Below are 72,089 nucleotides of genomic sequence, written 5' to 3'. Positions count from 1 at the left end.
GAGTACAGACATTCACAATGATACCCTGCTTCAAAAAAAATTATTATTAGTGGATTATATGGCATTTTTATTTTGAGATCTTAAGAACAATTATAGGGGCTGGGAATGTGGCTCAAGCGGTAGTGCACTTGCCTGGCATTCGTGTGGCACTGGGTTTTATCCTCAGCACCACGTACAAATAAAGATGTTGTGTCTGCCAAAAACTAAAATGAATAAATAAATATTAAAATTCTCTCTCTCTCTCTCTCTCTCTCTCTCTCTCTCTCTCTCTCTCTCTCTCCTCTTTAAAAAAAGAACCATGAATTTTTTTTTCAAAAGTATCTTTATTAACTTTATATTGTAACCACAATTTTTATCTATGCATATACACCTATACTCTGGAGTCCCTACTATCTTTCAGATATTTGTTTTGTTTGGTGTGGTTTGGTGCTAGGAATTGAACTCCGTGGGTGCTTACCACTGAGTTATGTCTCCAGTCCTTTTTTTTTTTTTTTGAGACCTTGATATATCACTAATATCTCAATAAGTTGCTTATAGCCTTTCTATTTTGTTAAGGCTGGCTTTCAAATCACAATCCTCCTGACTTGCCTCTCCAGCCTCTAGTATATTTGCCACCACACCTAGCTCTTTTACATTATTATAATAACCTTTTCAACAACACTGCCCAGGCTACAGAAAATCTCTTTGACTGATGCATTTTATCCCTGAGGAAAGTTCATATGAAGTATCCAATGTAGGACTATTCTGTAAAGATTTGTTGGAATAAACAGGGATCATTGTTTTTAAAGCTCCTTTCTGAACAGCTGTTTGGTATCATAGTTCATAAAAGTGCTAGGAAAAGGATGTAAATTCATTTGTTTGAAATCTACAGAGATTTACATTAGCTCAGTCACCTTTTGTTCTAGAGTTTGGAACTTCAGGACATAGTAAGGTAAATAAAATATGTTAAAGTTGAGATATTCAGTACACACATTGACACACACATCCACACACACACACACACAAAAAAAAAAACTTTCTAGGAGCAATTGGTAGTTCTGGCATTATTACTAGTGTATCCAGGACATAGTAACATAAACAAAATATGTTAAATGTGAAACATTCAATACACACATACACACACCCACAAAAAAAAAAAAAAAAAAAAAAAAAAAAAAAAAAAAAAAACTTTTTCTAGGAGGAATTGGTAGTTCTGGCCTTATTACTAGTGTATCAGGGTTGGGCAGGATTCAGGAAGTGCTAAAATCTCAGTCAGGCTTAGAGTAGTTTACTGGATTCCTCCCTATTTCACCTATAATACAAGCTGGAGTGAACTTCATCTGTCAGCAACAGCAATTGGGAAAATATGCTTGCAGATTTTTTTTTTTTTAGATAAATTGACAGCTTTGATATTTGGGTATTTTCGTATCTTGGTCACAGCTGATGAAACACTTGTGAAAAATTTTATGGCTCCTAGATATCACCATTTTTTTTGTATCATTTCTTTCATATTTCCTTCTTTTTTTTCTTTTTTCTTTTTTTTTTTTTTTTTGTGGTGCTAGAGATTGAACCCAGGGCCTTGTCCATAAAAGGCAAACACTCTAAAAACTGAGCAACATCCTCAGAACCTCTCTCACATTTCTGTTCACTAGAGGTGATGATGGTAATTGGGAATTTTGTCCCAAATGTGGTACATTACTTAAGACCGGACTAATATCCAGTGTATCTAAATCTCTCTACTCATTCATGATTTTGCCAAAGAGATACTCACAGTAGTTTTTTTTCCTTAAATTTATCTATAGATGGAGGGAGAGTGTCTCATTTAATATTCTGCTTTATTTTCAACATCATTCCCTGTTAATATTTGCTTTTTATAGTGTTGCTAAGGTTGGAGCTGACTATCTTGCACATTCTGCACACACACTCTAACAGTGAACTTTGCCTCTATGTCCCAATTCTAACTTTAGGTTGGATAGATTCATTCATTCACGTCTAATATTATTTTTCATATGGTCGGTTTTACATATGCCTTTCTATTGCTCTTAACAATACTATTGATCTACATATGGTTTCAGATTTGTTTTATATTATGATATATTGGTCTGTATTATTGCAATATAGTTTCATAATATACATTAAATGTGTCGCATAACAATAACTATATTATTTGTTGTTTTTTTTTATTAAAGGTTTTGGGGTATTTTACATATATTTTATTTCTAAGATAATTTTTTGGTCCCTTCTTTCTTTTCTTTTATTTGGTACTTGGAATTAAACTCAGGGGAATTGAGCCACAGCCCCAAACATATTTTGTATGACATTTAGACACGGTATCTCACTGAATTGCTTAGGGCCTCACTTTTGCTGATGCTGGCTTTGAGCTCACAATACACCTCCCAAGGTACTGGGATTACAATTGTGCACCAACAGGTCCAGCTCTCTCCTTGTATTTAAAGAAAAACATGCTAAAATTTTGATAGGAAAATATTATATATTAAATTGAGTTAAAATAATTGTCTTTGTAATGATTAGTTTTATTTACACACGTTATTTTATGTGCTTTTGTACATTTTTATTTTGTTTGTGATAAGTTCCACATATTTTCCTTGAAATCCATTATACATGTGATGTATTTAACAGATGTAACTTCAGTATAATACTTATGTGATATTTTGTACTCTAATTAAACCGAAAATCTTTCTGGGCTCCAGAACCATTTTTTCTCAAACTTTATTATTTTTATTTTTCTGAATCACCTCCTCTTTCCTCCTAGGCTGCACATTTCTACTGTATTGACAAGTATAGCTCTAGTCTTATGCTATCACATACTTGTACACTGTCGTTGTACACACATACTATAATTTCTACAGGTCTAAGCTGCTTGGTGAGAAATATATATATATATATATATATATATATATATATATATATATACAGTTTTCATGATGAAATAACAGCAATTTCTACTCCATCTTTAGTTCATGATAATTTGTTCTGTGTCCTCATCAAAACATTGTATTCTTTTTTTTGTTGTTTCTTACTGGAAATTTAAATCAGGGGCACACAGAGACTGGGTCACACATAGTTGCTTAGGGCCTTGCTATGATTCTGAGGCTGGCTTTAAACTCAGGATTATCTTGCCTTAGCCTCACAATCCATTGGGATTAGAGGTGTGTGCCATGGAACCTGGTTCTATTTTATTTTTATATTGAAATATATATTACTTCTGAAAATAATTTATTCTTGATATTAAGAAAGCATAGAATACCATTTTCCCCCACAAATAACTCCCCCCTTTTTTTGGAAAAGATGTCAATTTTTTGGGAAAAGATGTCAATAGTGCTAGGTGTATAATTTATTAATGTCTAAATGGCAAGTTTATTATTATTATTATTATTATTTTGCTATGTATTAGTTACAAAACTTTTTCTCTTCATATTATTATAAGGTATATACTCTTTTCTATAACTTTATAGCATATATCATTGTTTATCAAAATGACCTTTTGGGGGTTGGGAGGCGAGGGGAGGGATCATGGGGTTAAAAATGATGGTGGAATATGATGTATATTGTTATATAAAGTATATGTATGAAGAAGTGAATTCATGTAAATATAATTTGTATAAAACCAGAGAAATGAAAAATTGTGCTGTATAGGTGTAATAAGAATTGTAATGCATTCTGTTGTCAGAAAAATTAAATAAATACTGTAGAGTTCATTTTTTGCAATGTATACTCATAATTATATGAGATGCATTTTGTACATATACATGTATACTACCATTATATATAATTAAAAAATGATTACTACATCTCACATTAACTACATTTATTTCAAATTAATTTGTCTTTTGAAAGCACTGATATATGACACTCCTTGATATGTACACTTGGTGTGTCCTCAAATTTGTCAATTTTATATATTATGTTCTTTCCTTTATTCTCCTTTTTATAGAATTTCTTTTTCTAAATTATTGAGATTAATAAATTTTAAACAATTCAGTATAACAGTGCAGTCTGTAGATTTTCTTTTTTAACCTAAGACAAAATACATCCCAATTTTAATAGGCTTATTGTTATGTAAATGACTTTAAAAAACCTGTATATATAACACCCTTACCTGACCTTACTCTGGACTATTGATATCTGGGTGGAGGGGATCTTAAAGTGATCCATGGAAAAGACAGAACAGGGATGGATCAAGATGTGACCTTGGTGGATACTGAGTATGTAGTAGTGAGTATTCATGAAAAAGTATTGGTGGAATAGGTACGGGTAGAGAAAAAAGTGCTGTGAAGGGAAGAGAGAAAGAATGACCAACTCAAGAGTTCAGATTTAAAAAGTCTAATGGTGGAACAATGGTAGTATGAGGGTAAAGGGTAGTTTCTTTGGAGGCAGAAATAAGGTAGAAGTGAAAGAAAAAGGTAACTCTGGCACAGTCCCCAAGAGAAAGAGTCAAATGAACACTACTCTCTCTCTCTCTCTCTCTCTCTCTCTCCATATATATATATATATATATATATATATATATATATATATATATACACATATATATTGCAAACTTCTATAACATTAGATTAAAGTCAGCCAGCCTCAGCAATTTAGTGAGGCTCTAAGAAAATCAGTGAAACCCTTTTTTTTATAGAATATTTTATTAAAGGCTGAGAGTGTTTCTTAGTAAAAAAGCATATCTGATTTCAATTTGTCATATGAGAGAGAGAGAGAGAGAGAGAGAGAGAGAGAGAGAGAGAGAGAGAGAGATCTTGCAAAAATTAAAAAAAATAATCAGTGGCACTGTTAGTTGCCGCAGTCTGCCTGGGCACAAAATCACGAGCCACCCACAGCCTTGTAGATTCAAACAGCAATTCTTTATTCCTGAACTGTCACCAGCACTCTACACGCACGTTCTGGGGAAAAAGCACTTCCACTGGGCTCTGCATCCCAAAATACTCTCTGAATCCCGTGAGAACTCAAAGGGAACTCAAGGAGTGGGCTGGGCCTGAGGCAGCAGGATACGCCCTAGTCCCAGCAGGGTCCTCCTTAAACCTGGAACCGCCCTAAACCCAAGGAGCAGGCGCCTGAGGCAGCAGGATACTCCCTATTCCCAGCAGGATACACCCTAAACCTGGACCCACCCTAATCCAGCAGGATCCTCCCTAAACCCGGATCCATCCTTGTCCTTGAGCAGGGTCACCTTACTCAAACATACATGCAATGTCACTGCAAATGACCTGGGTCCAAGGCAAGCCCATTTCCACAATGGAGAGTCCTCTGTCTAAGCAACATGGGGTAAGCTGACAAGGAAATTGCCATGAGTCATTCTTACTTAGCTATGGCTCTCAGCATTTAGTGTCAAGGATTAAATAATTTAAACGTAATAGTGAGCTAGTTGGAAAACTCATCTAGGTTATTAACTACTGCTTGGGAAGTTAGTCTACTCTCCAAAATATAAAAGTGAGAGAGAAATTCTTTATTAAAGTGTATATAAGAAAAAAGGAGTTTTGAAACAGCTTTTAGATGACCCAGACTGGGTCAACTTTAGCAGGTGATTAGGGTTCTGCAAAGATGATAAATCCTTGAGTTATTTGGAATAATGTGATTTTATCTAGTCTTCATAAATGAAGATTGAGGTCTAATATAAAGCATGCTTGGTAAAGGAAAAACATTTCAATGATAAGTAAATGTATGAATAAACACATAAAACAATATTTAACCAAAAGTCAACCTTCAGAATATTTATGCAATTATGTAATCACCAGTAATGTAAAAACAATGACAACTAAAGAAAAAGTGAATTAGTAAAAAACAAATAAATAATGTAATGAATGAATTAATTAATGAATAGCTAACAAGTGCAAAGATGTAATGTGACTGGAATTGTCAAAGTCAGCTTGTAGCCATGAAAAAATGTAAAGGTACATAGAAATGGTGTTTTACTACTTACTGAGACATACCCTATGAACTATAAATTCCACTCCTAGGTGGGAAGAGTTGAACACAGAACCCATTCACCTGGCTCTCTCACTTGGGAACTGTGCAAAAAATTACGTTTTTCTTTCCCTCAAATTTTATTGCTGCTTCCAAGGACACTACCCTCTATATTCATGCTATCATTGTAGACTTGTAGCATGTGAACCCCTCTATTGTTCAAGTTTTTCTTCTTTTTTTCATTGCTCTTTTTCTCCCTACCCCCATATCATCCACCAATACTTATTTTGTATAGCAAAATCTACATACTCAGCAATCACCAGTCTTATATCTTACTATATCCATTTCCTACCTTGTGCATGACCACTTTGAGATCCCCTCCATCAAAACATCAATAGTCCAAAGTGATCAGAATGGGGGTAAAAATTGCAGAATATTAAATGTCAGTTACACAACAAGAAAGCTATAAAAAATGGGCTTCATTTAAAGGTGAAAATAAAAAGAAAATCTTTAGACTTCACTAGTTAAAATAAAGGATCAAAAATTTATGAGTCTCAATAATTTGAATTATACTTGTGAGTCACATTTTTGGGGGAAGGGATATAAGAACATTGTTGAAGAGTTTAAAGTTAAAACTGTTTTTTTTTTATGAGACAAAGAATAGAAAAATTAAAAAAATATATATATTAAAGTAATTGTGATATCATTTTCATAAAAATATATATACACCTATTTATTCATAAATGGATTTAACCTTATAAACAGTTATAAGTGTCAATACATTTCTCGCTGGGCGAGGTCCTATTATTGGAAGAAAACTTTGCCTTAAAATAACCCCATACAGAGGCATTTAATGCAATTAACAGGCCTTAAATAATAATAATAATAATAATAATAATAATAATAATAATAATAATAATAAGTGAGGTGGGGAGGATTTCAGGTTGTGAAGCATACCTGTAATATAAGTTACTTGAAAAGACATCACAGGAGAATTTTATACATTTTCTGAAGACATATATGTATATATTATTTATAAAAAGTGTTTATGAGTTCTGTAGTGAGGGTGCACAAGTCCAATACATTTTTTTTTTGAATTTTTTTTGTTGTAGATGGACACAGTATTATTAGTAGTTTCTTTATTGGCTTTTTTTAATATTTAGTTTTAGTTTTTGGCGGACACAACTTCTTTGTTTGTATGTGGTGCTGAGGATCGAACCTGGGCCGCCCGAATGCCAGGTGAGTGTGCTACAGCTTGAGCCACATCCCCCTCTTGGGTGGCTTTTTAATACGGTGCTTCATGTTCAACCAAGTACCTCATGCATGCTAGGGATGTTCTCTACCACTGATCCATAACCCTAGTCCCCAAAGTCCGTTGCTTAATGTATTTTTTTTTGGTGGGAGTGTATGTGTGTAGTGCAGGGGATTGAATCCATGGCCTTATATAAGCAAAACAAGCACTCTACTGACTAAGCTATATTCTCAGCCCTGATCTGTAGTCGGTTAACAATGACAATGGAGCAGCCTGTCATTCAGACATTGATTCTGTGCCCACTTGGCTCAGATTGGAGGCAGTGCCTGAAGCCTTGACCAATCAGTCACTTAGGTGAGAACTGTCCAATCCTCATGCAGCCAGTGATGAGGGGGAGGGCTTCCACAATCTTCTGTTTCCTTGGTGTCTGGAACCCGCCATTTTTTCAATCTTTTTGTAGGCTTCTGTTCTGGATCCGGAGCCCAGGTGTCTGTGCTATGCAGAATCTGAAAACAAACCACAGGGAGAACGCAGAGAACCCTGAGAGCCAGGAAATGGTAAGTGTGCCTTGTTATATTGAGTCTGTGTAGGAAGGGGGCTTAAAGCTGACAGGAGTGGCAATGGTGGAAACTGGCAGTCATGGCTAGGGACTCCTCGTGGTCCTCTCCAGAGTCTTGTGGCCAGAGGGTCTCTCTGTGGTAGCTTAGCCTTCACCTCTGACTAGTTTAGTGAGGCTTAGATCAGCAGTTGAAAACCTGCGCATTTTATTCCATAATTGTATGGTGTTTTCAGCGTCTTTCTAAAGCCCTTTGTGGGCTTCCATGTGCCATGAGTCCAGCATGTCTCCAGATTTCATAGTGAAGACTGAGATAATTACCAGGAGAGAACTACAAATCCATTTATTGTATTCATGCATGAGAGAGGCTGTTAATTTTAAGGCTTGTTACTCATGAGGGTTTGTTTGCTTGTTTGTTTATTATTATTATTATTATTATTATTATTATTATTATTATTATGTGTATGTTGTTTTCTTTTTGGCACCATAAATTCAACCCAGAGTTGTTCATCCACAGATTCACATTCCCACCCCTTTTTTAATATTTTTATTTAGAGACAGGGTCCCTTTGAATTTCTTAGGGCCTCACAAGTTTGATGATGCTGGCTTTTAACTCATTCTCTTCATGAGTCCTGAGATTTTTAAATGTAGCAGAAGCAGTATCTCAAATCCAAAACAAAAATCTGAAATCCAAAACTTCAGTTTAGCTCTCCATAGGTCTTAGAATAAACCCCTAGTTTTCTAGCTCTCTGTTCCCATATCCAAAACTAGGGTTCTCTGTTCACAGAAAATAAGTATAAAATAGAATAGATAGTATAATAACCATGTAATGTGGATAATGGGCCTCACTCAAACACGCCTGGTGGCTAACCTAAAGATGTTAATGAGCACCATTAAGGCCTATTTCAAATGTAAAAGACCTTGAAGCCCACTTGTGGGAACACCTTCAACAAAGTCCTTTGTCCCAGGGGTGATCCCTGATTGAATTTGAAGAAAAAAAGATGGGTCATAGAAAGAATGAAAGTGAACCCATATAGTAGTCAGGATGCCTTTTCCAAAGCCTATTCTAAATGCATTATGCTTCCTGTTCTGCCCAAAATCATCTAAGATGGCACACAAAAATGAGGTTTTTTTTTTTTTTTTTTTTTTTTTTTTTTCCTGGTATCATTCCTCATACCACCTGGTGGGCGTTCTATTTCTTCTTGCTTAAATGGATTTTTTTTTCTTCAAAATTTATGAGACAAGCACTCAGATTCAATTTACAAACTGAGAAATTTTGGTTAATCTCAAAACTCCACTTTCAGCATTATTAATCATTTTCCCATGTTTTATTTCAAATGTATGCATCATTTATAATGTTTTTCTTCAAGAACTGGAGGGCATTTTTAAAAGATTTTAATTTATCATTCTGAGATTTTCATATGAGAAGAAAGCAGAATAAAAGTAGGTGACATTAAAAATAATGAATCTCTCCTAAATGAGATTTATGTGTCCCAATTAAGGATTTTTAAAAACTGTAATGGGTCATCAATTGAGGGTTTATTTATTTATTAATTTGTTTGTTTGTTTATTTATTTATGGTCAGGCAATCTGAGGTTGTGGATCAGTGGTAGAGCACTCACCTAGCACGTGCAAGGTCCTGGGTTCGATCCTCAGCACCACATAAAAATAAGTAAATAAAAAATAAATAAATAAATAACCCACACAAACATTCCAAATATTTCAGGAAACTCTTTTATTCTGGTGTGACAGGAAAAAAATAAAAGTGGGACTAAGTTGAATTTAAACTACATTCACTTTCAATCTCTCTCTCTCTCTCTCTCTCTCTCTCTCTCTCTGTACTGGGGATTGACCCCAGGGCCTCATGCTTAGAAGGCAAGCACTCTACAAGCTGAGCTATTTACTCAGCCCCATTTTTTTGGGGGGGAGACTGGGGATTGAAGTCAGGGGGACTCTACCACTGAGCCACATCCATACCCTTATTTTGTATTTTAGTTAGAGACAGGGTTTCACTGAGTTGCTTGGTGTCTCACCATTAATGAGACTGGTTTTGAATTCATGATCCTTATGTCTCAGTCTTGTAAACAGCTGATATTACAGGCATGCACCACCATGCCTGGCCAACTTCAATCTTTTTTTATTTTTTTTAAAGAGAGAGTGTGTGTGAGAGAGAGAGAGAGAGGGAGGGAGAGAGAGAGATTTTTTTTTAATTAATATTTATTTTTCAATTTTGGGCGGACACAGCATCTTTGTATGTGGTGCTCAGGATCGAACCCGGGCTGCACGCATGCCAGGCGAGCCCACCACCGCTTGAGCCACATCCCAAGCCCCAACCAACTTCAATCTTAAGGGCTAAATTACACGCAATTTAGATCAAAGTCCATGTCAATATCTTGGTTATATATATATATATATATATATATATATCCCTCTCTCTCTCTCTCTCTCTCTATATATATATATATATATATATTGTTGTTGATAGACCTTATATTCCAGTGACTCACATGTGCCAGAGAAGTGAGCTCCACTGAGCCCCAGCCCCAGCCCCCTGGTACATTTTTCATGGAGGATATTGGAGATTGAACTCACGAACACTCGGCTACTAAGACAAATCCCCAGGATTTTTTTTTTTTTTTTTACTTTATTTAGACACAGGATCTCACTGTGTTTCTTAACACCTCACTTCTGCTAAGGCTGCCTTTGAAATTTTGATAATTCTTCCTCAGCCTCTTCAGCAACTGGGATTACAGGCTTGCACTAAAACACCCAGCATCTGGTACATTTTTAATACCTGTTTTATGTAGATTTTAACCAGTAGCCTTAACTTTTTTTCTAATATATATTTGATTTGAATCCATAACCCAGAAATCAGTGAAACAGAATCTATTTTTTATCTGCAACTCTGCTTTTGGTTATGTCAGTGTCTGAGTTAAGATTCCCCATTAAAGAATTTACTATGTCTTGTGTTCTCATTCTGACCTCCCTTATGACCTAGTTCTGAGTTTTAGAGTATCTGAAACAAGGTTCCCAGAGATTCCAAATTTTTTGGAGTATTTAGAAAACACCACTCTCTGAGTCTTGTCTTCTAGGGACCACTTTGAATTTTAAGTGTGTAGCTTCTGAAGGGATGGACTAATTGGATGCTTTGCAACTGGAAGGCATTTTCTGATATACTTTCTCTCTAAAAGGTACTTTATTTGTTTCCTTTTATTAGATACTGTGAACAAAGGTGCAATAAAAAATAGATGTGCGGCAATATATTTAGCAAAAGGATTCCAAATTTTTTACATACATAACAAAAGTTGTTATTATTACTGGATTGTATGGCATTTTTAATGACAATTATTATTATTATTTTTTATTTATTTAAATACTGGAGGTTAACCCCAGGGCACTTTACCAGTGTGCTACATACCCAGTCTCCAACACTTTTATTTATTTATTTATTTTTGAGAGAGTGTTTTACTGAGTTTCTTAGGACCTTGCCAAGTTCTTGAAGCTGGTCTTTAACTTGAAAATAAATCCCTAGTTTTCTACCTCTTATTCTCCTAAGCCACTGGGAGTACAGGCATGTACGATTTTGCACTGCTACCCCAAATTATTCCTAGTGGATTATGTGGCATTTTTAATTGGGGCTTTTAAAGAACCTTAACACTTTTATAAAAAATATATTTATTAAATTTATATTGTCACCAATATTTTTACATATTTTTGTACCCTTGAATCCCTATTAATTATGAGATATTTGCTTGGTTTTGTATGGTTTGGTGCTGGGTATTGAACCCAGAGTTGCATACCACTGAGATACATCCACATTCTTTTTTATGTTATATTTTGAGACAGACTCTCATTAAGTTGATTGTAGCCTTGTTATGTTACTGAGGCTGTCTTTGTACTAACAATTCTCCTGTGTCATTTCCCATAGCTTCTAGAATTTCAGGCATATGCCACCACACATGACAATTTTAGATTTTTATAATAGCCATTCCAACAGCACTGCATAGGCTGAATAAAATCTATTTGATTAATGCATTGAATCCCTGAGGGAAGTTTATGTGAAGTGGCCAGTGTAGGAGTGTTGTGTAAAGATTAGCAAGGATTGTGGAATGTGATAGACACTACTATCTAAAGTACATATATGGGGCTGGGGATGTGGCTGAAGTGGTAGTGCACTTGCCTGGCATGCGTGCAGCTGGGGTTCTATCCTCAGCACCACATACAAACAAAAATGTTGTGTCCGCAGAACACTAAAAAATAAAAATAATAAAATTCTCTCTCTCTCTCTCTCTCTTTCTCTCTCTCTCTCTCTAAAAAATTAAGTACATATATGAAGACAGGAATTGATGGGAACATACTTTATATACAAACAGAGGTATGAAAAATTGTTTTATATGTGTAATAAGAATTGTGATGCATTCCATTGTCATGTATTTAAAAAATAAAACAAAAAAAATCTTTATGTTTATTGCTGAGTATCAAACTCAGTGCTTTGCACATTCTAGCAAAGTAGTCTACAACTGAGACACAACTCCAGCCCATGTACCCAGCTTTTTATACTCTCTTTGTAGTAATCAGAAACAACTTTAAAAATTAAAATTGCATTTATATCACTTTTCCTAGTATGGTAATGTATTACTAAGTAAACTTATTCTTAGTATTTAAAAAATAATAATCTAATGGATGACTGTTATTTTTTCCAGGGATTATTTTATCACTTCTTTAGGCCTTGGTGAAGGTCTTTTTTTTCAGAATATAGATTCCTTCTATTAACAAATGGGTCCATGCTAACTGTGTTGAAAATAGTGATTCTAAAACTTCACACAATGCACACATTTCCAAGAGTATAGGGGAAAGGGAAAGACAATATTCACAACCAAGAAACCATTTCCCATGGAAGCACAGTATCAGTGTGCAACCTGGAGTGTAATCTAGATCTTTCAGTGGTAAGGGTGTTTAAGAACCACAACCATAGGTTTTTGGGATCCTCTAAAGTACACTGAATGGCTTTAAATCACGTACTCTTCTTCAAACTAAAATTTCTGCTACCTACTTAAAAAATAAAGCACTATGAATGAGAAAGGTGAATGAGACTTAAGTTCTTTGGAGGTACTGAGGTTGACATTTAATTATAGTTTATAAATAGTCAAATAAGAAGTGCCTTTGAGTTGTCTCAACTTTTCCAACACATGATATAGAATACTTAGGTGAACTGACATGAAATAATGAAAATGCATTTCAGGGAAGTGATATCACAGAAATTTTCAGGGTAGAATCTTGGCAATGTGGGAAAAATATATTAATATATATATGTTTTTCTATAGAAAAAAAATAAGTGATAAGTACATGAGTATGAGGGTAAATTCAGTGTGCCTCATGCATTGTAGGTTGAAGGTAATGATAAAGTAGTAACTGAGGAGATCCAGAACTCTATAATCCTGGGAGACATTAATAGCAATTTAGAAAAAAGAAAATATAGTTAAATCCCTTTAGATTTACCTCTGTCCTCTGTTCCTCTTATGAATTTGATTCTGTCAAATGAGATTATGTGGGTATAGTTCTCTCTGAATTTATGTTTTCTTTTGTTTTTAGGATTTTGTCAGCTATGTCATGTAAAGCCCTGTCTTAAACTCACTTTGGGGGCTCTTTTACATCCTGTTCTGGACTGCAGAGCAGAGACTCACCTCACTCATTCTGTGCAATGAATTGACTTTTGTCAATCTTTGCAAACAATGGTTGGAAGAACAAGCATATTGGATTGTCTTTCATATCCTATAATATGGTTGTCAGACCCTGTGGGTTAAAGGGTAGTTACTTGCGATGTTTGCAAAATCTTCCCTATGAGAAGGGCTTATCTATATTTTTTTTTTGTTTTGGAAGCCCCATAAACACAGAAGAGAAGCATTTATAGTCACAAACAAAGGAATGCCAGAAGCTATTAGATATGAGAAAATACAAAAATAAATATAGTCTTCTCTTAGAGCTTTTAGAGGTAAAAAGTGTATTTCTGTTTTGTGTAAGGAAACGAAAATTTCTCTTTGGCCTGACAATATTTTGATGTTTTAAACTTGCTTGTAATTTCTACCTGTGTTTTAATTCACCTATGCCTGGCTATCCCTTACCAGATAACAACCCTCTCTAAAACCTTACTGGTGCCTCATAAATTCTGGCTCCTGCTGACCAAATAACAATTCTCTCTAAATTTCAGTGGCAACTTATAAATTCTAATGTCTGGAGCTGAATTTATTTTCCACCTTGAAATGTTAGCCACATAGATCCTTAACCTGCTATTTGCCTTTGTATTATGATTGTCAAAATCTTGTTAGCTGTAAGTACCTTAGACACCCACCTCCTTTGTAACTTTTTGTGCTGTAAAAACGTTTTCCTGATGATCAGGTGGATGATCTCTAGCATGGAATCTTGTAAGAGACAGTCCTGGCCAGCTTTTGTGTACACAATACAATCTTGATTTAATTTGATTTAAAATTTGAGTTAGTGGTCTTTTGTGTTTTGGTTTAACATTAACCTTTTTTTAAATGTCACTGTAAATAAAACCAAAGAACACAACAAAACTCCTGTAAATGAGCCAGGTGCATAAAAATAGTCATTCTTTACTGAAAGCACAGTATTCATTATAGAAATGATATAAGCTTAAAAATTAATTAAAAGATATCTCAAATATCAAGTGAGTTTAGGAGTTAGAAATTTTTTTTCTTTCAGAATATAGGTAGTAAAATAGGGCAAAAGAGAAAATGTGAAGCATAAATATATTAAGTAATATGCAAAAAATCACCAAAATATTTATTACAAAAAACAAAAAACATATCTACAGAAATGGTTCAAAAGAAGCAGTCTTTTTGTCAGGAATAAACATTTGGACAGGAATGGAAGTTTTGGTTGTCTTTTTAAGTAGTTTTACTCCTAGTGAATAATCTTTTCACTATTTCTGCATTTTTCTGGTTGAAATTAATTATAATTCATATATCTGCAAAAAAGGTACTGAATGCAGAAAAATATTATTGCTCATGTTTAAATCACCTCCATTATTTGATCTTTCCCTTTTTAAACCAAAAATCTGCATAAAACCATCTCTTAATAAATATCTCTATCTCTGTATATTAGCAGCAACTGAGTTATAAAATTTGCTATGATCACTTGTCTCTTCATGTACTTAGACTATGAATTTGCTATTTAGCACTTAGGTATAAATCTCTATGATGTTCTCTAGTTATTTATGTCACTTTGTTAAGTTTTATACCAAGCTCTTAGTATGTGCCTTAATTACTCTGTGTAGCAATGTAGGATTTATGTCTCATTTGTGACACTTTGTTCCCAGAACTGTGTCTAAAGGGATATTGTAAAAATGATTATTCAGGAAAAAAAATCTATCTAATATTATATTTTATTTTATATTTATTTATATAATTATGTATACATATTTTTATTATTTAGAAACACCCTTTGGTCTGAAACTACAGTGATACTAGTGTATTTTAGCTTGAATTGGTTGTGAGAATCAAACTAACAAGACTTTTATGTGTGTTGGTTGGTGATTTCTGCAACCTCAGGAACCTAGTGAATAATAGCAGAAATAAATAAGTAACTCTTTAGTTTGAGGCAGAACCACCAAACTAGATGATGTTTTGCTTCTGCTTTCTATCTCAATTATCAGAAACATACCTTTAAATTTACATGGAACTCTTTTGGAATTCTGTTCTGTTAGTTCTTCTAAAAAAATCAATGAAACTGAAAATAATGCAGGAAAGATAAATAATTAATTTCAAACAATTCATTTCTTAAAATAAATATTTTTTTTCAAATCACCAAAAATTCTGAAAAGTTACAAAAGTTAAAAGCTTTAGAAATATCCTAATGCAATTTCTCTTTTGCTCAGAACAGTAGACTATATCTCCAACTCATTCTTCTCTAGAATTGGACTGTGTGCAAATATAAAAAAAAAAGTGCTAAGATGCCCCAAATGGCTTATAAGTTTTAAAATCCTGAAAGGAGCTCAAATCTGCCATTTTTCTACTTTACAAAATACAAAATCTTAAATTTGTATACTTAACAAACATTTGCAGAAGTGTAATTCAAAATGACCTAAAAAAATGAAAAATATCATTGAAGGACTGACCCACTGAACATGAGGGACTTATAATATTGAATCCCTTATATTAAATGTCTTTTTATCATTGTCAAAATTTTCCATGTTTATATTATCAATATATTAATCAAAATTTTTATGCATTTAATAACAAATATCTAATTTCCTATTTTATTCAGTCTTTTAAAAAATTAGTAGTAATTAATATTAATAATTTAATTCTCATACTTGTGAAAGTATGAAACATATACGTTAAAAGCCATGGCTATAGCAAGTGAAAAATCCAGCCTAATTTCCTTTTAAGATTGGGAGCCATCTCATCACAAAGGCATGAAAAGTTAATTTCTGCTTCATTATAAATTACTGTGATTTGCTTGAAATGCCTACCAGTGCCTTGAACTCACCCATGTCTGGTTTTCCCTGATGAGAAAACAACCCTCCCTGAAACTTTAGTGATGACTCATAAATTCTGGCTTTCCCTGACCAAATAAAAACTCACTCTGAAACTTTAGTGGTCTATCATAAATTCTGATGTTTTGATCTAAATTTACTCCCTAAGTGCTAAATCATTTAGACCATTAATCTACTATGTGTCTTTGTATTATGCTTGTGAAAATCCTGTTATTCGTGTAAGTTCTCAAGTCACCCCCCTTTTGTAACTTTTTGTGCTATAAAACTACAGTCCTAGAGAACTGGAGTGCTGAATTCTTTTTCCATGGGTTTCAGGAGAGACTGATATGCTCAAATGCGGGACCACCAAAAGACCACCAGAGACCAATATGTAAGCACCAAAGAGGTGTTTATTCCAAGCTAGCTCAGTCCTCCACGCACACAGAAACTGATGGCTTAGAGGCCCTGAGCCTGGGGTTTGCAGCAGTTTTATAACTCTTTGGGAAAGGCAGGAACCCCACATACATCATAGCATCTCTTAGCAAATCATCACACACCTTGGGAAAATCATAAACAACTCTAAAACATGATTAGCACATTCACTGGTGGGAACAAGTTGGGTAAGCATGATTGGTTAGTACAAGATGGGGATTCATTTGAACAGATTGGCTTAGGCCATGAGGGGATTATATGCTGAACTATATGGTTTCCCAAAATTTTATCAATCACCATAAACTACTGGAAGTTTCATTTGGAATCCCAGGAATTTTCCCTGTCTCATGCTGATTGGTGGCTGCTAGGGGGTTGTTATGGATCCCCACCTAGCCTGACTGAGTCTGGGACACCAGGCACAGCAGATCTCTCCTGTTATTTGTAGATAAACAACTCAGCAGGTTGGGTATGAGCCTAGGAGTGCTCTGTGTGTCTTTCCAAGGACAAGAGTCATGCCCCCTTCCTTGGACAGTCTTTGCTCTGAGGTAGAGGATGGTTTCTCACCTTGTACCTTATGTTTTTTATATATTTTTTTAGATGTAGCTGGACACAATACCTTTATTTCACTTATTTATTTTTATGTGGTACTGAGGATTGAACCCAGGGTCTTGCACATGGGAGGTGAGCACTCTACTGCTGAGCCACAATCCCAGCCCCTTATGTGTTGTTTTTGTTGGGCATTTTTACTTTAGGGGTTTTCTTCCCAGTTCAAAGTTCAATCTGTAACATAAAAAGAACAGAGATCAAAAAATAAATAAATAAAATTTGATAATTATTGTCATTTTATATTAATTCCTTAATAATATACAAGCATATATAATCCATAAACTGAAATGACTTTATATGTAAGTTTAAATGAAAATGTTCTGTTGGTTGGGTTAGTTCCCACTAATGGGAAAACAACCTTGCCTCAAAATAATAGCAGCCTGAGACTCTTGGGTACATTTCTCAGTTTAAAAAAAAAAAAAAAAAAAAAAAAAAACAGCACTCAACGACCTGAGATTCTAGCCCTTATTCATGCCTGGATTGGATAATATTCCCTGTCACTCAAAAAAGGGCTCACTTCTCTCAGATTCATGATCTGAAGCCCCTTCCAATCAAAAGCATTTTGTGGGAACTGTCCAATCATGTGTCATCAGGGGGGAGGAGGGTTGGCTTTCACTTCTTATCTCCTGAGTCCTCCATTTTTGCCATCTGTAGTCTCATACTTCAGAGTCACAGGTTGTTCTTCTGTGCAGGAACTGAGGATCCCAAGTAGCCCTACTCCTGAGAACCAGGAAATGGTGAGTGTGCATTGGCCTAGCAAGAGAGGCTGGGGGAGGAAGACTATTGGAACCACAAGACTGGCTGTGTTGAAAACAGGAGCTAGCACATTGGGACTCTGGGCAGTCTCTGGAGTCTACAGGCTTTACTCCTCCACTTGGCCACTATGTCCTCAGTCCTGCTGGCCAACCAGGTGGGGAACATGTCAGTGGCAGAGACTCTTTGCTGCCTTCCTTATGCTCAAAGGGCATCCTCAGAATCTGCATAAAATATTATGTGGCAGGAGTGTTCCTGCAGCCCAGTGTCTTACCAGATGTTGGAGATTGACAGGTGGAATAATTATCAAAATCAAATCTCCAAGGTCCATTTTCCGGCAGGAAAGGAGCTGTCATTTTTGGATACCTAAATTCCTTTTTAGCTAGCTAATTTTCATTTTGACATTCTTTTATTTTTACTTTCTTCATTATTATTATTTTGTTTAAAGTTAGGTGAACTCGGGATACTGTACTACTTAGCCATATCCTTGGTAGTGGAGCCAGATTTACAGATAGGTAGTTAGTGTAGTTAGGTAAATTGGGTCTAATATCCAGTAAAATCAAGAATAAACACCATATTGAGGATGGAGTCCAGGATAGGGGTAATTGAAAATGTCCCCAAGGCCCTGAGCCCATCCCAAGAAAATTTTAATGAAGCAGCTCACCGCAAACATGGAGATGCTAATCCAATAGACTTTCCTGCCCAGATTGCTCCTTCAGCCCACCTGTCCTCCACACTTTGGGCCTTCCCACCTACATTCCAACACTGCAAGAAAACAGAACAAAGGACAGCAATGTGACAGGAATGCAGGATAGCTGAAGGAAGACCTTAGCTATAAAAAAGCTAAAAAGACCTTAGTTTAAAAAAAATCCCTTTCATGGATTCTACCTCTTGGGTCCCTTTTTTCTTCTGGGGAGAAGTCCTTTCTACTGTCCTTTAATAAAGCTTCTACTTTCCACTCTAAACTTGCCTTGGCACACTTCTCTGATGTTATACTTCAGCATTGGGGAAGCAAGGACTCTTCACCAGTAAACAGCCCTAACAGGTTTAAATTTATTTTGAGAAAGGTCCTAGCTAAGTTGCTGAGATTATTTTTGTTATGGTTTGATTTATCTAGAATTTGCTATTGCAATAAACCATAGTGTTTTTACATACATATGTATTCATATGGGAATCTTATTTATATTGTGATTCTTTATTATTGTAATATTATATTTTCACAATATATATGAATAGTAGGCCATGATAAGTTCCTTTTTTGCTCTTATAATTGAAAAGATTTTTGGCTAAAGTTACATATAACTTTGTAGATGAATTTTAAAAATTTATGCTTTGGTTTCTTACTTCATTTAAAGTAAAGCTTGATGATTTTTTTTATTATTACATTATTGTTGTATTTAATAGTCAGTTTATTTGACATAACCATAAAACATGAAATATAATTTGCTCCCCTTCAATATTCAGTAGTTCCCCTTTCCCTATTCTCTAAGTTTCTTCTATCATATATTTATTTATAGTTTTTTAAATTATTGCTTTATAGAATACACATAAAAGTAGACTTCACTGTGATATATTCATATTTGTGCATAGCAGTTTTGGTGAGATCTATTGTCAGTAAATTTGGGGGAAATGATAACCTTTGTAATGATGAGTTTTCTTATTTACATGGGATGTATAATTCAGTCTTTTATGTGCTTTGTGTGACTTTTATTTTCTCATAAGTTCTACATATTTTGTTTCTAAAAATGTACATATGTGAAATACCACTTTCCTAAGGCACCTATGTAAAATTTATACATAGTGTTTTATGCTCTTTTTTAAACTGGATATATTATGAAATGTGACTGGCCCCAGTGACCATTTTTCCTACAGATTATTATTTATCTCTTCCAAGATGTATATTGTATTGAGCCATGCCCTTGGGGTTCAAGTGTTTGGATGAGTACCATTGCATACTTACATGTTCTCATGATCACATATGCTCTAATTTCAGTAAGTCTCTGTGATGGGGAGTATCATGTATATTCAATAGTAAAATAGTTTCCACAAATAGATACTAATTTAAACTCCTTTTGAGTTAATGATTATTAATTTGTTTTAAATGTTCATCAATATTACTTAATTTTTCCCATGATGGGTTTTTATTTTATATTTCTTAAATTTCTAAATATTTTGAATTTTTATAGTTAATAAACATATTTCATGTATAAATTTGAAGTTCAGACTTTTGTCGTTTATATATTTTTGGCTTAAAAGATGAGAAAAGGATCCAAAAATGCAGCTAGAGATTGATTTGAAAAAAAAAAAAAAAAAAAAAAAAACAAGGTTTAAATTATTTTTAATTGACTTTTTTCTTTACTCATCATTTATTTTAGGTTTCTTGTATGATTGTAAGGGTAGGTTATTTAAAGTGGATTCTAGGACTTATCTTTGTTAATTACTACAGGAAAAATAAATAAGAAATTTCTCTACACTATGGCTGCAGGAAAATGAATAAATTTCTTTAAAATCATATGGTAATAAAATTGTTAAATGACATACTTACTAAACATCCACTCCTTAAAAATTTTTTTTCTGTAATATTTTTGGCAGAGAATCATGAATTCTATTATCTGGATTTTGGGATTTAATATAAAATCATATGGAATAAAATTTGGCCAATCCTAGAAATATTCATACATAAATTGTTGTTTACTTAATGACATGTTGTGGAGATAGCAACTAATGAACATATTTATTTTTAGAAATAGTTACTTTTTTTGCTTTTCAGTTTCTAATAAGCCTTTTAGGTTTATTTCCTTCCTGAGTCACTCAGGGCCACTGATGTTTTTTTTTTTTTTTTTTATTTTTTTTTTGTTTTTTTGTTTTTTTTTTTTTTTAATTCTGTAATCTCCAGGCATTTACCCTTCTAAGAAATCTTGTCTTGTGAGCTCTGTTTCTGAAGAGTTTCTTAACATGAAAGAAAAAAAAAAGTCTTTATGTTGCCCCCGAAATGTATTCTCAATGCACTCTCTTCAAAATGGAGAGAAAATAATATTTCCTCAGACTGACATCCCTGTGTCAGGAGCTAACAATACATTGATGGTCTTTGAAGAAATTTCATACAGTTCTGTCTCTGGGTAGTTTTCTGTGGGCTGCTGAATTGCCATTTAATATCCAGATACCCATGTTTTTTCATCTGTACTATGGGAATAATTTTAGAGGGAACAGATGAATAATGTTCTTCATGAGGCTATGAATACCTGTATGTTCTGTAGTGCACAGCTGACAAAGCCCCTGGAATACACTGTGCCACTCACATGAATTTTCTTTCAAAAGCTTGTAATAACCTTTTCACTTTAGGCATCCATGTCATCCACATTCCCAATTATAAAAGTTTGAATCTTTCTTTTCTGAATTCCACGTTTCGTTTCTCTTGTGGTACAATGTGGTACAAATAACTATGTTTTTTTTCTTTCTTTTACACTGTGTTTCTAATAAAAATGTTCTCTGCTCCAAACCTATATTTCCCATGTCCAGCTATGTTTAGAAAATGACATAGATAATTTATTTGATATTTTTTTTCTGTGAGGCCTGTTTAATTATTTAGGGAATTTTTAAAAATTAAGGTAATACCCAAATATGACATTTTAGAAAAGGCAAAACTATGGAGACAGTAAAAAGATCAGTGGTTGCCAGGGATTGGTGGGGAGGGAAAAATGAACAGGTGGATCATGCAGGACTTTTAGGGCAGTGAAACTATTTTGTTTGGTACTGTAATAGTGGGTACATGTCATTTACATTTATCAAAATTCACAGAATGTGCATCACCAAGAGAGAACCCTAAAGTAAACTATGGAGTTTCGGTGATAACATATCAGTGTAGGTTTGAGTGTGACAAATGCAGGCTCTGGTGGGGACTGGGACAACTATATGTGTGGGGCACAGGGCATGGATGGAAATAGTCTGTACTTTCTGTTCACCTTTGCTGTGAATCTAATACTTCTGTAAAAAATACAGTATATTGGGCTGGGGATGTGGCTCAAGTGATAGCACGCTTGCCTAGCATGTGTGAAGCACTGGGTTCGATTCTCAGCACCACGTAAAAATAAAATAAAGGCACTGTGTCCACCTAAAACTAAGAAATAAATATTTAAAAAAATAAAAAAAAATTAAAATACAGTATATTAAAAATGTTAAAGCAATGTACTGGAGGGTTAAGAGCCGGACTTAGATATTAGACTGTTTGGGCTTCAGTCTAATTCACAGACTACTGAGTGGCCTTAGACAAGTCTTAACTCTCAGGGCCTCAGTTTCCTCAACTATAGAACTACTTCAGTGATCTAAGATTAAATGAATCATACAGGCAGTTAGCATAGTGTTGACACACTGGGGACATTAAATAAATCTTAGCTACTTTTGGAAATTTTAAATAAAAAAACAATTAAGAAAAGTTTTGACCTTTTAGGTAAGTTTTAGGCCCCTAATTCCTATAGTGAATCAAGAGACTTATTTTGATGTTAAATACATGCATTGACATTTTTTTCTCCACTGTTCACATGGTACCACACTTTATCTTTTTCTTACAACAAATGAGTACCTATAACCAGGAAAAAAATTTGTTCCCTGCACCAAGATAGGAAGATCAGCTGCCCAAGACAGTGGTTTCTCTGCATAATTCCTGTCGGTCACCTAGATTCTAATGAATCCTACTGGATCCCCCCATCCCAATGCTGAGGTTCATTTGTTGGACAGCCATAACTGCTCCTAGGCCCTCTCTTCTGAGATCCAGGCCTATGTATTCAACTGCCTGGTGGACATTTTATTTAGGTGCCTCAAAGTGTTGAATTCATGACCCCTCCACTTTTACACCAGCCCTTCTTATTTCCCCCCTCAATGAATGACCCATCATCCACTCAGATGTGGAAATTAGCAGCCTAGGAATCTTCCTGGATTCCTTTCGTTTACCCTACACAACCCCCCCCACCACTCAACTTAAGTCATTCTACTTTTACAAATATTGCTAAGATCCATGTGTCTCTTTCCTTCTCGATCTCCACTGAATTCAAGCCATCATAATCTCTCAGCTGGACTGCTGCCACTGGCTCCTAATTGGTCCCCGAGTCTTCTCACCTTTTTTCACTCTTTCTCCACACTATAGGTTGAGTGTGGAGAATTCAAGGTTCAGAATTCCTGTCCAGGACAGCTGACTAGGGACACCCTGGTTGCAGTTAACTATTGTGTTCCTGCTGCGACCAAGTATTTTTTTTCTAATGACTAAATAACATTACTTTTATTTCTGAGAAAAGGAGCCTTGTGGGAGGCGATCTTTGCACGTGATCTGAGTTACCTCCCTGGCAAGAGGGAGAGTGAGAGGCGCTTAAACACAGCGGTGTTAAAAGCCTTCCCCACCCTTTCCCAGGTCCGAGGGCTTGTCTGTGCAGTGACGTGCCTGGCCACTGACCTGAAGACCCAATCGCCGCCCCTGACCTTGGGATGCTGCCCCCCTTAACCTTCATTGGATGGGATTTTCCCTGGAATTTTTGTTCTCCAATAAAATCTCACTCCCTGGCATTCTCTCCCTCTCTCACTAGTCTCTTCTGTAAACCTCACCACCGCATTAGGTGGCTAGAGGCGGGAGCTAGGAGAAGCCATCTTGGAGCTGTGTTAAAGGTAATGAGAGTCTGTCTCTTTAATTTAAAACTCACTAGCAATTTCTTATGAACCGAACCTTCTTTCATGAAGCTCGCGCTGGTCGCGTGGCAGAGAGACTGGTTTACTTTAACTTCTGGTAACCATAAACTGCAACCCATATATTCAGGAGGAGATAATTGGTATTCTGAATACAAATCTTCCAAATATGCATGAACTGGGACACGCTTTTTTAAAAAAAGGTATAAGGGAACATTTTGAACCAAATAAGACCTTGAAGATGAATCAGTCTAGACCAGGGGTCTGCCAACCAGCCTGCTATTTGTTTTTATAAATAAACACATTAGAAAGAAGTCACACTCACTCATATATTGTTAATGCTATTTACAAGTGTACTACAAAAGCAGAGCTGAGTAGTTGCATGCAACAAATCATACAGCTTACGAAGCCTAAAATACCTGGCCCTTATAGAAAAAAATTGGCTGAAGGAAAAAAGTACTCTTGAGGTTTGTCACCCTGGGTTGTACATCAGAGACCCCTTGTAGAAGGGGTCACCTCAGGGATTCTGCTTCAATTGGTCTGCAGTTAAGATCCAAGTACTGTAACTAAAAACTTAAATTTCTCCTCAGTTGCTGAGATTACACAGGTGTGCATCATCATGCCTGGCTTGTGTCCCCTTTTTAAAATAACAACTACTAACATCTATAAAGTCCTGTACTAAATCCACCTCCATCATCTCATCCAATCCTTAAGTACATTTGAGGTTCTAGGAGCAGGAAGCTTTGCTAGACTTGCTTGAGATAACAAAATTGAGACTCAGAGAATTTAGTCCTATTCCCAGTCTCTATTTAGTAAAAGGCAGCTAAGAAACATGTGTAGGTCATTTAAATCAAGTCCACTGCCCACAAATTACATATTTAGATTTTATTTTGGCATGTGGAATCCCACTTGCTTTCAGTGTCTGTAGACACGAAAGCATACCTACTGTTCCCAGAACCTTAGAAATCTGTCCTCCTAAAGCTGTCTATCCTCCTATAGCTCCTGGGATTCCTTAGGGTCACTGGAGGAGAGGATGTGTGTGTGTAGTAGCTCCAATCCCTGCACCTTCACTTCACCCAGAGCAGATATATTTTTACCATTCAAATATTAGGCTCACACATACAACTGTGTTTGAATAGAATTTCATATGCAAAGACCACTGATGTGGCTCAGACCTCTGTCCATTGTTTTAATCCAAATGTCATGAACACTGCCCCCAAATTCCTGACACTTCTTATATCATCAATCAGTTCTCCCTATTGGTCTGAATGAAGTCCAAAGTACGTTTCTCAGAGTACCAACACTCTCTTTTGAAAGATGAAGGACTTACTTTTAGTAGACAAGAACTTCCCCCATCTGTCATGGTAACTGGAATGGCTCATTACTTCTTCCTGCCTACTGTTGTATATACTGCGTAATGCATAATAAAAAAGCAACCAGTCTCATTCACTCTCTGGCTGGGCCACAGCATTTCTCCCCAATGTCTGCCTTAAGCCTAACCCAAATGCTCTCTACCTTGCTGCATCCCTTTACTTTCCCGCTTTCTATCTATGGAAGTAAAGTGAGGCATTAATTATGGGGAAAACGGGTGGAGTAAGACATCTTTTTACATTTCTTTGTTCCCAAGAGGAAAACACAGAGGTGAGAAAACACACATTGGGCGGAACACATTCAACTTTTCATTCCATAACAATATTTGCACCCTTCTGTAAGAGGAGGATGACTAATTGATTAGTCAGAGCCAAGATATTCAATGGGATGAGTTTTTATCAGACTGGGGCCCGAGTATATGAGATGGTGCTATCTATGGTTAACCTTGTCCTGATAAGTCAGGGTCTATTCTCAAATGTAGAGGGAGGATTAGGGTTGGAGGCAGTAGGAAACTTTCACTGTCAATCTAAATTTAGTTCTAAGAATGACAAGGACATCCAGAGTCAGATCCATGAAATATTCATATTTCACATCTGAGGAAGCAATATTAGTGAATTCTACACCCTAACTGCCAGACATAGCCTAATGCTTAGGAAAGCACAATTCTCCATCTTTTTTTTTAAATTGTGTTTCTGGGGATGGAACCCAAGGACTCAAGCATGCTAGACAAGCTACACCTCTAACCCACAGTCCCTAAATCTTAAATCAAACAGGCAATCAGTATTAGGGGCACTTTGACTTTTCATTTTATAATAGCATCCCTGTTTCTCACTTTACTATTTCTCAAAATATAGGGTTCCCTTCATACACACACACACACACACACACACACACACACACACACACACACACATATATATATATATATATATATATATATATATATATATATATATATATATATATACAAAAATAAATACTTTTAAACATAAATTCCCAAATCAGGAGAACTGGATAACAAGATAAATTCAAGAAGCCAAGAGCATGGAAGAAAAAGTCAGTCACCAGATTTTACATAAGATCATCTGAACTTCTCTGGCCATTCAACTTCACATATTATTCCAAATACTCTATGTCACATAGTCCACAAGATCTTCCTCTGGGACTCTGATGTAATCAATAGCCATACTTGTCATTAAGATGAGTTCTGCCATCTCCACTTTGGCCTTCAGGTGGAACCCACACACAGTAGTCTGGGTCATCTTCGGGATATTTAGAAGAAAGTGTGGGGGGAAATTTGCCTGGACCAGGAGCTTTCGTTTTTCTTCAATTCATCTCTGCTTTTCTCATATTCATTCTTTGGTGCTGATGGTTCTTTGCAGGATGAAGATGTTTCATTAATCTCTTGATAATTTTTCTTCTGTTCCATGTGGCTGATTTGAGACATGTTTTCATGGTTTTTTGTTTCCTTAGAACATGTGAGATCTGTGGGAGAACTCATTTCCTGCACTGAAGTTTCTGGCTCTATCTCCTGTGGCAACCTGCTGTTTCCATCCTCCATTTTCTCTTCGTGCTCCCCCTTTTCTTTCTCTTCTTCTTCATCTTCTTCTTCCTCCTCCTCTTCTACTTCAGGCTCGTCCTTCATTCTCATTAGAGCCGGAGGGAGTTCTGGACGCTTGGGGGGAAATTTCCCTACTGTTCCAGTTTTTAACTTGAATTTGCTTCCTCCTTTCATAGCACCAAAGAGAGGCAGTGTAAGTTTCTTAGCTTTATTTTCTGTATCTGTAGTCTGACTTTCAATCTTTTTTAGTTCTGGAATCTCTGCTGGCTTTACAATTTTTATTAACCCTTTAAGCCTCTGTTGTTCTTTCCTCAGTTCGAAAGTTCTGAGATGAAGTTTCTTCCTGGACACACCATCTAATGCACTCCCTGATTTCATTTCTGACATGAATGCATCTAAAGAATCCTGAGGTGGGGACTCTGACAGAGCTTTGCTTGAGGACTTGAGACTCTCAGAAATTTCAGAGAGTTCCCTTTCAGCATCATTTAACTTTGCAACCAGTGATTCAAAGGTCTCTGGCTTCTCATCAATCTTCCCAGCCTTCTTCATTCGGTTAAGATGCTTCTTCTCCACAAGGCCAGTGCGATCAAGGAATGTGTCATCATCACTATCATAAAAATATTCATCTTCCCAGTTCTTGGCTTTCCTTTTCCGAGATACTGCTTCCTGCCGCAGCAATCCCAAAGTATCAAGGATCCGGCAAGCTTCCAGTGAGCACTGAATCATTGCTTCTTTTTTCTTTCCTGAGTGAATGGCCTCAGCCACCAGCTGTTTCCCAGTTGAATCATCCACAGGTAATCTCACCCTGCAGAGCCAAGTGCTATGTCCCTGTTCATAAAATTCATATTCTAGTTCTTCTCCTTCTCGGTCAAAGAAACCTTGGAGAGCCTTTTTTGGGTCCTTTATATAAAAGGCTTCCCTTTCCTGCTGAAACTCTAAGACAATGGGATTCTCTTCTGCATCATCCTCTACAGCATCTTCTCCCATTCCCCAGGTACAACCCATATCATCATCTTGGTTACTAGTATTCCTCTTCCATTCAGTGTTATCCATTTCCTCTTCTTCATCTGAATCTTCTCCTAGCATCTTCTTCTCCAACAACATCTGTTGCTGCTTGCGCAGTTCCTTCAACTGTGTTACTGTTAACTCGTATTCTGCCTCTCGGTCTTCTTCTGGTCCCTGCAGGATAAAGAGCCGGGTGCTACCACCAAAGCGGAAAACGTGCCCGACATGGACTCGACAATAGGTGCGGGGAGGGATTCGAGTTTTGTTGAGGAACGTGCCATGGGTACTTCCCAGGTCGTAGAGGTAGAAGCCCTGCTCTTGGCCGTCGCATTCTCCGTCCGGGTCGGACGCCCTGTGTTGGAGCACCGCGTGGTACCGAGACACCGAAGGGTGCTCCAGGCACATGTCGCAGCTAGACAGCCTCCCCAAAAGGTAGCAACTTGTCCCTTTTAAGCTACGGGTGCCCAGGATGGTGCCGCCCTTCAGGGTCTCTAGGCTATAGGGGGCCGTGGCTGGGCTGCCCCACGGCGGCTCTCTGTACCGCAGAGCTCGAGCCGGGCCACCAGGGTAGGAAACCGCGGTGGGGGGACGCAGCTGCTCTTCCTGGACACTCCTAGTCTCTCCACTCCTAGTCTCTCCGCTGTCCCGCCTAGGCGGAACGTCGGGCTCCATAGAGTCAGAGTCCCGCGGCTCCGTGGGCCATTCATTCTTCACCTCCTCAGGGTTTGCGGAGCCTTACTCCGCACTGCTGGGGTCGCCGGCAGGGCTGGCTTCTTAAAGTCGCCACTCAGTTCTGGCCTTTATTTGATAATTTATAAAGGAGAGTTGAGAATGATTCTTGCTCGTGTTTCCCCTCCTTAGAAACTGAACCAGAACTGTTCTTGGTCCTGAAAAGGGAGGACCATAACCAATCAGATATATATATATATATATATATATATATATATATATATATATATATATATATATATATATATATATATATATATATATATAAAGTTAATTGATTGTATATTCTCTTCTAAGAACTCTCTGTTCAGATCCTTGGCCCATTTCTTGATTGGGTTATTATTATTATTATTATTATTATTATTATTATCATCATCATCATAAACATCACAATTATTATTATTTGTTTAGTTTTTTTTTTTGAGTTCTTTATGTACCTTAGAGATCGGTGCTCTATCTGATATGTGCGGGGTAAAATATTCCTCCTAAAATGTAGGCTCTGTCTTCACCTTACAGATTGTTTCTTTTGCTGAGAATAAACTTTTTAGTTTGATTCTATCCCATTTATTGATTATTTGTTTTAATTCTTGTGCTTTCAGTGTCTTATTAAAGAAATTGGGGCCTAATCCCACATGATGAAGATTAGAGCCTGTATTTTATTCCATTGGACACAGAGTATCTGGTTTAATTCCAAGATCTTGATACACTTGGAGTTGAGTTTTGTGCATGGTGAGAGATAGTGTTTTGTTGAAGAGGCTATCTTTTCTCCAGTGCATGTTTTGACACCTTTGTCTAATATATAATAATTATAGTTTTGATAGTTGATGAGCAAAGTAGATGGAAAGTAGATGGAAAGCCATCTTCTAAGGTGTTAGGCTATCTTTTCTCCAGTGCATGTTTTGACACCTTTGTCTAATATATAATAATTATAGTTTTGATAGTTGATGAGCAAAGTAGATGGAAAGTAGATGGAAAGCCATCTTCTAAGGTGTTAGGCTATCTTTTCTCCAGTGCATGTTTTGACACCTTTGTCTAATATATAATAATTATAGTTTTGATAGTTGATGAGCAAAGTAGATGGAAAGTAGATGGAAAGCCATCTTCTAAGGTGTTTTTTGATTCTGTTCTTTAGGTTTCTGTAGTTTTCCTTGTATAGACCTTTCACGTCTTTCATTGAGTTGATTCCAAAATATCTTTTTTTTTGAAGTTATTGTAAATGTGGTAGTTTTCTTCATTTCTTTCTCAGTAGAGTTTTCACTGATATACAGAAATGCCTTTGCTTTATGGGTGTTGATTTTATATCTTGCTACTTTGCTAAATTTATTTACTAGTTCTAGAAGTTTTCTGGTGGAGTTTTTTGAGTCTTCTAGGTATATAATCATATCTGCCATTTGAAGGTAAATGGATAGCATTGGAGAAGATAATGCTAAGTGATGTTATCCAATTCCAATAAAACAAAAAATGCCAAATATAAGGAGGCTGACTCATAATGGGGTAGGGAGGGGGAGCATGAGAGAAATCCATGGATTCTCAATAAAGAAGAGGGGTGGGAGGAAAACAAAGGGGGCAGGGGATTATCAAGAATGGTGGAATGTGATAGAGACCATCATCAAAAGTACATGCACAAATACACAAATTTGTATCGCCATACTTTATATACAACGAGAAATATGAAAAATTGTGTTCTATACATGAAATAAGAATTGTAATGCTTCTGCTGTCATTTCTTTAAAAAAATTGATAGAAATATGAAAAAAATGTTCATAAATTATATACATTATATATATATATATATATATATATATATATATATATATATATATATATATATATATATATATAAATCTAGGGAAAGGCAAGTCTCTTTCCTGAATTTTCAAAAATCAATTAATTTATTAATTTGTTCTAACTTGCTAATAGAGCAGAATGCATTTCACTTTGTAGCACACAAATGGAACACAAGATTTTATTTCTCTTGTTGTTCAGAATGTATAGTTAAAAAACCCATGTAACTCTACTTTGTGTACAACAAGATTTTCATCTCATTCCACCATCTTACCTACCTCTATAACATCTCCCATCACCTCCCTCCCCTTTGTCTTATTCAAAGTTTCTTCATTTCTTCCATGCTACCTCCCACTTCCCTCATTGTGGATCACCATCCACTTAGCAGAGAAAACATTATTGTCTTTGGTTTACGAGGATTGGATTACTTGCTTTAACATGATATTCTCTAACTCCATGCATTTACTTCCCAATTCCATAATTTTATTCTCTTTTAATGCTCAGTAATATTCCACTGTGTAAATAGACCATATTTTTTTACCCATTCATCTAGGGAAGAGCATATAGATTGGTTCTATAGTTTACCTTTTGTGAATTGTTTTGCTATGAACATTGATGTGGATATGCCTCTGTATTATGCTGTTTTTAGCTATCGTTGGTCTAAACTGAGGAGTGGGATAGCTGGGTAAATTTTGGTTTCTTTCCAAGTTTTCTAGGGAATCTCCTTATTCTTTTCCAGATTGGTGTCACCAATTTAGAGTCCTACCAACAGTGTAACAGTGGGCCTTTTTCCTCATATCCTCACCAACATATATTTTTGCTTGTATTTTTAATAATTGCAATTCTGATTGGAATAAGATTACATTTTGGAGTAGTTTTGATTTGCAATTCGTTAATTGCTAGAGATGTTGAACATTTTTTATTTATTGATTGATTGTTTATATTCTAAGAAGTGTGTCTCTTCAGTTCCTTAGCCCATTTCATTTAAGGATAGGGAAATTTGTTTTCTGTTATTAAGTTTTTTAACTTCTTTATATATCCTGGAAATTAGGTTTCTATTTGATGTGCATGTGGTAAAAATTTGCTCCTATTCTCTGGTATCACTTTTTGCCTCACTGAGTGTTTCCTTTGCTGAGAAAAATCTTTTCAGTTTGAATTCATCTCATCTAGTGATTCTTGTTTCTATTTCTTGTGCTTTAGTACTATTCTTAAAGAAGCAAAATTTCAAATCCCCTACTTGGGATTACAGTAAGACATTATGATAGCAACACGATTCATCTTCATTTCAAGCCCACTTTCTTAAGGGGCTTTCATCCTAGGAAGAAAAAGAAAATGTTATAGACAGGCCACTGGGTCTAAGGCCACGACATAAAATAAGGAATATACCATTAATCAATTTAAATAATATACTCAAAACTTTGGATCTCTGGAAAAACATATATATATAATAATATATATATAATATATATATATATATATATATATATATATATATATATATATATATATATATATATATTATATATATATATATATTATTATTATTATACACACACACACACACACATACACACACACACCATACACTTTCTGGTTAAATCTCCTTGCCCTCACTCAGGGCAGTTTCTCTCTAGTTTTTATATGTCAAAAGAAATATTGGTTAAAAAAAATAAATGTATCTTTCACCTGTAGCATAAAAGAAGTGATCATGTCCTTCATCTTCCTGAACTCAGGACAAGCATAACTCTCAAATATGGTTCTGTGAACTGAGATTTTCTGGAGTCTTGACATGGTTTTGAGGGTGCTGTTCCAAAATTACATATACTTTATTAGTAATATTTTAAATTCACAATGGTAATTTTCACATAGTGGAAATTATGGGTTATACTATAAAATTCAATTTTTACTATTTTTATATGAATTCTAAAAAATAATTATCTTTCCACCTCATATAATTTTAATGTCCACTCTGTTTCCATACAAGAGAAGTTAACTGAAATTTTACAAGATTTTCACTGTATTATTTCCATCAATAAATAATATATTTACATATATAATCTTCAAATTCAAAAGGCCTCATATGGAAGTTTAAATGCAAATGCTTGTCTGGGTTGGCTGGATTTTACTTCTCCAAGGATACCTTGCCTTAATTTCGCTGCAGCCTGAGGATCTGGATTTCAATTCCCAGAGCCTCAAAAGAAAAATAAATAAATAAATAGATGTACAGACAAGACCCTACAATTAGACATCATTTATTTCTGGATTTGAGGTTATCTCCTGACTCTCAAAAAAACTCACTAGGCTCAGATTGAGCATATGAAGACATAAGTTGTGTCTAATCAGGACCCCTTATATAAGCATTGACCAATGTACACATATTCAGTAAAGAGAAGCAAGTTGTGACCATCTGGTGTGAAGTCTGCCAGAGTGGGTATCCATTTCTAGGCTTTCTCACTTATGTTCAGTGAACCTTATTTTTTCTCCTGTATACGTACTTTGTGATTTATAGAGAGGACATGTGGTTCCTAAAAATACAGTAAATGATGAGTGTGCAGTGAAATCCTGAGACTGGATGGTGAGTCTGGTTGAAACTGGCTGCACTAACTATGGTGGGAACTGGCTATGGTTGGCTAGAATCCCTGGTGTAATCTTTAGTTTCTGCAATCCTGTGTCTTCTCCTGAGAAAGGTCAGCCATGAATTTCCACTGGCCAGTCAACTGGACCATATATTAACAGTAGACACTGGAAGTTCTATAGTATCCTATAGAATATCTTCAGCCCCTACCTTAAATTCTATGTGAGAACATTTGTGGCAATATTTCCGAATCTTCTCAGATTGTGTTGTGGATTCTGGAGTGAGGAGATCATCCCAATAACAACTCCATGTATTTTTTCCTCTAGGAGTGGGGTGAGATACTCTATAGATATCTCAGTTTTTATTTCTTCCTTAATTCATTCTCCTTTTTTTTTTTTTTTTTTGGAGATTGTGGTATTGTGGATTGAGCCAGAGGTACTGTACCACTTAGCTACATACCTGGTACTTTTATTTTTTTTTATCTTCAAACAGTTGCTGAGTGTGATTTTAAATTTATGCTCCAGTATTTTGAGTTGTATTTATACATAAAATTTTAGCTTCCTGTTCAATGACAACTTCCCACTTTCCCAGTATTATCAGTTACTTTTTTGCAGTACTATCAGTTTCTTTACCCATATTACATTTCAAATGAACATGGTATTTTCAATTGTTATACCAAAAACTGGATGAGATTTTAAAGTATTTTTTCTCTCTGGGTGCAATGATTCATGCATATTAATTCCAGAGACTCAAGTGGCTAAGTCAGTAAGATTGCAATTTCCAGGTAAACATCAGGAACTTAGGTAGACTAATTAGACAATTAGAAAAACCTGTCTCAAAATTTGAAAACATGGCTGGGTATGTAGCCCAGAATTAACATGCTGCTGTTTCAAATCCCCAGTACCATAGAAAAATATCAAAAGCAAAATTTTTTTTTGTTGTTGTTTATGAGCATTTTACATGATTGAAAAGTAAAGAAGAATCACTTGATATTGGAAAACTCATGTGTTTCTATTCTTCCTTTGTGTCTCCAAAGGGAGACAACCTGTCAGAGTGTCTTTATGCTCAGATTTCCTTTTGTGGAATGTATATGAGAGCATTCTCATTCCCTACTCTGGTATTCTCCTGGAACTGTGTTTCAGAACTATGTAATATGAGGATCCCTCAGCTGGCACATCTAATGCCTCTCATAAGTCCAGACCAGTACTTGGGGCTTTTCTTGTTCAAGAGCAATATAAATGTAGAGAGCTTAGTTTCTCAAATAAATAACTGAGAGAACTCTCAACTTCCATTTTTTAAAAATGTCTTCACTAATTTTATAGTCTAGCACAGTGTTTCTTTCTTCCATATTCATATAATTGAAGTACTACTTACTATTCCACTTTTTGAGAGTAGCCATTCTAACAGCTGTGCTCATACAGAAGATCTTATAGTTGGATGGTGCACTAAAATTCTGATGCAAGCTTTTTAGATTCCAGGGTGCCTTATGCTCACTGGAAAAAAAAAAAAATTGATGTGCACCTATTTTAGAAATAACGAGGGATCTGTGATTGTAACCATTTTTTTCTGCACTAATATTCGAGATTTTAGCCCATTGCAATGTTTTCACACCAATGTGAGAACACTCCTTTTTGATCTAGGTAGATTTGCACCTCCACAGTTACCAGTGCTTTCAATGTTTGAGGTTTCAGATGTAGTCCATTGAATGGAAAAAGTTAATATCGGGACAAATTACTTACAGAAAGAATTGGTTAGGTCTGGTGTTATTAGTAAAGTGAGCTGGGTGAGAGACATCAGGAAGTGCTGAACTGCCACTTTGGCTTTCAGTGGTGGTCTGTATTTCCCTGTTAATTTTTTGGTACTTTCTAGATATAGTTCAACTGTCAGCAACAGCTATTTGCATTTTTAGAGAATGTTGGCAAATCCCTCTAAGGAATTAAGGGATTACCTTAAGATTTAACATCTCTTCCACTCTGGCCTAATGGAATAAAGCCCATAGATCTTGCATGGCCATAGAAAACCACTTATTTTTCCCCCTGGAGTAAATACTCATGTATATCTTATTCCTTCCTTTGTGTGTACAGATAAATTAGCATTTAAACTACAGGCAATTTAGAGTTAAATAATATATTTCAAATGCAAACCAATCTTCCTTTATTTATATTAACACTGTATTTGGGCATTTTGTTCCAGTAATTTTGCATATTGCTCAAATCAGAAAAATCTTCAAGTGCATTCTACTTATCTCATCTTGGTCGATATTTTTTTTTTTTTTCAGTTTTCCAATTTGTGTGCCTCTAATTCCTTTACAGTTTTTAGAAGGACTCAAAACAGGAGTATATATTTATTTGGTGTACCATAAATGGAGGTAGGCTTATATTCTGCTTTTATTTATTTTTATTTTATTTTTTAAAATTATCTCTCTTTATATCTGCTCTTTGGTGGATGCTTGTGTATAATTCCAGTGTCACACACATTCTGCACACAAATCGCTTTTGTAATCTATGCCTTTTATTCTAACATCTACCTTGAAGTTGGATTGTAGCATTCATTAACATTAAATATTTTATTGATATGTTTTGATTTATATACTTATAATAATGAACAATAAAAAGATATTTGCATACATATGAACTGCCCTATGTAGTTTTCTGTATTGTAATTTTTTTTTATCTTAAAATTACTACACTGTTTTAGTATTATAACATGTATTAGTGTCAGGTAATGATCACTAGTACATTTGTTCTTACATGTGAGAGAGTACTTGTCTAATTTTATATACATTCATCTTTCCAGGAAAATTTTAGAAGTTTTTGCTTTGATTTCTTCTTTCACAAAAATCAAAGAATGGTAAAATTATGACCAGTTATTATTAAAGTGTACCTTGGGAAAAATGATCATTTTTATAATAGTTCTATCCTTTGTAAATATGTTGAATATTTTCTGTATTTTTATTTTTATTTTCTCAAATACTGCATATGAAATGCAACATTCATGTGACATCAGCATAAAACATACAAGGTATTTTATAGTATTTGTCAAACTGGATATAATACATCAACAAAAATTCTAGCTCCTAGAATTTACATTTTACAAAATTTAATAATTATTTCTTCCTCTTTAGCCATGCCCCTTGGTTTCAACTCTGGAAGAATGTGGATGTACTCTCATGAAAAGTTGCTGTAATTTTAGTCTCTGTTTCCTCTGTGGGTGTATCATATACATATGATTACAAAACAGTTTCTACAAATGGATAATAAAGGTTAAATTATTATTTTCCTTTTTTGTGAATGCATTTATTCCACATATTCATCAATACTATTTAATTCATCTATATGATGTGATTTTATTCAATGTTACCTAATTTCTAAAGATTTTGAGTTTTTATGATAATTGAAAAGTTAGATATATCCTTTTTAAAGTGACTCTTCAAGAATTTTTTTTCTTATGCATTCTGTTGTATTTATTCTTCATATAAGTGTTTGATTATATGTGAGGAAATTAGGGTTTATTTTTAACTTGTCAGTTTTGCAGCTTTTAATGTAATCATTTGATGAATAGATTTTTTTGTATTAATATTTTGTAATTCATAAGTTTAAGTCTATTATATTGTATAATTTTGAAAACAAAAAAAACTATTTTTTTTTCTTTTGTGATATTAGGGATTCAACCAAAGTGTCTTAATGCTGAGCATTTTCTCAGCTCTGTTTTAAATTTTATTTCCAGATGGGGTTTGCTCAATTTCTTCAGTTGGCCTTAAATTTTGAACTTCATGCCTTAGACTCCAGAATAGTAGATATTTCAGGTGTGCACCATCATATGAACCCTACCTTTTGTATGTAAACTTTTGAGCTTTGTACTTTCTTATATATTTCAGTATTATTTAGTAATAACTTATATTCAGCATTTAATGTGTCAAAATATGTTGTTATGTTTTATGAGTGAAGGGATAAAATAGCATTTTATTATCACACTCTTTTCCCAATATCTTGGCGTGTTTTAAGAGTTTTGTTGTCGGTGTTTTCTGTAGTTCCACCATTTATTTTATTATGAGGTTTACCCTGATTGATTTTACTTCATAACATCAATCATGTGGCATCATGGTATTTTGGTCAGCAGTAGACTTTATGTACAACCATGGATCTAGCAAATATCTTAGCCATGTACTAGTCTATACCATCTAGATTCTATCATTGCACCCAGAGTATTGGAAAATTGCAGAAGATTCTTAGGATAAATTTTCCAGAGTGTATTTCCATAAAGTGAGAAATCATTATATATGCCTATATTTGCAATTATATACTGTATAATTGATATAATTTTTATTCATTGAATTTTCAAATTTGCTAGTGCTTTTTTAATTGTATTTGCTTTTTAAAAAATTTGTACTGAAGATTGAACCCAGGGGTGCTTAACAATAAAGCCACATCCTCAGTCGTTTTATATATATATATATATATTATTTAGAGACAGAGTATTACTGAGTTGCTAAGTGCCTCCCTAAGTTGCTCAGTACAATATATATATATATAAGACAATATTATATATAATATTGTCTTAGAATTTATGATCCTTTTTTCTTATCCTCCTCAGTCACTGGAACTACAGTTGTCCATCACTAGACTGGGCTCATTTGCTTTTTAAAAGCACCAACATTGATACTGGTAACTCTGTGTTATGTTTATCTTTAATAGCTTCTAATTTTGCTCTTTTGCTTAAGACTTTCTTTACTTTTAGTTTTTGAATTTTACTTTTTATTGGGATGTATGATTTGATAATAAATTCTAGTCATTTTATGGCTTAATAATTTTTTTGTATGTTTTATTTTCACCTCAGGTATAGATGAATTCCAATTTTTCCAGCTGTATAGAGGTCTACGTGAAACATAATAACCTGTATGGATATTGTTAAAGAAATGGAACCACAATTTTACCCAGTTTTTGACTGCACTGTATATGCCCAAAGGACATAAAATCAGCATACTACATTGACACAGCCACATTAACATTTATAGCAGCACAATTCACAATAGCTAAGCTATAAAACCAACCATTCAATGATGAATGGGTCCATTCAATGATGACAGGATAAAAAATATTGCTTATGTACACAATAAACTATGAATCGGCCATAAAGAAGAATGACTTTATGACATTTGCCAGGAAATGGATGAATCTGGAGATTTTATGCTAAGTAAAACAAACCATTTCTTTAAAACCAAATATTGAAAGTTATTGCTGATATGTGAAATCTAAATCTTATAAAGTGGGGAAGGGTAAGAAAAGAAGATCAGTAGATTGCACAATGGTAAACAAAAATAAATAAGTAAATAAATAAATAAATAAATAAATAAATAAATAAATAAAAGGGACAAGGATAGAAATATTACATATCTGTAAGTGAATCCTACCATTGTAGCCACCAACAAGAACAGGATTTTAATTAGGATAAGATATATCTCATGCTTGCATAATACCATAAAAATCAATTTACTGTCAGGTAGAACTAGAAAGAACCAATAAAAAAACCAAACAAACAAATTATATTTGTTTGAAGATATATATATATCTTCAAACAAATATAATTTGTTTCTATATATATTCTATATATATTCTATTATAAATATCTTACAATATACACATCGATCAAAGTTTGTGTATATATATATATATATATATATATATATATATATATATATATATATAATTTTGTATGTTAAAATTATAAAAAGGAAAAATTCAAACAGGATTGTTGTTGCTATTTTTCATATTAATAACATACATAAAAACCATAAAATATTCGAACTTAAATAAACTATTAAATATTTCCATTAAGTGCTCTGCCTACCTTGTTGCATTTCAAAATTTCTCTTACTAGAGATCTCACTACACATTCAGAATAGTCAGCTCTATCAGAGAAATAACATATAAGATTCTACACATTAGTAAATTTCTGATTAGTGGTTGTACAATTAAAATTTGAAAATTCCCGTTCTTAATTACCATGATTTTCTCATCTGAAAATATGTATAATTTAGATCAAGAAATAAAAAATTACAAAATATATATTTTTGTGATAATGCCTGAGTTTTATATTGTGTTTCATAAATGTGGAGTATGTATACTTTTTTGAACTTAAATTACTTTTTCTGCAGAAGTAAATAATAGTATAATTGTGTTCCAAAAAACTACCTACATGATAGTCTACTAACTCTAATTTCAACTGTATTTACATTACAGACTGTGCAAATATTCCTGTGGTCAATATGTTATTTATTTACCTATTCTTATTTTAGGAACTGTTAACATTTATGGATATAGCCATTTATTTTACTGAAGAGGAGTGGGAATGCCTTCATCCTGCTCAGAAAAAATTATATAGAGATGTGATGCTAGAGAACTATAGAAACTTGGCTTTCCTGGGTAAGTTTAACTTCCCTTTAAAATTATTAATTACTAATTATTATTTAATTTACTTCTGTTGCAGAGTATATTCTGGGAACTTCTCTATAAAAATGAGTTTCAGATTTGTGTTTCAAAAAAAGGGCATTTTTAGTACAGATATTTTACTCTCTCTCTCTCTCTCTCTCTCTCTCTCTCTCTCTCTCTCTCTCTGTATATATATATATATATAATTTTACTTTTTAATCTGTCTCTTTCTTTGTGTGTTGCACATCCTTCACTTTAGATAAGTAGTACTTAGTATAATTTAGTGATGTAAACTATTGTAGACTACACATAGCAGCGGGCACAGTTGAGTCATTCAAATGTCAAGAAGAAAACCAAACTAAAAAATGTTGAAAGAGTAGTCACCCAGCAGAAGAAATTTTCAGAAGCTTAGGTTTATTTATTTTGATTGTAATCATTGAACACATACTGCCCTATATTTATCACATTTTCATATTCCTTGTTGTTCTCTGTTTTCTTCTTTAGTGATGTCCCAGTTTATTCAGATTAACCATCAAAACTTTGCTTTTGTTGTGAGGGCCAGCATGATCTGTTTAAAATCTTCTTGTGAGGAAACTTTAAAGGAACAAACAGAAGAGAGAAACGCACACACAGTGAAAAGGAAAAAAAAAAAAAAAAAAAAAAAAACTGGCCACCCCTCTTAACAGCTACACATATAATCCCCCAGAATTACATAGCTTCTGATACCATGACTACATTCTAACCCAGTGTTTCTTTAACCCCATGTGCTAGCTAACCAAGATTAGGTACAATTAATACAAATATAGAGCCCCTTCTCCCTAAGGAAATTACCACAGAAACTAGATAGTACACCTGTAGAGTTGTCTTAATATCTTCAGGGAGAAACTGCTGGGCATTACAATTGTGGTACGCAGGGTGCCAGTTACAATCACCCCCACACTTTCCTGTCTATTCCAAGATCAGAATACCTAATACCTCCCTCTTTTTTAAGGCCTTTTGAATAAATAATATTACTTATCTCCTTAATGCTGGTGGGGGCAAAAAATAGGGCAGACATAGACAACAGCAAGTTCCAACATCAGTAAACATCCACCTATGAATATTTTTGACCCAGATGAAATTGAGTAAACATGAAGTTAACCAATCCAAGAAGTCCAAAATCCATCATCTTGTTGAACCCTATGAATGATATCTTTAAGGTAATCTAAGCTTTTTGAAATAAAATTACTATTATAACTTTAATTGAAGGAACTCATGGTATTAAACTTCTGATATTCTTTATGATGTAACAATAACAGACAATCAATTGCAGCATAATTGTCAAGTATGGCATGACAATGTTGTTTTTGTTCTTCATTAAGCATATTTACATCCATGGAGGCATGACTAGTACTGTTTATGATAGCATAGGCGAGTTTCATAGTAGTTTTTTTAAGCCCATAGAGCTAGTCCAGGTAAACTCAGCAAGGAGAATGTCAAAGCGTTAAATTCTGCCTTAGAGAGAAGCTTCACTGAATCATCACAGTTTTTATCAAAAGGAATAGATCTTTTATGAATAAATTACACAGGATTTTGACCTATTAAATACTATGTGGATGGTAAGGACACATTATTCTGCTAAGACAACAATGAATACCATGAGATATTTTTGCAGGTGTATAACAATTTTATGCAAGTGAGTCAAGATATTGTAATGGGTTGTTGAAGTCCAGGATCTGGCAGTACTGAATTTCCCAGAGCTGGTGTACAAAAACAGAGCAAAATTGTTGTTAAGACCAAAGCATTTACAGAGTTTTGTGTGAGTTTAGCAATCAAAGCAGTAACAAAGTTATCTAGAGTACATTCTAACCCCATTTTAGCCAACACCTGTTGAGCTGAGGCTGTTGATGATTTTATATCTCAACAAGTAACTAGAATTTAAGTATTGTGGGGTCCTCTTTTAATGTTTCTCCTCTTTTGAAGATGAACTCTTATCTTCCAGGGTTAAATGAAACTTAGAAATCAGCTTGTGAAGTCACTGATGTACATTTGTAATTGCTATTTTTCAAGCATGAAGCTAGATTCCAAACAGGACATGTTAGCATAAGTGTAGCAGTCTATGCTTTTCCCCATGTGAGCAAAACCATTGGAGCTTGTCATGCTGGTCAGGTGGAACCTCATATATTACATAATTTTATTGGTAATGGCTGTTTGAGAATAAAATGTCTATTCAATGCAGATGGCCAATTTTGAGTATTAACTTTATGTTGTATATTGAGCACATTAACTGTAAATAATACAATATTTAATGCATATTAATATAATAGAGGCTAGATCTTTGTTTGTTTCTGTTTTAAAAGGCAAGTATTAGGATACAATTTGTGCACTCAACAAAAGCTCATCCAAAAAATTATGAGAAATTTCATGATTTAAAACTATATCTCACTGATTAAAAATTGTGCAAAAGGATGAGATGTAAAGGCAGGAGCATTATCCATATTTAAACAAATAGGGCCTCTAGGAGCAGATCATGCTTGGTTTCTTTCCATGCTCTCTGATGGAACTTACTTCACGTTTTCTATTGTAGATTCAATTCTGTTATTAAATTTTTTCTTTTGTTTTGTGTTTTGCAATAATGCATTAGTAATCATAAATATTTTGAAGTGAATAAATCATTATACTTCTACTTTGTAATTTTTAAATATTTTTTTATTTTGATTCGTGATTTAATTTCTGGATCATTGTTATTTTATTGTGGCATGCTTGGATTCTTTTCACAATATATATATATATATATATATATATATATATATATATATATATATATATATATATCCCACTTCTCTTTATATATCCTATAGATTTTTAATTTTTACAGTATTTTACAAGTTGCTTAGACTTGTCTTAAACTTGTTACTGCTTGATAAGCCTCTACCATATTTGTTGAATTTCAGATTTGCACACTAGGAATGCCCCTCTCATTTTTCGTAAAGAATTATTCACATAAACATTGTGCTCATTGATGTTAATATTTTTCAATTTCAGTCTCTAAACTTTTTTTAAATAGTTATTTAGTGTTCTTTGAGTAATTCATAACTGTCAGTATCCTAATGTTAAATTCTTAATGTTTTATTTTTGTTTTTATGTCTCGGATTTAGCCATGCTTCTCTATGTTTATATTTGCTGTACTATTTTTCATTTGTTCATTAAAGGAGCCATCAGTAGATTATATACTCCATTTTTGGGAAAAAAAAAGTATAAAAACTTTTAAATAAATAAAAATAGGCAAGAACAGTGCTGCATCTTTGTAATATTTGCTAATTGGGAGGTCATGCAAAAGTACGTCTTGTATGAGAGAAGTCACAGATATTTAGAAAGAGCATGGCTCAAACAATTTTAAAAAGACTTGTGTTGTAGTTTGTGATATAGAATTTTTGGGGTAATCTCAAGCATTACACATGAAACATTAAAAGTTGGATGACATAAAGATCCAGAATTGCCAGTACTAAGTATGTATCCATGAACAATTAAATCAGAAAATTGAAGAGATACCCCTGCTTTTGTGTTTAGTGCCAACATTTTTCTCAGTATTAAAGCTAGGGACTCAATGTGTGTGCCCATCAATGTCAAATGTTTAAAAATATGTACTTATATACTATTATTATTTAGTTATAAAACATTTTGTCTCTTAAAGTGTTATAAGAAATATATGAAGGACTTTGAATTATTAAGTTGTAGGAGCATTTGATTCACACGTGGAAGTCAGAAATTTAGTGAGCAAAATTTTGTCACCAGGCACTGTGTTTTGCGTAGGGTTGATATTATAGTAAAAGTCTCCATATTTTTATTTTATTGAGCATAATAGGGTCAAGAGTTTTATTTTACCACATAGTGAGTGTATTATGTTCTTCATAAATACTAGTAGAAGGAAAACAATACATTGTAAGAACAAAATTGATAATTATATGAAATAATGATTGTTAATTCATTCTATTTAGTCATTTAACCTTGTATATATAGTATAAATTACCATGATATATTTATAAATAAACAAAGTTGTATTTGTCAATAAAGGAAATTCTCATATCACACGAATGTAAAAATATAAAAATCAATTTATTATACTTGATTTTCATGTGTTGAATTCATCCAAATATTATGGCCACAGGCTATGCAAGGTTTTTATCGTCTTTTAAAATGTTGTTACAAAAAATTTTATTTACATATATGTATATTTCTCAGTAAATTTTTTGCTCATATTTCTTTTTAAGAGTCCATTGCCTCTTTGCCCTTGTTGAATATTTATGGTATTATCACTCAAAATCTACTAGTTATTTTCATGTCTCTATGTCATGGTAGACAAAAATCATTTTTTGGACACACTTTGAAAAACCCGGAAATGTTTGTATATGTTTTACATTTCTCTTATTCTACTGACAGTGAAGGTAGGTGGTAGATATTTCCTAAATACCCAATACTATCTTATGAAGGACAAAAGGGTGTTAAAGATTCTTTTCTACACTTTATTATATTACTCATCTTAATGATGTACTCCTCTTGGATACTGTGGTCTCTACAAGAATTTGGATAATATTCCCAAGGTAATTTTTTTTCTGTACATTTTTATTGAACTAATATATTTTTTGGATTTATGGTGACTTTGGACTTACTAATCTGCTACACTCCTGATGTACTTATTTTACCTTAATTTCATGTTATGTATGCAAAATATATTTATCCCAGTCTAATAGGTATTATTTTTTTAATTTTTGTTTATTTCAGCCATGACTCCTAATCATATCCAAGAATATTCACCAGAAAAGGGCCTAAAACATATATTACATGAAGTGATAAGTGCAAAATATGAAAGTTGTGATCTTGACTATTTACCACAAAAGGAAATATGGAAAACTACAAGTGAGAGTGAACAACAGAAATCGTATAAAAAATCAGGCCTTGTTCATCACCAGAGAATTTATACTGGAGAGAAGCTCTACGAATATAAAGAATGTTGCAAAGTTTTTAGTGAAAAAAAAGGTCTTATTTACCACAGAGGAAAACACAATGGAGAGAAGCCCTACAAATGTAAAGAATGTGGAAATGCTTTTGGTCAAAAATCAAACCTTATTCGCCACAGCAGAACTCACACTGGAGAGAAGCCCTACAAATGTAAAGATTGTGGCAAAGCTTTTGGTCAAAAATCACTCCTTATTTACCACAGCAGAACTCACACTGGAGAGGAGCCCTCCAAATGTACAGAATGTGGCAAGACTTTCGGTCAGAAATCACACCTTACTTGCCACATCAGAACTCACATGGGAGAGAAGCCTTACAAATGTAAAGAATGTGGCAAAGCTTTCAGTCTAGAATCACTCCTAATTTGCCGCAGGAGAACTCACATGGGAGAGAATCCCTACAAATGTAAAGATTGTGGCAAAGCTTTTGGTCAAAAATCAAGCCTTATTTGCCACATCAGAACTCACACTGGAGAGAAGCCCTACAAATGCAAAGATTGTGGCAAAGCTTTTGGTCAAAAATCAGACCTTATTTTCCACAGAAGAACTCACACTGGAGAGAAGCCCTGCAAATGTACACAATGTGGCAAAGCTTTTGGTCGAAAATCACACCTTATTTACCACATCAGAACTCACACTGGAGAGAAGCCCTACAAATGTAAAGATTGTGGCAAAGTTTTTGGTCAAAAATCAGACCTTATTTGCCACAGGAGAACTCACACTGGAGAGAAGCCCTACAAATGTACACAATGTGGCAAAGCTTTTTGTCGAAAATCATACCTTACTTGCCACATCAGAACTCACACTGGAGAAAAGCCTTTCAAATGTAAAGAATGTGGCAAAGCTTTTCGTCAAAAATCAAACCTTAATCGCCACAGCAGAACTCACACTGGATAGAAGCCCTACAAATGTAAAGAATGTGTCAAAGCTTTTGGTGAAAAATAAAACCTTATTTGCCACAGAAAAACTCACACTGGAGAGAAGCCCTACAAATGTACAGAATGTTGCAAAGATTTTGGTCACAAATCACACCTTATTTGCCCCAGCAGAACTTACACTGGAGAGAAGCCCTACAAATGTACAGAATGTGGCAAAGCTTTTGGTGACACATCAAACCTTATTCACCACAGAAGAAATCACAGTGGCGAGATGCCCTACAAATGTAAAGAATGTTGCAAAGCTTTTGGTCAAAAATAGACCTTCTTTACCACAGCAGAACTCACTGGAGAGAAGCCCTACAAATGTAAAGAATGTGGCAAAGCTTTTACTCAAAAATCAGGCTTTATTTGCCACAGACGAACTCACACTAAAGAGAAGCCTTACAAATGTAAAGAATGCGGCACAGCGTTCAGTCAAAAATCACAGCTTATTTGCCACAACAGAACTCACACTTGGGAGAAGCCTCACAAATGCAAAGTATGTGACAAAGTTTTTACTCAAATATTACACCTTATGTGCCACAGAAGAATTTACACTGGAGAGATACCTTACAAATATAAGGAACGTGGCAAAGCTTTCAGCAATAAAACAGGCCTTATTCACCACAACAGAACTCACACTGGAGAATAGCCGTACAAAAGTGAATAATGTGGAAAAGCATTTAATAAAAAATAAAACTTTATTCACCACAGCAGAAGATATCCTGGTGAATGTGAAATGTGAATAAAGTAATAATACTTTTAAAGAAAGACTATCTTGGGGCTGGGGTTGTGGTTCCGTGGTAGAGTGCTAGCCTTGCATGTTTGAGACCCTGGGTTCGATCCTCAGCACCACATAAAAATAAATAAGTGAAATAAAGGTATTGTGTCCAACTACAACTTAAAAGTAAACACTTAAAAAAAGAAAGATTACACCTTATTAACAACAGAATTTATACAGAAAAGAACCCCTACAAATTGAAACAATGCAGCAAAGTTTTTAATAAGAAATCAATTCTTTTCACCACTAGGCTACTTATTCTGGAAAGAATACATCTAAATGTAGAGAATGTAGAAACATTTTATATCATATATTACTAGACATCAGAGAAAACACACTGGAGAGAAGCTCTGCAAATGAGACCATTGTACCATTACTCTAAGAAAGGGACAGCATTTAATCCTCAACACAATAACCATGGCATAGAGAAAATTTTGTAATGTGAAAATTGACAATGTGACAATGCCTCTAAAATTTATTCAGCAATACTCAGCATCTGTGGATACATACTGGTTAGAGAAAATACAAATGGAAAAAAAATGTAGCTACATGTTCTTAAACACTGCTTATTTTTGGAGAATTCATTATGCCCAGAAACTCTAAAAAGTTAAATAATATTTCCAAAATGTACTTAAATTTTAAATCATAGAACATCTGAAAACTCATACTAGTAGTGAACATTGAACAGATTTTGTCCAAAATGTATGCCTTATATAACAATGAGACATTTATAATAAATGTTAGAGTATAGTAAAGTTATTATCTATATATTACACCTTGATGTATATGAGGATCAGTAAAATACAGAACTCATTTAAGTTTAGAAAACAAGTAGTTGTCTTTAAATTTTGCTTAAATTTATTAAGCATTATCAAGTTATTTTGTGGAAATATCATATATGCATAGTGAAGAAACCTCATCTTTGAAAGAATATAATTGTTTTTCTAAATCAAAAATTACTATTTCACTTTTGAATACTGAGAAAAGAATTATATGAAATCTATTTTTGATGTTTAACACTCAAGTGTAATATTAAACTTTATGTGTGTGTGTGTGTGTATTTCAGTTTAAGTTTAGGTATTTTTATACACTGAGCCACATTCCTAAGCCCTCTCTCCACTTTTTCAAATTCTGAGACTGTCTTGCTCAGTTGCTTGAAACCACACTAAGTTGCTGAGGCTGAATTTAAATTTCTGAAATTACTCAGCTTCCCAATTTGCTTGGATTACAAGCATGGACCATCATACCAGGTTTACAGTGCATTTTTTAACCTATATTTAACTTATGTATGCAAAATGTCTTTAAAACTGAATATTTGTTTATGTGTTAACACTCATGTATTGCATCCTGTTGTTAAATGACAGACATCATAGTGTTCCACTTGACTAAATGTTCTATGTAACAGTAAAACATACTGTTGAGTGAATAATACTCTAGCATCTGTTAATACTTTTACACATTTTAATCAAACTTAATGTGGAATACAATTTGCATAAGTCAGATCATTATTTTTTTCTGTTTGTATTTATGTTGAAATTAAGAGTTATAAGAAGGATGTAGATATAGGAAAATAAGCCCCAGATTTTCATATCTTGATTTATAAATTTTAAAATTTTAACTTTTTAACATTTCCTAGTGATTTGAATAGACTGAATTTCCACAAACTTAAAGATAGCTCTTACATGAAAGAAGAGCTTTATCTTTCTTTTGTGCACAATGGCCTTCTAGACTTCATCCTCATTGGAGACATTTCATTTTTCATGGAATGAGGTCAATGATCAGTGTTTTCATGTACATTAGTAAATTCTGATGTCCTTGTTATTCTATAGGTTGTGTTATTTCAGGGCAGAAATTAGAGAAATGGATGTGGAGTCAAGGTTGAGTGAGGCCTTATACTTATGACAAAATAATCAATGAGCTATGTTTTATAGTCTCATTTTCTGAGGACCAAGTAGTAAGAGGTAAACTGAGAAGGTTGTATGTAAAGATTAAATTTCTTATCATAAAATGTTGGCTTTTCAGGTACAATGGGGTAAAAGCTTCTTATACACAGAATCCATACAAAAATCATATTGAATATCATTCACAATTTTATTAACATTACATATAATTCATGAAGAACTGAGTTTACAGCAACAAAGGCCTAAGAACAAGATCTGGGGACATTGTGCACTCTCCAATATAGACATATTTATGCCAATTTAATTATACATGAAACTACTTTAAATGAGAAGTAAAATCAATTGGGTCAACACACAACAATATATAAATAAAAACTTGTAAAGACTTAAGCAAGAGACCAATAGTGGATGAAGTGTGGTTTCCAAATGCTAGGGCAATAATGGACATATAATCAGTTAAAGGTAATTGAAGAATGATAAGTTACCCACTTTGAGCTACAACAGCATTTGAATGAAAAAGAGTCACAAAGTAAGCAAAGATAATTCACTTCCATTTGTATGCTTTGTAATATTTTCTAAAAGTTTTCTGCATATTTTATTGCAGTAAAATTGGGGAAACAATCCAGAAAGTTAAAAAAGACAAGTATTCCTCCTCTGGTTTTAAAAAGCAAGAAAAGGAATAGAGAGAAATTTATTGAGCTAGAAAAATTTACTAGTTAGAGTTTAAAAAAAAAAAAGAACTGAGATTACCAGAGTCTAAGTATAATGTATTTCATCTATCCCTGGCTGCACAGGGCATTTTTGCTTAACAAAGACTTTGTTCACGTATGTACGCTTAAAGAACATTGCTGTTTTCAGTCAGTCTTTTTCATTAATAACAATGATGTACCTTTCAACAGTTTCCAGCCACAAAAATACACAATTTCAGATATTTTCTGTTTCATCCTCTATATATTCTGCCACAATATTCACCAGGACAAGATAATATAAACCTTTTGGTAGTCAGATCAAGGCATTTACTTCTATTAATTTTAAGGCCAAACATATACTTCATAGAAAAGTATGATACATGGAACAACATAATTTTAGTTAGTAAAAATAATTTTTCTTCATGAAAAATATATCCCAACTCCTTTGTCTTGGGATTACATTGGAAAAATATGAGGTAATTATACTGGGTATTATGACCTTAGGCTATGAGCCTTAAAATACAAAAGAATATTAATGTTTATTTTTAAATATAGTTTTTATATTTAAAATATTCAAAATCCACAGCAATCAATGATACAAAAACATGAGAAAAACAACTACAGTTTGATGTCTCATCATGAAATTTCAATACCTGCTGTAGATTGCCTGTGGCTTCCACTTTTAATTTAAACAAATAGTAATTTTTCCATACAATTTGGGTGAAGTGGAGGACAAAATTTCCTGCATTGCTTTCCTGGGCAAGCCATCATACTTGAAACAACTGAATCCCAAATCAAAATATGTTTACTCTACAATCTAATTATATCAGTTCTTAACTCATCTAGCAAAAAACAAATCCACTTTCTTCTGGTTGAATATCTTGAGCTCAAAGATATGGAACCTGGGAGCTAAAAGAAGTATGGCATAAATAATGAGGTCTTTTTTTGCATAAGGCAAATTTCGCTTTTTTGTATTTGATTGTTCTGCCTGTGAAGATCTACATTTCTCTTCCTACAATGGTATTATGATTGATGGTGACTTGTATGATTACAGGAGGCGTAAAATGCAGCTACATGTGTTTAAGTCCTTTCACTGGTAAGAAAAAAAAATACTATAATTTGTACTCTAATAGGAGACTCAAAATGGTGCTGGACAAACCTATTTTTTTAATCTGCCTCTTTATTCATGGTTTTCTAATGGTTTTGATCTAGTCAATTCAGACTATTTCTGATTAATGGGTGTCATCAAGATGTAAATTCCCTCTATAATCATTAGCAATGAGACAATTCTTCCCATTAAAAATAAAAACATTCTCAAATAGTCTTTGCTATATTCTGAAGTACCACTCTTGCTTTTGCTTTACTAAACAAAACAAATTCCACATATTTGAGTCACAAAGTAAATGGCAATACATTAACCTAAGCACCATGAGGAATATAAGAAATACAAGATATCACCTTTGAAATATAAAAACAAATAAGAATCAGAAATGCTAAGCCATTACCATCTAAACTACACCAGAGCTTTTAAAATGTAATCTTAGATGTTCTACTCACTCTCATAGTAAGATGCCTTAGACACAAAGATATTTAATCACTCACTAAAGTCACTTAGTGAATGTATAACAGTTTTTATTCTAAAGCTTTTACCAAATTTTTTGATAATACATTGCAAAGTTTCAACTGTCTTCTTTAGAAATAAGACACAGAGGTTCTTTTAGTCTGTTTTATAATGTTATAGAAAAATACCAGAAGCAGGTCAATGTATAAAAAGAGATATAAATGCATAAAAATATTTTCTGAGAGGCTGGGGTTGTGGCTCAGTGGTAGAGTGCTCACCTGTCACATGAAAGAAGCTGGGTTCAATTCTCTGCACCACATAAAAATGAATAAATAAATAAAATAAAGGTATTTTGTCCAACTACAACTTATAAATAAATAAAAATATAGTTTTGAGTACATAGTTCTGAAGATTTAAGTGCACTGTATTAGAAACTTCTCAGCTCCTGTGACAGCTCCTTCACCTGCATTACACATGAGGTGGCATTATGGTGAGGGCTCATCTGAGAGGTAGAGAGAACATAATGAGACAGGAAGTCAGAGAAATTCAGAAAAAAGACTTGCTCTTTTATAACAACCGGCTTTAATAAGAACTATGTTGTGCCCCATGAAAGTTACATTAACCCTCTCCAAGAACATCTCCCCCAATGATCTAACCACAATTTACTAGATCTCACTTCTTAAACATTCCACTATTTTCCAACTCTCTCCCCTTGAAACTAAGTTCCAAACACATGAGCTTTTGGGGGACATACTCAAATTATAATGAAAGTAATATTAGAGAGACAATGGTAAAAATGAGACATAGAATGCCATTTCTTAGTAGTTATAAAGATTATAGATACTACAATAAAATGCTTTACAGTATAGAAATTATTTTAGGTTGATTTTTTTTATTTTAAAGAGAATAGGGAATTTAATTAAATTACTTTTTGAAGAATGAATGAATTTGAATGTGACAAGACTAATAGGCTAGTTATATTAAAATAAGGGAAAAGTCTGTGCAAAAACTCAATGAATATTTAGTAAACCATGCCTAAGTATAAAAACAGAATGCTGGGCTTTCTGATTATGCTATATCAAGCCAAAAGTTTACTGGCTAAAATCTGGTGGCCCTCAAAAGCAGAGCAAATATTCATATAAAAGATGCAGTGGACATCAGTCTCAAGAGTTTCCTACTTAAAATATCTGCTTCCAAATACTACATGATTCATAGTAATTCTCAGGAGTAATATATTTCTTTCAATTTCAATTTTTAGCTTTCTATATAGTTACCACACCATCTCATGGCCACATCAATATTTTCTTGAACTTCTTCATATATTAATCTATACACTATCTCAGATATGTTTGTTTCTAGATTGTCAGGGATCCCTTCTAGTGAATTCTGAGATGTGTGAGAGGTTGAACAAGCATAGAAATATGCTTATGAAATATAAGCCATGTTGTAGGTGGGAAGTAAAAGGAGAAAAGAAGCAAAAGTCCTCATCTAAACTTGAATGTGCTGATACTACACAAGGTTATTCCAATGATGTCTGGTTTGAGGTAGGGAAGCAACTTTTCTTATACATTATGACACAAAGTTCATCAAATATGGTTGTTACAGACTTTTAGAGAACACCTAAATTTTTCTTAGTAATTTCTACATTGAAAAATGACTGTTCCCTTTAAACAAAACTATCCATTGCAATAAATCTGAAATAGTTCTTTAATATTGCAAAACAGAAAATTGATAGCATTATTCACTGAATGCTAATATTTTCCAATAACACCTCACACCACAATTTATGTACCTTATATAGATTAACACCTCTAGGGGTTCTTAACACAATGGATAGATAATTAAAGAGTGAAATGAGACTCAGAAACAACTAATTATAGTAAAAATTATTATTACCTTATTTCAAATACTAGTGCACCCTTTTGCTTTTGTTTTCCCAAAAGTTCATTTTTTTTAACCTTTGGTATGATATTTCACTTTATTTAAATAACATAATAAATAGTACTGTTTTTTCATATGTACTCTCTGATGCATCTCAAATATATTTGCATACCCCGAGACCTTAGCAGATTTCTATACACATTATTCACTAGAGAAGCAGTAGTTACTTCTGAAATCTATATTGCTCTTTTCAAATGAGGTCTTGCAGTTTTTTAAAAAAAAATATCTGAAATAATTATCATGAACTTATTTCAAATTAGCATATAGTAAGTGCCTGACAAATATTTGTGAAAAAGAATGAAGAAATAATAAGAGCATTTATATAATCTGTACAATATGGTATGTGGTATTTCATGATTTTCGCTACAACTTATTGAATATTATAACAATCTTACTATGTAAGTAAGATGCGGGTATAATGAACCAATAATAAATTTAAAAATCGTGCTGCATTGTTAGTAATTCACCAAACAATTTTTTTCAAAAACAGACACTCTGATGTGTTTTTTGTCAACTATTATATTATGAATGAATGAAGCTCAGTAAATGAATAATTTGAACTATGTACTTGCTTAGCGTGCCTGTCATTCATTGTTAAAAAAAAAAAAAAAAAAAAAAAACCTTTAGCTATATAAAATTTTAATATTGTATATACCATTGTAATATAATGGAATTTTAATAAAATGTACATTAATAATGCTGAAGTCTTTCATTGAGTCTTATATCAGTTTATGAAATAAACTTACTATGTGTGATTTCCTCAATTCTAAGTGTCTTATGTTTTAAGAAACTGTATGGACAATGCAAATTAAAGTTAACATACTAATATCAAGAGCAGAAGCACCACAGGAAAGATGAAAACAAAGAATTGGGAGATTCCACCATTGTAGATGTAATTTTCTCAACATCTTTTCAATGTACCTAACCCACTATTGATACCAAAATTAATGAGCAAACTCTTCTCATGCTGATTGTGCATGATGCTATTATATAAAATGAAAACAAGCAAATGTGTCAGAGATGCATTTTACAACATTAGTTGAAAATACAATTGATTGATCAGTATCTCACTGTGTTTTACCCCAGCAGAAACCTTCTCAGTGTGCAAGATAAATGGGTAAAAGTTAAAAAAAATCAAGTAAAATTTATGTTAAAGAATCACAACTATTTTTTCTTGAGGAAAATGTTAATGTCTTTTTGAAACAACATGTCAATAAACTGTGCCCTATCACTTAAAGGAAAGCAATAATTCTGATAAATTTCTTCATTTTATTCTTTGAATATGCCAAGTATTCTTTAGCAAACTTCCACATATATTGTTTAATTTCACAGGTGTAAATTATATCTGGTTTTCTAGAAATTGCTACTTATTTAATATAAATTTGTTGAGAAATTCTTTCTGAATGTGCTGATAGTGAAATATAGTGAGGAATGGAAGTCATTTAAAGCTCTATAAATTGAAATCACAGAATGGTGGGAGGAAACTGTATATAATCATGAGAAACATATTGAGTACTATGAATTTGTTTCAGATATTTATTTCCCTTAGTTTCCACTTTTCACATAAGCAAGTGCTTTTAAATGAAGCTGACTATTAAATATCATAGAAAAGGCCATCAGAGAAATCAGAAGAAGAAATTTAAAAGAGAAACAATCAAATCATAAACATCTGGTTGAAACAAGAACTGGCCAAATGTTGGATCTTAGCTTTTGACTTTACTAAATTTTCTCCTATCTTTTTTTTTTGTTGTTTGATTATGACTAAGAGGAAGGTATTTCGATTAAAACACTTACCGGAAAAAATTTATAGCAATTTGTTTTTTCTAAAACACGGATGAAATTGACTTGCTAACTCAGGATAGAATCTAATGCGTAAATCTTGTTATGGTAAGAAAAAAAAAGTATAACTACTCAACATGAATATTTGCCTTTTCAAAAAAATATTAGGGTCAAAACCAATTTAGTAAGATAGTATTGAGTATTTTATATCAAAGAAAATGCAAAAATATTTAAAATAATTTTGATTATTAGATGCATGTAAAAAAAAGTAGTGTCCAGGCCTGATGTGGTGGTACATACCTGTAATCCTAAATATCATAGGGGCTGAGGCAGAAGGATCACAACTTCAAGACCAGCCTTGGTAACTAAGTGAGACCAGGTCTCAAAATAAAATATCAAATAATTTTGTATATATATATATGAGTGATAAAGCACCCCGAGTTCAATCCCCAGTGCCATATAAAACAGTAGTTTCCAAAATTTACACCCAGATCAGCAGCCTACACTCTATCTGCAACTATGTAAAGTTTTAAAAGGAAACTAAATTTAGCCATATCTACTATGAGTTGTTTGATTATATTGATCATAATATTGAAATATAAATAGAAGACCCTACACAATGTTTTAGGTGTTCCCATTATTTTTTTATAATTGCAATGAGAGAGGGAGGAAAACCAATTTAACTTATGGGGCCACTTCTTTTTCTTCAGGCCTAATTAATCAAATATTAAAAGGATTTAGCATTTAACTGATTATCATTTACGGTATGTGTTCTGGGATTTCTTGCTTAATTTACATTGGACACTTTATTATTTCTGAGTATCAGCATCTGTACAGGCCACCACACCCACTCTATTTTTTAATAGTTACAAGTCCCTGTGTTCATGCTTCCTCAGTTATTCTCTTTAAAAAATAATTATGTGTTGCATTCTTTGTCTACAGAAAATTTATGAAGGTTAAAAACCCATAAGCATTTTCACAAATTTGACTTTAAGATACTTTTCATCACAAAACACACACCAAAATTAAGAATGATTTCTTTATCGAATTTATTAGCCTTTCTGACATCCAATATCAGGACATGAATGCTGCTCATGGAGGGATGTTCTTACCATCAAGAACAATCAGTACTACTTTCTTCTTTCCCATTAAATTTTACAAAAAGTGCACATTTTACTGTGTTTCATATACAGAACTTGGCTTTCCATTATTTGTGTTTAGTATGTTTTTACTTTCTTTTTTTCATCATTTGTTTTTCCTGTATTTTCTAATATTCATTTTTTATGGTGAGAAAAAATAGACCACTAGAATCTTCTAACATTTGCTACATTCAATCACTTGACTACTCACTAGCTAATATTTCTATTAAACCATCATTTTAAAGGTAGGACTGAGGTATGCTAAAAAACTATTTTCAAGGTCTACTGCAGAATAAGCATAACTTTCTTGAGCTCTGCAGTTAGAGCCACTGTTTCTGTCCACCAACTCTGCTCTCTTTTTAAATTTTTTTTCTTCTATATTGAGTAACTCTCTTTGAAATGAGGCATGGGAAATAGCTTTTTAGATTTTTATTATTTATGAAAATCTATTTTTATTTATCATTGATGGACGATCTGCTTCATTTTAGAATACCAGATTGAATACTATTTTTCCTTTAACTCTTGTGCTTATTCTGTATTTATCATATATAATCCATCATTAAGGATAAATTCTTGGGTTTTATTCTTGCTTTCTTGAAGCTGACCATGGTTTTTCGTTTCAGGATATTTTCTTTGTTTTAAGCATAGCTACTTGAGAAAATCTGGAGATATATTTAGCATATTTAAAATTTATTTTCTTGATTATTGTATTCAATCAAAATGGAATATTTCCAGACCTAATTTTCTTTTCAGTATATACATGTAGGAAAATGGATAAAATATGGAAAATAATATATCTGTTTTTCAGACCAAAAACAGGCATAGCAGGTGAGTGAAACCATAAGCAATAAGTGCAGACTGGTTAGGCAAACTATAACTTTATTTTAAAAAATGAATCTTAATAAGCACAGTTTGATAAAATGCTGTTAAAACTTATGGGTAAAGGGAAGTAAAAATAATCAAAGTATACCACTGTAAGAAATAATTGAGGTCTGGCACCTGAGAACAGACTGTGGGGGGAACTTCATGTTATAATAGGAAAGAATTCCTCACTTTCCCTTCACCCTCTCACCCACGTAACCTCACCAGAAACCACCAAGATGCCCAGAATAAAATGTTTCAAGTTCAATAGTCACAATCGTTCCAAATACAAAAAGCAGTTACAATTCAACTGAACAAAGAAGCTAATGTGCAAAGTTAAGGGGATCTGAGACATCATATAAAAAGTTAGGTTAAGGATAATTCTGTTTGTTTTTTTTTCTCTTTTTTGGTGTGTGTGTGTGTGTTTTGTTTTGTTCCAAGGGTGTGGCTATTCCTTGGTCACCTGAACTCAGAAAAGAAACTGTTATTTTGATGAAGTGTTAGTGGGTGACCCACATTGAAATCAGACAAATATTAAAAATTTTTTTAAAAGCCTATTAATCTGCTTGAATCAAATGTATGAAATATGACATGTAAAGAGCTTTGTAATGTTTTGAACAACTAATAATAAAAAAAATAAAAATAAATAAATAAATAAAAAGCCTAATTACAAAAAAAAATGTTGCTACTTTCTCCCTCTACATTTTACTTTTTAAAGTATCTTTTTTTTAAAAAAAAATATTCATTTTAGTTTTAGGTGGACACAATATCTTTATTTTTTTCACATGGTGCTGAGAATCAAACCCTGTGTGTCATGCATACTAGGCAAGCACGCTACTACTTGAGCCATATCCCCAGCCCTAAAGTATCTTTTTTTAAGTTATGATTTTTATTTTTTGTCCTGAAAAGTAGACAGTAAAACAGCTTCTGGAAAAATTTACAACCAACTGCATGAGGGTCTGGGAAGCTGAGAGGCTGAAGCAGGGCTGGGGGGGAGCAGACTGGAAGTCTGACTAAGGAGCAGGCTTCCCTTAGTCACTGGAGGCCAATTATAACTAAAAAGAGACAAAAATCAATAAGTGTTTGTAAACCAGGAAATGACACAGATTATCAAGTTAGTGTCAGTTATAAAAATTTATATAATCATGAAATTAGAGAAACCATGAACAGGATTAGAAAAATAATAGATGTAAATTATATTTTTAGAAGTTTATTTGTGATACATAAAAATAAAGATTTTAAATGGAAGGCAGAGAAATATGCAAGTCATATAGTACTTCACAAACCTTACTTCAGTTACAAAAGTATAATCAATTGATAACTTCTACTTATTTTACTCTCTATCTTCCTTGGCATTTCACCTGAGGTCACATTTGTAGATAGTGACCAATAACTAAGCAAATAACTAACCAAGAAGATAGTCACTGAAGTTACACTCTTTCTCAGAAAACCCCAATCAATTTCAGAGCAAAGGTGTGATACAACACCTATTCATTTCTTTCTTTGGGAAAAGGTCCCTTTTGTGAATCAGATAGAAGAGGAAATTGGCCAACCTCTATCAAAATATTACTAGAAATAAATATGAGTTATCTTCATTTAGAAGTGAAGTGAAATAAAATAACACCATTGTACAGTATCTTTCAGGATTACCCTTGAAAAATAAAAAATGAAAAAAAAAAAAACTCTTTCTAAAGAGCATAATACTTGGCAGCACACTTCATCCTTAATTTCATGTGGAAAAATAAGTTACCTCAGGTAAGAAGGTACATAAGAAGGTACATAAAATAATAAGAAGAAATCAAGACTTGGTCAAGGATTTAGAAGGAACTTTGAAGACTATAAAATTTGGGGGGTACAGTAATAAGGACGGATCTCTGAGAGAGACAATGAAGTGTAAATATAATGGGATTTCATGCTATCACATACCAAAGCACATACATCATGGATATTGTACAAGACAACCTAGTCGACAACTGGACTTGGCTAGTTGTTTTTATCCAGCCTCTGATGCCGCACAGGATGAATGAGGACTGAGTAAAATAGTGGTTTCCAGTCACCATATTTTATCTATCAAATGCTTCTTCCAAATATCTAGCCAGCTAGGAGGAGAGATCTATCTCTAGGTTCCTGTTAAAGCATCATTCTTTTCTTCATTTTCTCATAATAAATTAACAAGTGGATGTCTTTTAACCCAGAAATAATTTTAACCAGAAAAACCCAAACATTTTTTTTTTTTAATTTTGTTTTTACAGACAATAAATGCTAAGCAAGTACCACTAATAAAGTGTCAATACATCATGCCTAAAATCGAATCAGGTCACACTTAACAAAAATAAAGATATTACTATTGGTCTATGACCATGGTATCCACTGTATTATCATCTAAAAAATAGAAACAAAAAGCTGCTGGCCTGGTAGAATTCTGGAACAGGTGATGGTGTTGCTAACACTTCTTAAATTTCACATCATTATATCAGGTTGTGCTACCAAGAGACACAATATATAGATCCAGGAACCAGAGTGTCAAAGTTTAAGAGTCTTAACTCACCATCACTCCTATTAATGCACTTGGCAATCATATTTTCTTACATCATGCGTCTGCATCCTCCACTTTTAGAAATCCTAATTATTTAAGAGGACCCTTTACCAACAGGATGTTTAACAAAATTCCAACTAAAATTTAAACTGCACCTGAGGACTCTAAATTCTATGTACTAAGAAAACAGAAAGCAAGAGGAGAAATTACAATCCTAGGTAGGTCAATTCACTCTCCTCACCAGAAGGACATTGATTCCATGTTGCAATGCTAAGCAAGTACCACTAATAAAGTGCCAATACATCATGCCTAAAACTGAATCAGACCACACTTAACAAAAATAAAAATATTACTATTGGTCTGTGACCATGGTATCCACTGTATCCAAATATAAAAATCTATTGTATATTTGAAGATAAAAATCAGATGATTCAATTTGAAAACAGATGATCCAATTCTCTATTTTTTAGTATTCACTTTCCATACATGAATTGTAAAAGGATCAGTGCAGTAGTTGTGTCTTGAGAAAATTATAGTGAGGAGCCTCAAATGATTTGGGGATGAGTATAGAGACCAAAAGAAGTATGTTTAGTGGGTCTAAACTGAACAGAGGAAGAGACATAAGATGACTATTAATTTGACATTCAGTCTACACAGCTGTCAAAACTGTAATTAATTGCACTGTTTTCCATTCTTATAAGTTTTCTTCAGGAATAGAGTCTCACCAGTACCATAAACTAAGTACAGAACTTAGACTGAAAAGTGAGTTTTTGTGGTGTTACTACAGGGAACTATGCTTTATGGCACCATTAGGACTGAAGGATTCATTTCCCAGACAATTGCTGAAAGTGGTCTTTTCAAAATATTTTCATTAGTAGAAGATAGTTTTTCTGGCTATTACCATTTAAGGTTTCCTAAACTCAAGACCGTTTGAGACTCATGTAAATCACACTCCATGTCTCAAGTATGAAAATACAAGAGTGCAAGACAGATCCATAATTTCACTTTGAGTAAGCAGAAGCCTCCTTTGAGATTAGACTGCAACCCCAGAGTCTGTGTACGCAAATGTGCTTCCTTCCCTTTATTTCCATTGTGCTGATCTGAAGCACACTAACTTATGGACTTCCAAGGTGCCTAGTCATGGTCTTAATCCACCTCCTGGAAAGCCCTAATTAGAACTCAAATGCATCCTTCATCTACTTCCAGACTTTCTGTTTTCCAGAAGGTGTTTAATTGATAGATAAAATATGGTGACTGGAAACCACTATTTTACCCAGTCCTCATTCATCTTGTGCAGCATCAGAGGCTGGATAAAAAACACACACCCTGGTTTTCCTGTGGACTTGATGCACAACATTTCCAGAAGTTCTTTAAAGTCTTTTTGTCACTGAAGATTACCTCCTCTTTTCATTGTGGAGGTTTGTCTCATTTTATGCTTCTCTTTTACTGTTACTTTAATTCATTGTCAGTAAAATAGACTTGTATATTTGAAGATCCAGATCTCTAAGTAAAATAGTTAGTTTATGGGCTTATAATACACAATCAAAAATTTTCAATACATTTAAATATAAATTTAGATCCATGATTAAAATTGGAGGAAATAAAATAGGCTTTATTAGGATGTAATTCTGCACTACAAAATTATCTTTTTTTCACAAAGGATAAGAATTTTGGAAGATAACATAACACTAAAAAAAAAAAGAATCACTATTTTTTATATATAGTTGTGCTTGAAAGAGAATAAAAATTTCACCATAAATTGATGATATAATATAAAACAAAAAGCTTTATAACCAAGTTCTGTTTATTTTTGACAAAACATATTTGAAGCAAAAATACCAAATCCATGAATCTCCTCAAAACACTATACAGTGAATAGCATTTCTACACAAAACATATATTTTTATGATATTATGTAAATTTTCTAGACATAGATGTAGAGGTTAAATACACTAATATTATTTCTCAAGGCACATTTATTTTGAAGCACAGTTCCATAAATCTGCAAATAAAATTAAATTTTACTTATTATACACAGATCAGTACCGCAAAAATGACCAAATACCTGGATATATTTCCTTTGACAGATTTCTCTTTCCTAAACAATAAGGTCAGCTTTAATATAATATATCTCCTACCTTTTCAGTGACACAGAATTTTTAAATTTTAAGCAAACTTCTCCAATAGGCTCAAAATTCACCATATAACTATGGTACTAATACAATTAGTTATGGATGATGTTACAAGAAAAATTCTTAGTTCTTTTAAGAGAGTTTTTTGAAATGAAACACTATATCAACACATGATCCTTCAAACAAATTACGATAATGCATGCACAGCAATAAATTTGGAATAAAGAAGGTATAGACATTTATTCGCTACAGGACTTTGAAAACACATGCTTTGGACCTAAAAGACAGTTATTTTGCTTTGTAATTGCAGCACATTTTATAGCTTTGTGAGGAGTTTTAGTTCTAAATTTTTGTTTTGTGATCTCACGTGCTTCATGTATTTAGATGTATTAATGTAATATATGCTTATATGAGTTATATGCCTCTTTCTATTTATAGAATTAAAAAAAAAAACTCTTGGTAATCATACAGTTTCTAAATTAGAGAGCAATTACCATGCAAGCTAGAAAATGCACAGTGGCTTAAAGAACTCCTCATTCCAGAGTCTAGCCTTAGAGTTTTCTCATAGTCGAAGATCAATAAATTTATATGGATCATAAAGTTAAGATCTGTTTAAACTTAAAGTAAAGAAATAGGAAGCCAGACAGGTGCTTATTCACAGATGTCAAGCTGTCATTACTGGGAAACCCAAGGAGTCCTAAAGTGCAGTCTGTCTCTCTGATTGATGTAGTTATGTAAAATTCAAGTCCTGCTTTACTTCCCCAAAACTTTGGCTTTCCTTTGTCATTTTGTTCTTTGTGTTTCAGTGACCAGAGAAAGAGATATGTTTACACTTATTTGTTCATGCTAAAGACAAAAAACAAACAAACAAACAAGCAAAAAAAGAACTTACAAACAACCGAGTTTGTAAAAAAATCAGAAATTTAAGTACAGTGATCAGGGTAGAATGGGATTCTACTGACCTAAATGTTCCTTTAAGAAAAATTAGATTCAGACATTTTCATTGTGACAGAAATGGGAAAGGGTATATATGTATGTATATAGTCACATATATATACACACATGAAACTAATACATAAAGAATGAATTAACACAAATATTCCTCCTCTAAACTTGGAAATTATATTCCTGTTTATTTTTAATCGGGAATGGGAAATTACTAGTACATTCATTTGATTTTCAAAAACATTTAGTGTGCTTCCAAACCCTTTTATCATGATTCTCTCATTTGTCATTTCCTAACTGAAAGAGTACAGGATCAGGAAATTTTTAATCTTTTGAGTTAAATTGGATCCAAAGACTTTATGAGAAATATAATTAGTTTATGGCATTGTTATATTGCCCTCTATGAAATGAAGTTTTGAACATAGAATATCATTTCATTCTTAAAATTTAAAAAAAAATATATAATTACTCAAATTATAGAATTCACATCAATAGTAGTCCTATTTTATTTTTTTAATATTACAGAAGCAAGTTTATAAAAAATGATAAATTACAGATGGAGATATGGCTCAGTGGTGGAGCACTTGCCTAGCATATGTGAGGTCCTTGGTTTTATCCTCAGCACCACATGAAAATAAAATAAAATAAAAATTTATAAAATATCAAGTTAAAACTCATGTCTTCTTTTATAATATGTATACAAATAAGTAATTTTTAAAATCTGTAGATGACATTCCATATGTAAGTTGTATCAATAGAACTCATTAAACTTAGAACAAATGGAAAACTAAAATTAATCATTATTACCTATTAAAAATGACTCATTTTAGGAGGATATAAAATTAAAGAAGCAAACATTGTTAGAAGAAAATATCCTCAATGTGCCATACAGAACACAGTCCTCTGGATTGAGTAAAATTATTGGAGCTGAAGTCTCTCTCCTGCATATACAAGAAACCTCACTAGTATGCTAAAATTTCCTCATTCCACAGCCTTTCCATGACCCAACTGCACACTACTTCTGAATCTAAGAATGCAGAGGCACTTATCCAGATGGATGAGGCAAAGGATGATGTTTTGCAGGTAATAGCCTAAAGAGTTGCACGTTTTAAGGAAAGACATCTTTAAGTTCTGTCTCTGCAGGCCTATAATATTATTGTCTAGAGAAATATGACAAAAATCTCCCTGGAAAACACAGAACTGTGGCTTTCCCAGTGTAACACGTAAGCTGTCTCTTAATTTTACTTCTTCTTTTGTGGATAACAGCAATCCTGGGAGAGCTGGTCTCCAATTTTTTTTCTGGACATATTTGGAAAGGCATCTCAATTGGAATCATGTCCAAACAAAATTGTTATTACTCTGATCATAAGATCAAATTAGTCCAGTCAAATTAAACAATTTACAATGCCTCCAATTTGGGGTGAGGGATTTCTGGCACCTTCCATGGTTACACCATGGCTCTGAGGGTCCTCTCTCTATCATGTGTGATAGGCTCCTCTTCCCTAGCTTTTTCTCACATGAAGCACCTGGTTTCTGGGTAGTGTTGTTTCTGCATGCCACCATTTCTAAAATGGATTTTTTTTTGTGATTCAGGCTCTGTGTAAAATATTAAAAGTAATAATTAATCAATGATTAATAATTAATTAATTAAAGTTAATAATTAATTAAATAAATTAATCTGAAATTTCAAAAGAAGAAGAAGAAGAAGAAGAAGAAGAAGAAGAAGAAGAAGAAGAAGAAGAAGAAGAAGAAGAAGAACTACAACAACAACAACAACAACAGAAGGCTACATGCTGAGGAGATCACAGGAAGATTGAACATGGAGCTGTGTCAGAGCCCATGCTGAAAGGCAACCCTAAGGAACCTGTGATGAGCCATCATATTCACTAACGGAGGTAGAAGGGAGGCCTGCCCTTTCTCTGAGACAAACCATGTAATATTAGCTTAGTCTTGTCTGTACTATATATAAAGTTATATAAAGCATACAAAATAAAATGGAGACTTGTGATTTAGAATCAAAAGAAAGTACAATCATTTCAAGCAGGTCACTGAAATTCCAGTGTTGGAGTCAGAAGATACTGCTTTATCACAACCATTGTCAATGTGTGAAGAGTATTAAGTATCATAAAAATGAAAAAAAAAAGTATTTTGAGAGAGATTTGGAAACTTGAATTAAATGATAATAAAATCAATTAAAACCTGTAAGGCCTACAGGTAATTTTCCACATGGTTGAATTTGGAGTAGTTTGAAAGCTGCAGAAAAAAATTTATAAGAAATGCCAAATCTTGAGACCTTCAAAGCCATGTGCAAAAGAAAAATAAAATAGGAGAAGGGCATAAATAGTTGAACAAGCCTATGTGTGATAAGGCAAGGCTCATTTGTGGAGGAGGAAGCCCTGGGCTTCATGTGCCTTGGAAAAGTTTATCCTATAGGCCAGCCCCCATCCTGGCCCAGCCACTCCTCTGCCTTTGCTGGATTGGATTATTCCCTATTTCCTTGTGTGGCATTGTCCATTGATCACCAAGTTACTACCTGGAATTCTCTCCTCTATGTACACTTATTCCCTAGGAGTATTGTGGGGTGAGTTGTGGCAGAGGGGTTGGCTTGTGTCCCCTCAGCTTTGTGGAGTCTTCTTTTGTTTGGAGCCACAGAGATCTCTTTGGAGAGCTACAGAAGTACAGACACACACCCTGGTTTTCCTGTGGACTTGATGCACAACATTGAGTAGGTGAATCCAATCATTTTGTCTAAGTTTCCCTGATTTTTAATATAAAAGTGATTGCATCTCTAATTGTGAGCAGTAGAGTCAATCACCCTGATACCTGGACTTTAGCTCCAGTCAGAGAAAAAAAAATCTCTGTGGAGTACTCTCAAGCATTGGATTTATTAAGCTTGCAGGGAGGTTCCTAGATGTTATGATTAGTATAATATAAATTTTAATGGACCAAGGTCCTGAGTACGTATCATACATATGTATTCTGGCTTTTATATATTTATGGAGGCTTGAATAGTTTCTTTTTCCTTTGGTACTTGGGATTGAACTCAGGGGCACATAACCATTGAGTCTTATCCCCAGTCCTACTTTGTATTTTTATTTATAGACAGTGTCTCACTGAGTTGCTTAGCACCTCAGTTTTGCTGAGGTTGGCTTTGAACTCACAATCTTTCTGCCTTAGGCTCCTAATCTGCAGGGATGGCAGACATGTGCCACCTCACTTAGCTTGAATACATCTTTAATTTCTCTCCTTAGATCTTTAATTTCTCTCCTATTTACTTATCTTTAAGATGGGGATAATGCCACTTGCTTCCCAAGACTATAGTGAGAATTAAATGAAGTCATAGATAGTTAGCACTTAGTGCCTAGTGAGTGTTCCATAAGCCAGGGGGATGACAGTCCTTTGTATTTTTGCTTTGTGGGCACCCAGCTTTAGGTCTTTGGACAAAGCCTTGAAAAACTTAGCAAAACCCTGTTTAAAAAAAATACAAAAATAGGACTTATGATGGGGATATTGCTCAATGGTGAAGCTTGCTGAATTTCAGTCACTGGTACCAAAAATGTCATTTAATTTAGGACATTGTAATTATTTTCTTAGTATGTTCAATTGTGACCTATACATATATGGGCATAACATCATTGACCAGTCTCATTTCTCAGTGCCTGAATCATCTCTATTATCCTCTCTTCCATCAGTCTAAACTCAACTATTCTTTCTCCAATTTTTTTTTTGAGATCCACTTCTTTTTTCAACTCCATTTTTCTTTTACCTTTCACATGTGAGAGAGAAGACTTGACAATTGACTTTCTGCATTTGATTTATTTCATTTAATTTTATATTCTCCAGATTCATTCATTTCCCACAAATGATATAATTCCATTCTTGTTTATGGCTGAGTAGAATGAGTAAACTTGTGAAAATATGTGTAGATGATATTTTCTGGGAATATCACCTGCCAGCACACAGGACCTTCAGGGTCCAAGCTCAGCCTGCCATTGTGTGAACCAGGGAATGAAGATGGAGGAAGCAAAAGGTCTCATGTGAACCATTTGAGGTCTTCCAATCCATGGCTCTGACTATTTGTACATGCACCAACCAGCCTGGTAACTTCCAGAGTGTCCTTTATTGTCTGCATTGATGACTAACCTGTCTCAGTGGTCTGTTTTCATTACAGTTTTGTTCTCAAGAGGAGGGAGTCAATGTGAAGGTAAAATCTCCTGATTCTCCAAGTGTCAGATATAGGATTTGTTTCCTTCCCTTAATTATTTCCCTTTTGTCCATTCATGAAACTGCCTTTATCTGCTTTACATTAATCCTCTCCTCATGTGGCACCTTTGTATTTATTCTGCCCTGAGCTCTGGTTGGGGGTAGGGAATCTAGAGTCAGAGCAAACCTGGGCCCACTGGCCACATGAACTTAATTATTTTATTTATTTATTTTTTTTCCTTTTAAAGGATTCATGTTTCCCATGTTGTGAAGTGGGATTGACAGCTAGTAATGGTGACACTTAATGACATCAGGAGCAATTGATGACCATGTACTGGACTATTGTTTTTGAGAATTTTATCCCTGACCTCTTCACTGGCAATAAGAACTCCATGAGTTGAAGCCATGTTTACACCCATGTTGCAGGACAGGAATGCTCAGCTGTGTCGAGTTAACTTGCTTAAGGTCACACAGCTAGCAAATGGCAGCTTCATTGTTGCTGTGGGAACAGAGGGACAAAATGCACAGATGAGCATGGTAAAGTGTTGGCACATAATGATCAGGTCATAGAGCAGGAAAATGATGTACAGGTGCAATGGAAGGCCTGGCTCTAACCAGGATATAGGCAGGGCCAGTGAGGAGGTGAGAGCAGAGTTCAGAGTGCAGGGTAGAAGGAGGCTTCACTCCTATCTTAAGGAGGTAGCTCAGAGAGTAACACCACAGGAGGCCTTTGCCTGCCTTGAAGGGATGGGGCCAAGTGGGTGGTTCCCAAATTTGACATGTAGAAATGCAGAATATGAGGATTGGGCTTGGTGGAAAGACCCAAGCTCCTTGCTGTTGTATGTGCATGTACATAGGCACATACATGGAGGGATGCCCAGAGAGTTGATAACCTGTGTAAATTCAGGGAAGAGTTCATATTGAAGGAACAATTGAAAAGACAGAATTATCACTTTAAATATATTTTAGTCTGTTTGGACTCCTCTAAGGGAGTACTAGAAACATATACCTTACAAAAAAAAATAAAAAATTCATTTGTGGACTTCTGAAAGCTCAGATGTCCAAGATCAAGTCTCTAACAGGTTTGTTGACTATTGAGAACTTGCTTTTTCATAGAAAGCTCTAATTTGAAGGTTTGTGTCTCCTTGGGTAACTTGGTTGAACTCCTCCCCATTAAGGTGATGGTATTAGAAGGTGAGTCTTTGGGGAGGAGTTGAGGTCCTGAGGCTGAAGACTTCATCAGTAGAATTAATGTTATAATGAACAGTGCTACAGGCTAGATAGCTTCTTCCACCAAATGATGACACAGCCAGAAGCTTCTACCCATTAGAAATATCCTTTCCAAACTTTGAATTGCCTTGTGCCTTGATCTTACACATTGTGAAAAATGAGTGTCTGTGGCTTATAAACCACCAAGTCTACCATAGATTATTATAGCAGCTTGATGAGAGTAAGGAAGTACACCATCTCTGTCCTCACAGGATAAATTGAGAAGTTTCTTTGTAACTTTCTTTTAATAAATGACAATAATCCTATTCCATGACTTAATAACCTGCAGGACCCCACCTTTGTCTGCCTAGGCTCATGATAAACTACCACAACATTAAAATACATACTCACACAGGGTCTAGGACTGGTCATTTTCCCCCAAGTGTGTATAGCTAAGCTTCTGAAACCTGGACCGGAAAGTAACTGTCAAGTCCTCTCTGTGTTCTTGGCATTAAACTTTCAAAGAATTCTTCAATGTATATTAATAGTCATATCTATATATTCACCAGGCTGCTCACACTAGATAAGAAGTGGCCGCTGCTCTTGTAAACTCCAGTCTAATGGAGAAAGCATAAAACCCATCTTGTCCCTTGCTCTGCTGACACTAAACATTGCATATGAATCCTGTGATCTTTTATTGCCAATTACTGATCAGTAAATGTTACATCACAGCAAGCATTGCTACTTTAGGTAAACATTTTGTTCACATTGGAGAAGAGATCCTGGAAATCATGCAAGCTTAAGAAATTAATTAGTCACAGAATAGTATGGTTCATGTTTGTGTTGTCAGACTCTTACCTGTCTGTTGGGCTTGATTTTTGTCCTTTGATTTAATTCTGTTTTGAACATGTTTTTTGTTTATGTGGCTCAAATATAAACCCATATTAAAATACACTGAAGACTCACCTATATTCCATCCCCACTAATCTTTAAACATTGCCCTTCATGAACAACTGATTTAATTGTTTCTAGTATATATTCTTACTGTTTCTTTTTTTTGGTAGGAGGTAATAAGAGTAATATGTTATTATGTAAATTTCTTTCTTACCCCAAAGGGAGTGTTCCTGTATATGCTTTCTGCCCCTTATTTTTCACTCAATGAAACAACCTGGAAAACACTCCACATATGCAAAAATCTTAACTTTCCATGAAATAGATAGATGAAATTGGAACTAAACAAATGATGGACATTCGGGCTATTTCTGAATTTCATTACTTAACAATATTTCTGTATTGAATAGCTCTGGGAATCTATTTTATATTCTTGCAAATGTACATTCAATGTTCAGTCCTGCAAGAAATATTGCTTTATCAATGGCTATTTTTTATACTTTCAAACAATAAAGCCCAATTCGCTGGAGGGTTGCAACATTTTTCTTTCTCCCAGTAGGTATACAAGTTCATGCTTTCTGTAGATGCCCCATATACAGAGGCCACATTTTGGATATTCTGTGCATTATCACAATGTGCTTGTACTTTCTTTTTTTTCTGAGAGAACCATTTCCTATTTCTGTTATTTTTTTTTTCTTTTTCCATATGATTGATACCATGTCATGGTTACAGAAGAAAACAGCAGTGTCCTACCCAATGCTGAAAACAATAATTTCTTCCCAGTACAAAGATCACCAAGGATACAATGCATTTTGGTATTTTGTGTCTTCCACCAAATTGATCTATGTTATCTAAGTCCTTACACCTATGGGCTGAGAGTTTTAAATATTGTTTATTTATTTTAATGTTCATGTATTAATAGTGATAACATTATTTATTTTTTAGTTAGAGTTTTATCTATTTATTGACTTTTAGAAAGACCTGAGGACATAAGCCTTAGAAAAAAGACTTCCTGGAACACCCCCAATATTGAAAATAAATGCCTTAGAAAGTAATACATTGGTACAATTGTTCAGCATACACTAGTGAATACAAGATCATGTTTGGTCACATTGATGATGGCAGTAGAAGACAATGAGAATCAAGCATTCAAAAACATGTAGAATACCCACAAGGAACAAGGAATCACAGGCTCTGATGTGAGAATTGATGGTTGAACTTTGCCAAGCAGAAGCTTCTGGGGCTGAAGGTGATGTCATAGAGAACACTCAGTGGGAAGGTGGTACAAATGGAGAAGCACCCCCCAAAAAACTGTGAAAGTAGATTATTAATTTTTATTTGATGTCATCTCAAAAATTATGAGACAAAACATCTGTAACTATGATCCCCATAATTATTAGCAAACCTAGATGTATTAGGGCCAAGAAACCAATGGTAAAGTTCTTGGGCTAGATCTTGTGCTAGAAAAGGAATGTGAAGTTTCAGAAGAAAATTATGGTGTTAGCTGAAATCTCAAAATAAACTTCAGAGGAAAATGTTTCTTTTATTAATAAATAATATAGTTTGTTGATCTTTTTCATTTTTTTCATATTCCATATTAATAGTATATATCTTAGGAGAAAATGAAGAAGAAGCCTTTGTTTCAAATAGTGTCATCTTCATCAAGCTCAGCCTATCCTCTTACCAGGGATATATGTGGATTCACCCAAAACACATTTTCTCACTTCGTTTATCAAGTCCCTCTAATATCCTCCAGGTGCCATTCCAATATTATTACCGAATTATATCTGGATTATGTAATGGTAGTTGTGCTCCCACTGTACATAGGCTTTCTTATAGATTCAGAATTACCATATATTATCAAAATAGTTCTTGATATAATCTCATCTTGAGGTTTTCTGTGGTAGTGTGTTACTTTGATTTCATCTTTCTCTTCTTGATTAAGCAGTAGGAACATATTGAAAACTCTATTATTTTCAGTGAATTGAAATGGAAGGATTGCACAAAAGTAAAGAATTGCAGCCTTCTCAAAAATGCATCTTAATGTAGTAGGTGTGCACATGGATGTATTTTTTAGTGCTGTCTTTTGACATTTATTACAAGAACTAATGCCTTTAATAAATTATCTAATATGACACTGAAAATCATGCCCTCTAGTGATTTTTTTAATTTGTATTTATAATCTTTTATTGAGTTAAAGTGTTACCTTGATGCTAAATCTGATCATCGTGTATGACATATAAGGAGTCACATTACATATATTCTAGAGATATTGTGTATGAAAGAATAACAAGTATCAAATATGGATGGGTTTCTGAAATAAAAAGTCCTCAGTAGAAATGCTGGCCATTATGTTTTAATTATGCAATTCCTCATATATGTGATTTAATAGATTTAAATTTTTTCTTTTAATAATGGCTACATATGTTTTTTGCTTCAAATTGTTTTCATAATGTTAAAATATTATAGCAATATGTGTAGAAAGCTCTTTGGCAGTATTTTAGGCCTGTCTTTGAATCCCCAATGTAGCTATCTTCCTTGTATATATGTTATTATTATGACCAGAAAAAATATCTTAAGTGACCAAAGTCCAGCTATTGAATATCAGTAGAAATATATTATTATTGTCTTCTCCTCAATCATCTGGAATAAAGGATTGTACTTAAAGTCACAGTTCAGATAGACTCAAAGTCATTTCATTGTAATGTTATTAATTAAAGAACAAGAATTGGGCCCAAGCCTAAAAGATGAACTTCCATAAAATACCAATATTCATCTGCTTGTAGGAAGCAATGTATTTCTTCAGTAAAAAAAAAAAACACACATAAAATTGATACAGAAAATTTGATGTTAATCTGATAGAATAGTTTCTATACAAGGCATGTTGTGTTTTAAGTCAAGTGTCTGAAATAGTAGGTATGTACTTTAAATTGTTTCAAGCCACATATTATTAAATACCAGGCATCAGGGCTAAGACTGTGGCTCAGTGGTATAGTGTTTGCCTAGCACATGTGAGAAACTGTGTTCAATCCTCAACACCATATAAAAAATAAAATAAGAAAATAAAGTGTAAACAAGTTTTGAAAAAAAATAGCAGTCATCAGAAAACCATGTGGATGAGGCTAAATCATTCCATGACTCTTTAGACCTTTTAGATATAAAAGACAGGATAGTAAGAAAAAACAAAATAGAAAAAAATATTTATGAACATAGGATACCATTTTAAAATCTGAGGTGATGTAGATATTTGGTTAAAACATCAAAGAGTTGATTTCTGTTTATTTTAATTTTTAACTGGAATCTACTATTTGTACTTGGATATGAGACCCATTATTGTAACTCAACATGTGTATATAGTGTGACATTATCAGATCGGGGTAATTTTCATCTAATTAAAATTATTATTCTTTGTTTGAAATCTGCAAATTTCTGGCTATTTTGATTTGTTTAAGAAGTTATTATAGAACGTAATCACCTTATTGTGCCATAAAACCTAAGAGTTACTTTCTGGTCTTAACTGATTTTGGCACTCCTTACACACAATCAATCTCTTTCTCATTCTTATCATAAATCTTGGAAGCATTTCTGTTTCAGTTTCTGTGTAATCAACTTTTTAGCTTTAACACATAAATGCCAGATGCAGTATTTGTGGGAAAATAAATGTCATTACTAGGAAAAAAATATTATCCTCAATTAGTAATTTTGGAACTTGGCATAATTGTTTGCATTCACTCATTCAGTGTTTTGAACTTGTCTATAATAATAAATCTGTAAAAAGAATAAAAATATATAAATCAAATATCCATGTTTTCAAGATTTTATGGGTCACATTTGGTCAATGGGAGTAATTTTTGTGACATCTATTTTTATAAAAATGGCATATGCTAATTCTTAAAAATTTATTTATAATAAGTGAATATATTATATGTATGTTTTTTGATTGCAAGTTTAAATAGATCCATGTTACCATGGAATAAATAACTTTAAAAATTGTATTAGAGTTGGCTCAGTGGCACAGGCCTGTCATTCCAGTGGATGTGGAGGCTGAGGCAGGAGTATTGAGAGTTCAAAGCCAGCCTCATTAACTTAGTGAGTTCCTGAGAAATAATTTAACCCTTTATCAAAATAATAAAAAAAAAAACAAGAAAGAAAAGGGGACCCACACACAGTGGCACACACCTGTAATCCCAGTAGCTCAAGGGGCTGAGGCAGAAGGAGCAAGAGTTCATAGTCAGTCTCAACAATGGTGATGAACTAAGAAAATTAGTGAGACTCTAAATAAAATACAAAATGAGGCTGGTGATATTGCTCAGTGGTGGAGTATCCAAGAGTTCAATCCCAGAAGGGCCAAATCAAATAAATAAATAAAAGGTGCTAGGGATGAGGCTGGGCCTGTGGTTCAGTGGTAGCACAATTGAATTGCATGGCATGTGTGAGGCTCTGGGTTTGATTCTCAGAACCACATATAAATAAACAAAATAAAGAT

At 33.8% G+C, this 72,089-nt stretch overlaps 1 protein-coding gene and 1 pseudogene across 1 annotated transcript; one reads left to right on the top strand and one right to left on the bottom strand.

Annotated features, from left to right (window-relative positions):
- Positions 1-26,092: 26,092 nt before the first annotated feature.
- LOC114082636 (kanadaptin-like) lies at positions 26,093-59,180 on the bottom strand. The gene is given in 4 exon segments (XM_071607277.1): positions 26,093-26,358; positions 26,360-28,335; positions 28,338-28,405; positions 59,125-59,180. Coding segments are annotated over 4 exon segments (2,241 nt in total). The 3' UTR covers positions 26,093-26,217.
- Positions 59,181-65,908: 6,728 nt separating this feature from the next.
- Positions 65,909-72,089, top strand: part of LOC139704378 (transcription factor JunD-like) — a 17,843-nt pseudogene continuing 11,662 nt past the window's right edge.

This window comes from Marmota flaviventris, unplaced genomic scaffold, assembly GCF_047511675.1.
Source record: "Marmota flaviventris isolate mMarFla1 unplaced genomic scaffold, mMarFla1.hap1 Scaffold_55, whole genome shotgun sequence".
NCBI classification, from domain to species: Eukaryota; Metazoa; Chordata; class Mammalia; order Rodentia; family Sciuridae; genus Marmota; species Marmota flaviventris.
Note: the sequence above shows the minus strand (reverse complement) of the source record. Positions and strands in the feature narration are given on the sequence as shown.